This window comes from Jaculus jaculus, chromosome X (genome assembly GCF_020740685.1).
Source record: "Jaculus jaculus isolate mJacJac1 chromosome X, mJacJac1.mat.Y.cur, whole genome shotgun sequence".
Classification (NCBI taxonomy): Eukaryota; Metazoa; Chordata; class Mammalia; order Rodentia; family Dipodidae; genus Jaculus; species Jaculus jaculus.
The window spans coordinates 84,675,397-84,747,485 of record NC_059125.1 but is presented as its reverse complement, the minus strand read 5'-3'; positions in this window follow the sequence as shown (position 1 = coordinate 84,747,485).

Here is a 72,089-nt window from a genome sequence, read left to right as displayed (position 1 = left end):
GAGCAGGGGATGAGGTAGACAGAAATTTCAAACATTCATGTTTGTCTCCTCCAGAGGAATGCAATATAAATCACTTAAACCTCTAAAAAAAAAACAACAACAAAGAACAAAGCATCAATTGATTCAACAAAGACATAGACAGTAAGATAGAGTCAAAATAGATGTCCAAGGCATTTGACTTGAGATAAACATCTTTTATTATGGGAATTGTAGTACACAATTTTTAGGTAAATTTAATGTTTTGAGAGTTATACTCTTCATTTTTAGCACTGATAAAATACACCAGAAACATTTCTGATTTTAGCTGGGCATTATCAGAAAATTATAATCACATGCATAATTGGAGATAAAACTGGAGAACATTAAATAAATAAAAAATAGAAAACTTGCATTACTGTCAGTATAAGCTAGTGCCAACATTTACATATTCATTTATAAAATGGAAACTTTTATTAAAAAGTCCTCAGTTATCCAGAAATGAATTTAAATTATCTCATGTTATTTATTTTTTTAATTTTTAATAAGTTTGGGTTACAAAACTTAAATTAATTTCCCTCCATGCATGGTAAAATGGAAACACATTATTTCACTTTGAGATCTGGGAGAAGAAAGTGAAGATCTTATCTATATTTAATAATGAGTCTTTTTTTTCTCTGCCTTCTACTCACAGTTATATTTTAGTTATGGCACGCAAACATTACCAAATCAGAGATTACAAGTGTCTGGGCTACATATGAAAATACTTTAAAATATTTTATTTATTTATTTTTCAGAGAGAGAAATCAGATATATAGAGAGAATGGGCACACCAGCTCCTCTAGCCACTGCAAATAAACTGCAGACACATGTACCACCATGTGCATCTGGCTTACATAGTCTCTGGGGAATCGAACCTAGGTCCTTAGATCTCACAGGCAAGCACCTTAATCACTAAGCCATCTCTCCTATCCCCATTTATAAATTTTTGTTTACTATTTTGACATATCATAAGTTGATGGCATGGCTATTATATTGCTTTTAGGGTTTTAAAATCATTACTGTTAAGAAATGAGTCATACTTTCAAGTTGTTCACTCATATTCTTTGTACTATTAGTAAAAGAAATATCAAAAAATGCTCTCCTTCTAGCTAGACTCTTCACCTGCATTCTTTCATTCTTTCTAACTTCAATCACAATTTACACTGCTATTAGAGAATTAATTCTGATTATTCCCCCCCCCCATTTTTTTCAATGATACGTTGAAAAACTCTTTTGAGGGCTGGACAGATGGATTAGCAGTTAAGTGTTTTCCTGTGAAGGCTAAGGACCCTGGTTCAAGGCTCAACTCCCCAGGACCCATGTAAGCCAGATGCACACAGGGGAATATGCACCTAGAGTTCCATTTGCAATGGCTTGAGGCCTTGATGTGCCCATTATCTCCCTCTTGCTCTGACACTTTCTTTCACTGTGTCTGTCACTCTCAAATAAATGAATTAAATTAAACAAAAAAAATTAAGAACTCTTTTGGACATAAACCTATACTTCCCAAATAACATCAGCAGCTGAATTTCCAAATATTTTTTTCACTTTCTGTGAGACACAGCTACCCACAATATAATGCAAGAATAAAAGCAGTAAGCTATTCTTTCATTTTCTGGTATGAATGGAATGCCATTCTATGCTATAGGGTCAGTCTTCCAAAGTGGCTACCAGTGGCTGAATGATATAAACTGAAAATAGGAGGTAGTAGTTCCTCATTAGATGAACTTGGCCAATGAAACGGTTAGCTGATATCACTCTTCCTCCTGCTCCCTTCTAAGGCCTACTATAAGATGTTGGTTCTCTTTACCTGTATCCCAGAGAAATTTAGCATCAGTGCAAAACAAGCACACCCAAAGTGACTGACCTGCTATGTATCCCCACAGTAAATGATGAAGCAAAACCAGGCATAGGGTTTCAATGCCTCATCCTGCTTAATGTCTTCTTTTGCACTTTTTCTCCCTTTATACTTTGCTCTCATATCCCTAGCTTGTCCTCTCATATAAGATGTCAGCACATTAATCTAGCCTCAGGCTCTGCTTACACAGAACCAGGAATAAGATATATTGTAAAATAAAAGCAATCAGTACAAGGGTGGAGAGTAAGAAGGACAAAACAAAGAACAATGACAAAAGAAAACCTTTACTCTAAATTCTCATTTTCTCCCAATATTTTCAGTTTCTGTGTGCTTTCCCAAAGATCATTTAAGTACATATCAATATTACATGCTGTTATGTATGAGTAGATATGGATATTCTTCATTTAAAATTAAAAATAGAATATAACCATAACACCTCACAGTTTTCAAGTGAACTTTCTTTTTTTCAGATATTTGCCAAGATTATATATAATATATATATATATATATATATATACATATATATATATATATATATATATATAATATATATATTAGTTTTGTAGTTAGTGAATACAGTCAAGTTGTTACCATTGTTAGGCTCATCCATGTCCTACCCCCTCCCCATGACCCCTCCTTATTGAGATATATGGGTTATGCATTGTGAAGTTAGCCCACAGTTATGGGTAGGAGAAATGTTTCTGCATATCATGACCCAAAATGTGGTTCTGACATTCTTTCTTCCCCCTCTTCCACAAAATTTCCCTGAGCCATGTTGAGTTCATTTTTGGTCTACTTCAGTGATGAGGTTTTGGGGGCCTCTGGGTCTCTGGATCTCTGCTTTGGTAGGAGTTGATTTTTCTCTCTGTTGATCTCCTTCACCCTTGTGCTGGTACCCTGTTCACCAAGAAAACAGCACCCTTGATTATTTCACCAATTATTCTTAGTTTCAGCTGGGGCCCTTTTGAGGTATGATGGGGTGGCACTCCCCTTAGGATCTACATCTATCTAAAAAAGAGAAGCAGATTCTCCAATGGAGAGTAAGTTAACACCAGACAAATGAGATAACCCTTACTTTTTTTATAGAGAATTTAATAGGTGTAGGCCCTCTTGAAGTCCATGATCTTTCAGTACTTTGGTTAATGTTATTCCAAGGCTGTGTTTTTTTTTGGGGGGGTTGCTATTGAAAATGGGACCATGTCCCTTATTTCTTTCTCTGTATCTCTGTCATTTGCATTTAGAAAGGCTACTGATTTTTGTGCATTAATTTTGTATCCTGCTACTTTAGGACAGGAGTTAATCACCTTCAGGAGTTTTGGGACGGAGTGTCTTGGGTCTCTTACATATACAATCATGTCATCAGTGAATAGAGCTAACTTAACTTCTTCCTTTCCTTCCCCTGTCTTATTGCTTGAGCTAGGACTTCCAGTATTATATTGAAGAGCAGAGGTGAGAGTGGACAACCCTGTCTTGTTCCTGATCTCAATGGGAATTCTTCCAGTCTCTCTCCATTAAGTAGTATTTGGGCCTTAGGAGCTTTGTATAATGTCTTTTTTGTGTTAAGATATGAACCAACCATGCCAATTCTCTCCAATGTTTTGATCATGAAGTGTGTTGTATCTTGTCAAGGGCCTTTTCTGAATCTATTGACATGGTCATGTGGTTTTGTGTTTAACCTTGTTTATTACATTAACAGGTTCTGGTATGTTTAACCACCACTCATTCCTGGGATAAATCCTACTTGATCAAGGTATATAATGCTTTTGATGTGTTGTTGGATTCAGTTTGTGAGGATTTTGTTCAGGATCTTTACTCGTAAGGTCATCAGGAAAATAGGGTGATACTAGTTTCATAGAAGGAGATGGGTAGCTTTCCCTGTTCTCCAATTGTGTGGCACAGTTTGAGGAAGATTGGTTTGAGTTCTTCCATGAAGGTTTGACACAATTCAGTTGAAAACCATCTGGGCCAGGAGACTTCTTTTGGGGGAGGTTTTTTGTTACTTTTTCAATCTCAATGAGTGTGATAGGTTTGTTTAGGAGATTAATCTGCTCTGAGTTTAGCTTTGATAGCAGGTATGTATCCAGGAATTTATCCATCTCCTCCATATTATCCAGTTTTGTGGAGTAAAGTTTTTGGAAATAAGTCCTGATGATTCTCCCAATTTCACTTATGTCTGTTGTGATCTCTCCTTTTTCATTTTGAATTTTGTAAATTTGAAGCATGTCTTTCTTTTTGCTTCATCAAATTAGCCAGGGGTTTGTCAATCTTATTTATTTTTTCAAAGAACCAGCTCTTTCTTTTGTCAATTTTTAATTGTTTTCTTAGTTTCCAATTCATTAATTTCTGCTCTGATCTTTATTATTTCATTTCTTGTGGAGCTTTTTGGGTTGTATTTATCTTGCTTTTCCAGTGACTTTAGGTGGACGGTTAGGTTATTGATTTGGGATCTCTTTGTCTCTGTTATGAAGGCATTTAGTGCTATGAATTTTTCCCTGAGGACTGCCTTCATTGTGTTCCATGTTTTGAGAGGATGTGTTCTCACCATCATTCATTTCTAGAAATTTTGCAATTTCATTTTTTATTTCATGGCTGACCCTATTCTTGAAAGCTTCTTGAGAGTTTTGGACTTGTTCAACTAGGTTCGCATTTTCTACTACTTTTCCATGTATAATTTCAATCCCTCTGTCAAGGTCCCTTTTCACATCATTTTCTGATTTTCTTGATGCTTCTAGGAATTCATCCTTGCATTCATTTATATCTTCATTTAGCATCACTAGCTGACTTTTGAGGTCCTTTTTTTTTCACTCTCCTTCATATTTCTTAACTGTCTTTTAACTCCTTCCACTTTCTTATCTATTAGGTCTAGTCTAGTGATGGCAGCATTCACATGAATATTGGTCCTTTGTTGCTTTTCTGCAAGGTCTACCAGTAGCTTGGTCAGTGTTGCATTGCTCGTAGGTTCATTATTTATGTTCTGATCCTAATGACTCTTCTCTGTTTTGATTAGAGATGTTCATTGTAGCTCTGGGTAATCTAATTGGATTTTCTTGCATTTGATTTTTCATGTTATTTCTTTTGTGCTATGATCTTCCCATCACAGTGTATGGGCAGGGAGAGTAGGACTATGGTCTCAATGGGCTAGGAAAGTGGTGTCTCTTGGGGAAGCTGGCCTGGGCTAGCCGGCAGGCAAGCAGATGGGCTGAGTGGTTTTGAGCTAACATGTAGTTGTGTTGACCTGCCTGAGCTCAAGCACAGTGGGAAGCTGAAGCAGCCTGAGGTGGATGCCAAGCAGTCTTAGTTCTGACTTGGCATGATGCCAAAACAGCCTGAGTTCCTGCATGAAAGGGGCACCAAAGTCGCCAGAGCTCTCATGAGGTGAGGTGCCAAATCTGCCTGCACTCCTGCTAGGAGGGACGCTGAAGCACCAAGCACCTAAACAGCCTAAACTCATGCATGGTGGAACACCGGGGCCTAAAAGCAGTCTGAGCTCCCCCGCAACAGGACCCTAGCGTTCAGCTGGCACAGCAGACAGGGAAGGGCTGGCACCTGAGCTGGCAGAGGTGGACAGGCAGAGTGATCAAGTGGGCAGTGGAATGGGCCTGAATTCATTGAATGGGTGGCGGCCAGAGCAGTAAGTGGGCAAATGGGCAGAGAGAGCAAGCTAAGCTTGCACAAGCAGTGTGTGTGTGGCTGGCAAATGGAGCCTGAGCTCCAGTGGGCCAGGGAGTGGAGCCTGCCCATGGTCACGCGGGTGGGCAGGGGTAGCAGCATGATTGCCCCTGTGTAGTGAGGCAAGTGGAACTATGCTGGTCTGGGTCCTCTTTCTTACACTATGCGCAGGAGTATCCTGGAGCTGGTACTGTGGGTAAGGTAGCTGCTTAGGGAGATTGGGGTATGGTGGGCTACCACCGGACAAGGGAATCAGTGATTCCTTTTTTTTCCCTCTGTGCCCTCCCACTAGCAATCTTTTAGAGATTTCTCTCCCCTAGAATACCTAGTGAACCCTTAATGACTTGCCTTTCTTTCCCAGTGATGTGTGGCACAGTTAGGTGGTCACCATCTTGGCTGGAAGTACTTGATGTTCTTTTTAAATGTTACTTTCCTTCTTCTCTGTTATGCAGTTAACAATTTCTACAGCTGTGCTGTATCTGTTTTAGAAAATTGCCTCTGATACCTCTAAAATGGCTACACATTGTAAGGTGAGCTAGGCATAATGCTTTCAGAGTAAACCAAGTAGCCAAGATAAGTAAAATGATAACTTTAATTTTCTATATATTATTTCTAATTTTTTTAAAAAAAAAATAATTCATTCATTCATTTGAAAGAGCAAGAGAGGGAAAGAGGCAGAAAGAGAGAGAGGGAGAGAAAATGAGCATTCCAGGGCCTTTGGCCACTGTAAACAAGCTCCAGACACATGTGCCACCTTGTGCATCTAGCTTACATGGGTCCTAGGGAATCAAACCAAGGTCCTTTGGCTTTGCAGGCAAGCAAATGCCTTAACTGTTAAGCCATTTCTCCAGCTCCTCTATACATTGCTACTCTCATATGAGTATAAATCTTTGACTCTAAAACAGCTCATTTCTTCATTCCTTAAAGATTTCAGGTGAATCACTAAATTCTGGTTTTGGTTTTGCTCTTCATGGTTGTTACTTCTGTTGCTACTGATAGATAGAATGTTGAATGCTCTTGTTTCTAACATTTTCAAAACCATATATAGCACACAAGTACAATATAGGAGACATTGAACCAAGTTGTCTCTGCTCAGGACTGCATAATGAAATACCATTACACATTCAAAACCCTGAACAGTCATAAGCATATTCCACATTCTGCATGCAAATATAGAAGCTAATGAGTAGAACTGCTTACTAGGTCTTTGAAGACAAGACTATCTGATATTTCTAAAAACTTGTTAAAATCAAATTAACTTTTCAGTCAGTTTTTGAGTTATTTTAACTTTGTTGAGATGAAGAAAACAAGGCTTTGAGTTCTTGAAAGGAAGGAGTTATATATGCATGAAGTATTGATTTATCCTTCTTGATCCAAGTCTCCCAGAATGTGTGCATTATATAATGCATTTCTATTTGTTCATAATGCATTAAAGGGCATCCAAAATTTTGTTCATACCTGAACATACTTTGAAATGAAAGTTTCTCAAAGTAACATGTCCTTTTTAAAAAACTGCTTCTTATTTCCTTTTCCCTCTCATTGCTCCCCATGTTGAAATATGTTGAAGGTTTTCAAAGACATCTTTACTTCTCTCCATAGATGAAATTGATTAAATGTGTGCAAGAGAGTTTCTGAGGAAATTAGTTATCAACAGACCACCATATCTGTGCTCTTTCTTAAAGATGCATAAGACATTGAGAATTATTGGACCAAACTGAAATGTCAATACTACTTATTGGAATTATTTTTCTTAAGTGGAGACTATGATAATTTAAAACTAAAAGATATATAAATTAGACAATATTAAAGCAAACAATTAATGAGAGACACTCAGAGTTTAACAAAATATTTTTTGTTTGGCAGTGAACAAGCAGGGCAAATTCCCACAAATGATACTTAATGAGTCAGTTTGCCTCATATAGTTTTAGTAATCATAATACATTTAAAAGATGCTAAACATATTTGGGAATGTTTGCCAAAGCCTGGCATATTTTTTTTTTCCTGATGGTCTTACATAGATTACTTATATACTCAGTTTTAGCTCACTATCTGTTTCTATGGAATGACAAATGATTGAAATGCCTGATAGTCATGGGACCTGCATAAAATGTCAATGGCTCATTTCTTGGGTAGACCTTGGCTTTTTAAAATTGAAGATTTTTAGGAACCAAACAAGTAAAAGATTATATTCTCTAACCTAACTTCACAGTAATTAAATACATACTCACGCATTTGTGGCCATAAGAATAAATCATGACATACCTAATAGGCATTTCAAGGCCTGGGTAATAGGAAGGGTAGGGCTTTTATGGAGAGGAATAGTGGGGAAGAACATAAAACTGAACAGAAATTAAACTGGAACAATAGAAACCTATATCTTGGAAGACTGAATATATCCTGAAAGACTAAATGATTGAACCATCAACAGGACCTCAGGGAGATCACCTGAATCAAAGGGTCCTGGAGAGGGTGAGATGAAGCCTAAACTTAAATTCCTTCTGTTCCTTTTTGTTATTTTTTATTTTCCATTGGCACTGGCCTATAATTCCCTGTACCAGGATGCGGTCTACATCCACAATGAGGGGTTGTTCAGAGAGACCTGCAAGGTCTCCCAAAACAAGACAAATTTCTGTCTGAGCACTTGATTACTTGTTGAGAACACTCAACACCTAACAAAGCAGAGATCCAGAGGCTCCTAAAATCTCATCACTAAAGTAGACTTAAAACACACCCAACATGACTCAGGGAATTTGGCAGAAGAAGGGGCAGAAAGGTTGTTAGAGCCACAAGTTGGGACATTATGCACAGAGAAATTGCCTCTGTCCCTTCATAACTGACTGCTGCCCCCACAATGCATGAACCACAATCCCCATGTGGTTGACCTACATCCCCAGTGAGGAGGACCTCTTTGGAAAAGGGACATGGATTAGGGAAAGGATGGTACCAACATGTATTGTTTATATGCTATGTATGTCCAAATCTAATAAAAATAAATTTTTTAAAAGTTCATTACACTTTGACTATACAATGTTCAGTTTGTTCACATAGTTTTTTTGGTTGTTCAATAAAAATACCAATGAGTTCTTGTGAGCAAAACAATAGCTGCATAACATCAGAAGAGCAGCAAAAGCAAATGAAGCAGGTTCACCCTTGTAAACAATTCCAAGGATCAGCTTTCTTTCCCTTCTACAGACGCAGTTAGATCACCCCTAGATACTGCCAAGATTTTGTTCTCCTTTCCCTCAGACTCTGTTATAACAAGCAGTTAGTCCATTTTAGGTAAACGACCTGTAGGGTTAGTTCCTATAATAACATGGTTGTGCCCTCCCAATTGTGTTTTTTTTTTTTTTCTTTAAGGATACCTATCATAAACCTTGAAAGCAAAATATTTTTGTCATAATGGCTTGTTTTAAACTGATAATAATTTTGATTTTATAAAATGATTGGAACTTCCCTTCCTGATATCTTATGGTTTTGAAAACTTAAAATATCTTTTGCTATTTTCATCCAATTAAAGGTTCTCCATGTTGTAGTTATTTAATACTTTGGCCTTTTAACTTGAAGAGTAGAAGTTGAATTATTTACACCTATTCATATAAAATTATAATATTCTGATTATACTGTATAAGTATCATCACCAGGATTTTTTAAATTTTTAAAATTTTTTATTAATTAGTTTTTTACTCAGTGAATACAGTCAGGTTGGTACCATTGTTAGCCTCCTCCCTGTCATCCTCCATCTCCCTGGCCCCTCTTTGTTGAGGTATATGGGCCATGCATTTTGGGATTTGCCATCAGTAATGGATAGGAGGAAATGTCTCTGTATCATGACCCAACATGTGGCTCTGACATTCTTTTTGCCCCCTCTTCCACAAATTTACCTGAACCATGTTGGATTCATTTTAGGTATGCTTCAGTGATGAGGTCTTGGGAACCTGTGTATCTCTGGATACATGATTTGGTAGGAGTAGATTGTTCTCTGTGTCGATCTCCTTCACCCTTTTGCTGGTACCAGGTTCACCAAGAAAACAGTACCCTTGCTTATTTTACCAATTATTCTTTGTTTTAGTTGAGGCCCTTTTGAGGTATGAGGGGGTGGTTATCTCCTTAGGATCTGCATCTATCTGAAAAATAGAAGCAGATTCTCTGATGTAGAGTAAAGTTAGGACCAGATAAATAGGATATCCATTATTTTTTAGAGAGAATTTAATAGTTGTAGGCCCTCTTGTAGCCCGCGATTGGTAGTAGCTTGATAATGGAGAGTGGGATTATTTTTGCACCTGGTTCTGACTTATTTCCCAGCTCCAGATATGGGTTCTGTTCCACTGAATGGATCAGTTAGCCAAATCAAGAGCATTTGGTTTCCCACCATGGCTGTGCACCACTATTGCATTTGTGTGAGCATTATGACATGTTATTTGCTGCTAAGTAGATTAAACCAAGAGTTGCTTGGACAGACATTGGTCATTTCCCCTCAGTTGCCCATGTAGCACTTTCTGGCACTAGACATGTTGGCTGTCTAGGGACTGAATCTCTTCCAGCTTCCAGCCATGTCACTCCATGTTACATGTCAAACACATTTTGTGTCTTCAGCAGTAGGATCTTACCACTAACCTTTGGTGGGTAATCAAGTACTGTGACAGAAATCTGTCATTCTTTTATTTTTAATTTAATTTATTAGTTTTCTTTTCAGCAAATACAGGCAGTTTGGTACCATTGTTTAGGCTTATCCATGATCTACCCCCTACCATTGGACTCTCCTTGTTGATGTAAATGGGTCGTGCATTGCGGAGTTAGCCCACAGTTATTAGTACAATAAATGTCTCTGCATATCATGACCCAACATGTGACTCTGACATTCTTTCCGCCCCCTCTTCTGCAAAATTTCCCTGAGCCATGTTGGGTTCATTTTTGGTCTGCTTCAGTGCTGAGGTGTTGAGGGCCTCTGAGGCTCGGGCTCTCTGATTTGGTAGGAGTTGATTTTTCTCTATGTTGGTTGTGTTGGTCTCCTCCCGCTTTGTGCTGGTATCCAGTTCATCAGGAAAACATCACCCTTGCTTGTTTTGCCAATTGTCCTTAGTTTCAGTTGGGCCCCTTTTGAGGTATGTTGGGGCAGCTCTCTCCTTAGCATCTGCATCTATCTGAAACAGAGAAGCAGATACTCCAACAGAGAGTAAGTTAGCACCCAAAAAATTGAGATAACAATTACTTTTTTGATAGAGAGTTTGATAGGTGTAGGCCCTCTTTTACCCCATGATTGATGGTAGCTTGATATTGGACAGTGGGCTTATGTTTGAATATGGTTCTGACTTGTTTCCCAGCTCCAGCTATGGGTCTCGTACCACTGAGGGGATCAGTTAGCTAAATCAAGAGCAGTTGGTTCCCCACCATGGCTGTGTGCCATTATTGCACTTGTGTGGGCATCACATCAGGTTATTTGTTGCTAATTAGGTTAGACAATGTGCTGCTTGGACAGATATTGGTCATTTTCCCCAGTCGCCCATGTAGCACCTTCTAGCACTAGACATGCTGACTGTCTGGGGACTGACTCTCTCCTGGCTTTCAGCCATGCCATTCCATTTTACATGTCAGCTGCATATGGAGTTTTCAGCAATAGGGTCTTACCACTGGCCTTTGGTGGGTCATCAAGTACTCTGACAGAAATCTGTCATTGTTTTGGGAAACCTTGTAGGTTTCTCTGATCAAAAGCTCATTGTGGATGGTAGCCCCAAGCTGGAAGTGGGGGTTACAGGTCAGTGCCCACTAAGAAATTGAGGAAAAACATAACTAATATACAAAAGTTAGAGAGGAGCGAGAGAGAGGGGAGAGGGAGGGAGGGAAGATGTAGAAGAGCTAGGTTAGTCTTGATCCTACCCTCTCCAGTGTCTTGAGGTTCAGGTGTTTCCTGTAAGGGTACAGTGAAGGTTCAGCCATTTGGTCTGTCTTTTAGGAAGTAGAATTTTTTGGTACCATTGCCATTTGGGTCCAGATTACTGTTTTCCACCCTTCAATGCCCTCCCCGCCCTCCCCATCCATTCTATTGTTTAGTCCATGAGGTGCTTGCTGGGTATGTAAGGTATCTTGGGTAGATTCAGGTTAAGTGTTGTAGATAAGTGAGACTATGTGTCGATTTTTTTTTTTTTAACTCTGTGATTGGGTAAGTTCACTGAGAATGATCTGTTCCAGGTTCAACCATTTTTCCTCAAATTTCTTTGTGTTGTTTTTTCTTACAGCTGTATAGAATTCCATTGTGTAGATATACCACATCTTTGTTATCCATTCTTCTAATGATGGACATCTGGGTTTATTCCAGCTTTTAGCTATTATGAATTGAGCCACTACAAACATGGTTGAGCAAATCTCTCTGGCCTGTGGTTTGAAGGTTTTAGGGTAGATGCCCAGTAAGGGTATAACTGGGTCTGTTGGTATTTCTATAGTCAACTTTTTCAGGAGTCTCCATATTGCTTTCCAAAGTGGTTGTACCATCCTACATTCCCACCAACAGTGAATGAGTGTTCCTGCTTCTCCACATCCTTGCCAGCATTTATTTTCATTTGATTTTTTGATGTTGGCTATCCGTATTGGGGTAAGATGGAATCTTATAATTGTTTTAATTTGAATTTCTCTGATGATTTTAGGAAACTCTGTAGGTCTCTCTGATCAAAAGCTCATTGTGGATTATAGCCACCTGCTTGTATTGGGAGTTATAGGTCAGTGCCCATGAAGAGAAGGAAGAAAATTGTAAGTAATATAAAAGTGTTAGAGAGAAGAGAGAGAGAAAAAAAAGAGAGAGAGACAGAGAGAGAGAGAGAGAAGCAGTGGAATATTAAGGTCAGTCTTCATCATACCCTTTCCAGTGCTTTGTGATGCAGGTGTTCCCTCTAAGGGCCTGGTGAAGGTTCAACCATTTGGTCTACATTTTAGGATGTAAAAATTTATGGGACCATTGCTGTTTGAGTCCAGATTTGTGTCCCTTAATCCCTCCCTTTTTCTCCTCTCCCTCCCCACTCACCCTATCATCTGGTCGTCTAGATGCTTGCTGGGTATGTCTGCATCTTGGGTAGATTCAGGTTATGTGCTGTAGATGAGTAAGACTATGTGGCAATTATCTTTCTGTGAATGGGTAAATTCACTGAGAATCATCTGTTCCAGGTTCAACCATTTTTCTTCAAATTTCATTGTGTCATGTTTTTTTTTTTTCTTTCTTACTGTTGTGTGGAATTCCATTGTATAGATATACTACATCTTAGTTGACCATTCGTCTAGTGATGGACATCTGAGTTGATTCCAGACCTTAGCTATTACGAAATGAGCTGCTATAAACATGGTTGAGCAAATCTCTCTGAAATGAGGCTTGGAGGTTTTAGGGTACATACCTAGTAAGGGAATAACTGGGTCTGTTGATTACCAGGAAATTTTATAGTTACACCTTTTTTAATTTTAATTTGTTTATTTATTAGAGAAGGATGGGAAATAGGCACAGCAGTCAATTGTGGGGAATTGAACCTAGGTCCTGAGGCTACAAAAGTAAGGACCTTAAACAGTAAGCAGTCTCTCTAGTCCCTCATATGTTTTCATATAATTAATTAGCATCCTTTTATTTCAGCTTGAGGAATCCTTTAACTTTTTTTTTTTTTTGTAAAGCAGTCCCAATAATGATGGATTCACTCAGATTATATTTTTCTTCTTCATTTCTTTTTCAAATGTTTTATTTTTATTTATTTGTTTTATAGAGACAGAGGCAAAGTAAGAGAGTGAGGGAGAGAAAGAATTTGCATGCCTGGCTCTTGAGCTGGTATATATGAACTCCAGATGCATGAGCTACATTGTGAATTTGGCTTATGTGGGTTCTGGAGAATAAAACCTGGGTCCTTTGACTTTCTAAACAAACACCTTAACTGCTTTGGCATCTCTCTAGCCCTCTACTTCATTTCAAGCACACATTTTTTAAGATACATATTACAATTTGGCTATTGTATTAGGTACTGTTCTCATTCTTGTGGGAAGGTGCCTGTTCAGAAGAAATATCAAATTGAAAGTGTTTATTTTGGCTTACAGTTTGAGAGTATAGAATCAAAGCATTAGGAACAAAAAGTTATAGTAGCAGAAGCCTGAAGTGACTGACTACATTTCATCCACCATTAGAAAGCAGAGGATGGAGAAGAAATGGGGCCAGATTATCAAATCTCAAAGGCATCCTGTAGTGACTCATCTCCTCAAGGAATGTTCCAGCTCTTAAAAAGAGCTTACACATTTCCAGAACAGTGTCAAAAACTGAAGATCCAATAAATGAGCTTATTCCAAACATTTAATATTTCATAACTAAACAAAAATATCTCAACTCTGGTCTCAATATGTTTATGATTGTGGTGGTTTAATTGAGTTGTGCCCCACAAACTTAAGTTTTCTGAATGCTAGGTCACCAGCTGATGGATATTTGGAAATTAAAGCCTCCTGGAGGCTGTGTATTGTTGGACACAGGCTTATGGGTGTTATAGCCAGCTTCTTCTTGCAAGTGTTTAGCACACTGTCCTTTCGCTCTGTTGCTCTTGTCCACCTGATGTTGGCCAAGAGTTGATGTCCACCCTCTGCTCATGCCATCATGGTGCTTCCCCTCCAGTTTATAAGCCAAATAAAAGTGTTTTTTTTTTTTTATTATTCCCACAAGCTCCTCTTTGGCAGGTTTGGCACATTTCTGCCAACAATATGAACCTGATTGCAACAATGACCATGTCAACAATATAAAATATACAACTTTAATAGTCCCCATAGTCTTCAGTAAGTATTTCTAACATTATGTGGTCTCCAGTTCCCTGTCATGTTGTACTCAACAGTAGTATCAGTTCCTGTGCTCCCAAATGGGAAAATAATTCTAATGCATTATAACAATGGAGAAAGTAGCCAAAGGTTAATTAGAGCACCCAAGGAAATAATAGTAGACTTAAAAGAAAAGAGTAGACTGAAAGGCTTCTCAGTAAGAAATCACAGTAGATGCCTTAACATTGAAACCCTTTGAAAGAAAACACTTAAGAAGTTAAGACATAATCTATTTTCCAGCAAAGGGAAAGATCTCTAAATACACTTTAAATCCAGTAACAACCTACACAAAGAAGCAGGTGCAAGTAACTGGCAATGTGTATGGGCTAGGCTGCAAGTCCGAGTTAATTCTCTTGGCCAAATCAAGTTGCCATGGGAAGAAGTGTGGAAACAGCCCAGGATGTGTTTTTTCTTTCATATATCAGCCCTACTGAACCAGAGGAAGCTTAAGTGAAGTTTAGGGATCCAGGGACCTGACATAGATTATTGCTTCTTTGAGCTTTAATCACAGAGGGTTTTTTTTTTTTTTTTTTTTCAGGAGAAAGTGGTACCTACAAAGACTTACATATAGTTGAATATCTAAGGATATTTGACCTCTAGAGGATGAGTCTTTTTTTTTTTTTTTTGTCTTCATCAATTTCTTTCATCTTTTTTTTTTGTTTTAGGAAAAAATTTTAATATTTTATTTATTTAGAATTTTTGTTTGTTGTGTTTTTTTTGTTTTTTTTAATTTAATTTATTAGTTTTCTTTTCAGTAAATACAGGCAGTTTAGTACCATTATTTAGGCTCATCTGTGATCTACCCCCTCCCATTAGACCCTCCTTGTTATTGAAAATGGGTCGTGCATTGTGGAGTTAGCCCCCAGTTATTAGTATGATAAATGTCTCTGCAAATCATGACCCAACATGTAACTCTGAAATTCTTTCCGCCCCCTCTTCCGCAAGATTTCCCTGAGCCATGTTGGGTTCATTTTTGGTCTGCTTCAGTGCTGAGGTGTTGGGGGCCTCTGAGGCTCTGGCTCTCTGATTTGGTAGGAGTTGATTTTTCTCTGCATTGATCTCCTTCCCCTTTGTGCTGGTATCCAGTTCACAGGAAAACATCACCCTTGCTTATTTCGCCAGTTGTCCTTAGTTTCAGTTGGGCCCCTTCTGAGGTTTGTTGGGGCAGCTCTCTTCTTAGGATCTGCATCTATCTGGAAAAGAGAAGCAGATTCTCCAATGGAGAGTAAGTTAGCACCCAGAAAATTGAGATAACACTTACTTTTTTGATAGACTCATCTAGAGGATGAGTCTTTAATAAGTCATATGTGTCACTCCCTCCTAGGCTCGGGGAATATAACATGAGAGGAATCAAAGTGAATGTAAGTCCTGGATGAAGGGGAGAAGTGTTGTGGAACACTATCTTCTAAATATAGCATGGCTAGTGTACTCATGAATTCATAGCAACTGTTATTACCAGCATATGATCTGCACAAAATGGACCAATAAATATCCTGTCATGAAATACAGAGGAACTATCATACTCCTATCTTTCTGGAGGATCTGTAGGCAGTTAATGGTTACTGAGGGAGGAAGACACATTTTCTTCAATGGCATAGCCACTGGTCAAGTACCCATATTCCTATATGCAAGCCTAAAACACACTATATCACAGAAAGAAAAAAAAGAAGAAGAAAAAAGAAGAGAAGAGAAGAGAAAAGAAAAGAACAGAAAAGAAAGGAAAGGAAAGGAAAGGAAAAGAAAAGAAAAGAAAGGAAAACAAAAGAAAAAAAGAAAAGAAAAGGAAAAAGAAAAGTAGGACAGTGCAGGTGGTCTGGTTGGGAAGAGGAAGTGGATCATCAAAAGTGGGGAAAGATAAAGAATTATAGGGACTGTGATGGTTTGATTCAAGTGTCCCACACAAACTTAGGTGTTCTAAGTGCTAGGTCCTCAGCTGGTAGCTATTTGGGAGTTGAAGGCTTATGGATGTTACAGCCAGCTTCCTCTTACCAGTGTTTGCACATTCTCCTATTGCTTTCATCCTCCTGATGTTGGACAAGAGGTGATGTCCACTCTCTGCTCATGCCATCATAGGACTTCTCTTTGAGTATGTAAGCCAAAATTAACCCTTTTTCTCACACGCTGCTCTTGTTCAGGTGTTTTCTGCCATTAATGCATACCTGACTGCAACAGGGAGTGAATTTGAATGAAATATGTTATATATATACATTAAAATATCAATCAAACCCATCATGTGTCATTAGAATATGCTAATAAAAATAAATAGAAAATAGAAAAGATGGGTGGAGTTCAGTAGTAGTGGCCTCAACCCTGATGGATATGAGTCTCATATTTCCTCTGTTCCTATCAGCCCTTTCCTAGGGCCTTCCAACAGAGTGGATCCTTCCAAGAAAGGGTTGTACTTTTCTTGATAGCACATTTTGTCCAGAATTCAATATATTATCCTTAGGTATTTTAGATGCAAGGATATGTACAGGGTTTAAGTACACCTAAAATCGACCTGTTTAATAGAAGAAAGAGTAAGTGCATTCTGCACACGCTTTTCTGACAAATGTCCCCGAAGTTGCTTTGAGTTGACTAAACTAGGATTGACAACTACCTCCTATTATTCTTTGCATTCTGTTTTGGGGGCCTTATCTTGCCCATCTGGAGTGGACCACCACCACTATCTTCATATATTTACCACCAGTCAACCACCACTATTATCTTTATATCCTGTTTCAGTGCCTTGTACTGTTTCAGTTAGTGACCACATGGATGACACTGTCAGGCTGTTTTGCCAGCAAGAGATATAAACTGACCTCTTGCTTCAAAGCTAGAGTGGCTTCTGAAATAATTTTTTACTATGCTTTTTTGTTCCTTGGAGGAAAGTACAGCTTAAGATAGATTCTCAGTTCAGTTCTACTTTTAAATGAATGTACATTTTCACAGTGGGAACATTTGATGCACTGGGTACCCCTTCAGGACATCTTTCCTAATGCCCTAGTGCAGAGTGCTAGGTTTCTTCTCAATGTACCTAATCACTTCAAAATTACTGCTGTTTGATGTAGGCATCTGTCTTGTCTACAAATTTATCAAACTACTTATATTTTTGATCAATTTATATTGCTCTCTCTTACTGTAGAAGTAGATCAGGGGCAATGAGCAGTAGCCATGTGTGATACTCTCTGAATGATATCTTGTCTTGATATTTCCCTTACCAAATGGCCCATTACTTTTGACTTTGGCCTCATTCAAGTTTTCAAGACAGGGCAAAATGCTGCTAGATTGATCTCCAGACTATAACAAGAACAGCCTCTGGACTAGTTCTTTATCCTCCCCACCACCCCCTACACACACATTTTTTATTGAGGTGGCATCTTGCTCTAGCCCAAGTTGACCTGGAATTTACTATGTAGTCTCAGGATGGCCTCAATCACACAGTAATCCTCGGACCTTGGCCTCCCAGATCTAGCATTAAAGGCATGCACCTCCATGTCTGGCAGAGAGAGAGAGAGAGAGAGAGAGAAGGAGAATGAGACAGAGAGAGGGAGATCACACTAGGGCCTCCTGCTGCTAAAATGGACTCCAGACACATGTGCCACGGTGTGCATTTAAGCCTAGTTCTTCACAATCCCTTTTTTGTTTTTTCTCTGAAGCCTCATTAACCAGGCCAACTTTTTTTTTAAATCATTCTTGTCTTTCAAACACCCACTTGAATGTCTATTTGACTCTCCTACAGTATTCCAGTGCTACTATCCTGCAACTTCAAATTCTCCTACCTTTCTCCTGAAAACCAGTTCCAAAGACCTGTGTCCTACTGTCTTTATTATAGCAATGGCCCCAGGTCCTTGTTATGAATTTTCTGTATTAGCTACTTTTTTGTTAGATTTGCTAAGATATCAGATATCTGAAAATACGCAACTTAAAGAAGGCTTACAGTTTATACATACAGTCCATGATTGAAGGGAAGGCATGGTGGCAGAATATAAAGTGGCTGCTCCTCTTGTCTTTCATCAAGAAGCAGGTGTGGATGGGAAGTGGGGCAAACTGTAAAATATATAGTCCATCTCTAAGTTTTTGACTACTTTAAGGTGCACAACTTTACAAAACTCTGCCATCATCCGGGGACCAAGTATTCAAACATATGGATACAAGCTACAGTAGCAGGTTGTTTTTCTTTCCACATTTTATACATCTCACACTCACATTCTCAAGGCCTTTTGTGAAATTCACCAATGGAATAACATATTTTCCTAACGTAAGAGAAATTTCTTCACTCTTGCTGCTTTCAGGATCTTCTTTGCCATTATTTTTTGACAGATTTATTATTTTGTTTTTAGGTGAACCTTTTGTAAGACTTTTCAATGTCATATACTTGGGTTTCTATAAGTGTCCATTATTAAAGAAATTGCAAAAAATAGCTCCTTAATTATTCTTGCTGCCACATTTTATTTCTCTGTTCCTTATTTTGCTCCCATAATCCATATATTTGTTGCTTGAGAGTGTCCCAAAACTTAAATAAGATTTTTTTTTTCCTTTTTCCCCTAACACTGGATGTTTCTAAATGGCCTGTCTTTGAATTCACTTATTATTTTTTCTGCTTGATCAAGTATTCGGTTGATATTTAGTGTTATATTTCCATGCCACTTATCTTGTTATTTGGTTCCTAATTCTATTTGACTCTATTTAATGATGTATCACCTTGTACTTTCTGTTTGTTTATGTCATGATTTCCTGATTATATTGAGTTGTCTGTGTTTTCTTCTAACTCATTAAATGTCCTTCAAACATTTGTTTAGAATTCTTTGCAGATATCCATCTCTTTGGCATCAGCTACTGGAATAAACTGTTCATTGGGTAGTGTTGTTTCATTGATTTTGATGTCTTGGGTGAATATTTTCACAATAGAGCAAAGTTACCTCTTCCATTCTTTACTGGCTTATATAAAGATAAAAAGCAAGCAAACAATAATAAAACAAATACCCATTCTGGTTGTTCTGGTTAGAGTGGTAAGTTTCTGTGAAATCTCTCTAAATGTATTCATTTACTCTACATTCCTTCTCCTTTTGGGGCAATTTTTTAGGACTGAGTGTGCAGTAATTTGAATGGATGGTCCCCCCAATACACTGAGAAATTGCTTTCAAGCTATTAACTTGGTTTCACTGTGGGTATATCCTAAGGTCCAACCTTAAGATGTGGGAGTGAATGTGAATTCCAGTCTAAATGTACTCAAAGTGCCTGAGCTTGGCCTGGGACTTCTATAGTGTACTTGCTTATGGTGTCAGTGGTGGCTTTTCTCTCTTGGTATGGACCTGTGAAAACTGACCAGCTTCTTTTGCCATTATGAAACTTCGCCTGGATCTGTAAGATTCAAACATATCCATTTTTACTCCCATAAAATGTGTCCAGTCTGGGGGTTTATTCCAGCAACTGAAACTGTCTGCTACACCATTGGTACTGAAGAGTGGGAGTTCCTGAGATAAAACCAACCATGTGAATTTTGGTCTTTTAGAAATTTTTTTTGGAGGAACGGACATGGACTTGGTACTTGCAACTGAAGATTCCTTCCAGAGCATTAAGCTATGTTTAATGGACTAGTCTGGTAATAGTTTGAAAATGCTAAGTATAAAAATTGTTGGGGAACTGCCTAAGGTTTTTAAAAAAGAGCAGAAATCCTTGTTGGACCTGGGCTACTGGCATAAGGGCTGGTTGTATTCTGCTGTCCAGGCACATAGAGTTTGATCAAGGTTAAATTTGTAATGGAATGATATTCTTGGTTAAAAATATGAGACTGAGAAATAGAAGATTTTCCATTGGAAATTAGAGCAACTTTAAAATTTATTGGCACACAGACTGGTTATAAGTTACTGAAGCTGCTATTGTTAAACACATTAGCAATCTTAAGGAAGAGGGCCCAACTACTTAATATCAAAACAATGGTGGGAATATAGTATTTTGAAAGGAGATCTAAAAAGAAATAATTTGTTCTTCAAAGTCATAATTTATTTTTGTCCCTGAATTAAGACTATGACTGTGTTCTACACACTTGGTATTGGTTTCAGAAGCATGAAAAGTGTGTGGAGTGCTCATGAAGTGTACATGGTTCTAGGAGCCACTAATGAGATGCAGCATGAGGCAAGGCATGATGACCCTGATAGGCTAGCAAAGCCATTTGAAGATGGACCATGGTTTGCAGTAGAGATATTTAGATATACCAGGACTGTGCAAGAGGTTCTATGAAGCTCTGTAGGCTGGGGATGGAAGTTTTTCCTGGCTATTCAGCTGTCTCTCCCTGATTATGATATCAAACTTAAATGGCAGATGTTTGCTTCTTGGTTATTGAGTTGACATCATTCCAGTATCTCCTTATTATGCCTCAAAGCAGTTTGAAAATGTTTATGCTGTGGCTTTATAGGTTGAAAATATATCACTTGTTTTGATTTTACAGGACTCTATCTTAAATCACAGATGAGACATTGGAACTATGTTAAACTGGTAAAGACTATCGGGACCTTTGACTCTGGACTTAATACAATTTAGAATGTGAGGTTATTATGAATCTATTGTGGTCTAGGTGCAGTTTAAATGGATGTTGCCTAATAGGTCAGGAGTTTTATTCAAGACTATAACTTGGTGTCACAGTGGGTGGATCCTAGGGTCCAATTCTAAGGTGTGGGATGGATTTGGAATTCCAGTCTAAAGATATACAAAGTGCCTGAGCTTAGCCTGAGGTTACTGGAGAGTGCTAGCTTATGGTGTTGCTAGTGGCTTTCCTTTTTCTGGAATGGACCTGTAAAAATGGGCCAGCTTCTTATTCCATTATGAAACTTCCATTGGGTCTGTAAGCTTCAAGTAAATCCCTTCTTCCCCCCATAAACTGTTCCTGGTCTGAAGGCTCATCCCAGCAACTGAAGCTGTGTGCTATAGTATACTCTCTCTTAGTTTAAAACCAAGCTGTTTCTGAGAATCTCACAAAAATTTTCCCCAGATGGCAACACAAAATGTTCAAGGCCATATTCCTGCCTCTGCTTTACAATTCTGGGTCAGCTGTGCCTACTGTGAGGGTGAACATGAGGAGCTGGAATCACAGAGCAGAGTGTGAGACATGGAATGATGCTGTCTGTGCCTACTTGGAGGTAAGTCCAGAGGGGCAGTGTACCAGCAGCTCCTGAGTACACTTCCTGGAACTATTTGAGAATCAGTTAGCAGGATTCAGAGCTCTTTGTTGAGTTGCCATCCTTGATTCTTATGAGTTACCACTTCCACATTCCTAGCCTCCTCCCACCAGCCATTCAGCTATGATGTTCACCTGAAGGATTTTAGTTCATCGTGAAAGAAGTGGGCCTATTCAGTAGTGCATTATATTACTAAGAGAATGAATGGCTCACTGAACTCTCATCTTCCTCTCTGTGACATCTTGGCCATGGGGTAGATTGTCTCTCATGGCATTCACTTTGCTACCTATGGGGAAGTTTGTTGCAAATAAAATGAAACTGTTCTCCTTAGCATTGCAAATGAATTCTCTGTCACTAAGCCAAAATGACATGATCTAACTTCTATTCCTATCTCCTGAACTTCTAGGTAAATATTCTTTTCTACAGAGAGTTGTCCCAATTTATGTTTCAATATGGTGATGACAATTGAAAACTATGTAATCATCTTGTTAAACATCACTCAGGGCTAAAATTTATTTTTGACAAATTTTTTATCCTATCATAGCAAACTCGTTTAAAAATAAAATAAGCATATTTTAAGAGTTTTAAATCAATATCATAAAATAGACTTAGCAGTTTCCTCTCTATCACATACATTTTCTGCCTTGCTTCTTGTCTTATGAAGCAAGTAATTTTTTGTTGTTATTTGATGCTTCCTCCACACACTCTCATTACTGCTATCAGTTTCTTTTTCAATATCTCTGTGAATTATAATTTCTATATTGTGTAAACTTTCATTGCATTCATAGGAAAGTACAACATAAAATAAATTTATGATCTTAAAACTCTTCCTATAGACTATACCTGTTAGGTGAAAAGAATATGCATATACAGGCTAGTATACTTCCAATTGTTGTATGCCATTTTATTTTATTTTATTTTTCTGCTTATAGACCATGTGCCAGACAAAGGGCATCTGAAACCAATAGTTAAGAAGGAAAGTTGCTTAACTAGTTTTGTTCCAAACTACAGATCAGCAAGAGTCCACTCTGTATAGTTTTATATATATATAAAACAGTCCCTCAAAGGTATCCTTTCATTTTGAAATTTATGAAGCATATGATAGGGTTTCTGGAGAAAGGCTATAAAATAGCCATTCTCAAAACTGACCCTGTCCTTGAATCAACCTGGGGAGCTTGTTAAAAGGCTCCCAGGCCTCACTTGGTTTTTGTTTCACATGGCTAGGATTCTTTTCTTACTTCACTATTTTTATTACAAAGTCTGAGAACTTCTTTATATAAGGTGTTTTAAGTTGGTAGGAGTCAATTACTATTAAAGAGTTTAGTTCATGGGACATTACTGCCCAACAAAAATGTAATATAAACAAAAGACCTAATTTCATATTTTAATACCTTCACCAAAATAAAAGTAACAGTCAAAACAAATTTTAATAATTTTATTTTATCCAATGTAGCAAATATAATTTTAAAATGCAAACAGTAGAACAATATCATTACATATTTAACTTTTTTAAACATATTATGTTTACAAACTTCAGCATGAACATTTTACTTGTTGGTTTAATCTCTGTCTGGACTATCCATCTTTCAAAGGCACAATTACCATATATTGATGCATGTTACTCTATTAGAAAACATATCCAAAGCATATTGGGTAGGATTATAAAATTTTGAAGCCTTATTACTTAAAGTATTAATTTGTATTTAAGACTTCATTCTTGTCCAACTACATAAAGCAGCATTTTTTATGATATCTTGGCTTAAACATGCCTCCATGGAGCATGAATGTGGTTTCCAGATCATTTCATGTATAGTGTCACAAATATTCTAAAGGAAGTAGTAACTCACATGTTTCCTGTTTACTCACTCTTTCTTAACATTATGTAGGTAGTACAAACAATACCTCACAATGTACATTGGATATAATATATAATACAAAATTGACTTCCAAGCATGAATCCATTTGCAATATGAAATATGCCCAAGATTCCAAGATTAGACAGAATAATAGTCAACAGAAGTGGTGTCCATGAGTAGAAGCAGAAATAACTTTATGTTCAATGACTAGTCAAAGAAGTATAGCCAATACAGACATGAAACTGGAGCATTTGATAGCATATGCAAGACCAAATGCAAGAAAAAGAAGATGAGCATAAACAGTAAGTCAACTACATTAAATTGCCAAGTTTAAAACCATTGGATTCAAAGAAAATATCATTCAGCCCAGTGCTTCTAATGCCTTGAGGCATTCTTCTATACATCAGCATAAATTTATATTAAAACTAATGATTCATTTAGAAAAGAAGCAAGAAACAATAAAAAAATTGTGCATTTGTCATCTCAAAAGGTCAATTAGTTATAATATTAGACAATTATTAAGTTTTATTTTAACATGTCATTCACTTACAATCTTTATTTGCAAATAGCCTGTCTAAAAAAATGAGTGAAGCTGGGCGTGGTGGCACAGGTCTTTAATCCCAGCACTCAGGAGGCAGAAGTAGGAGGATCTCCATGAGTTCGAGGCCATGCTGAGACTACATAGTGAATTCCAGGTCAGCCTGAGATACAGTGAGACCCTACTTCGAAAAACCAAACAAACAAACAAAAAAGAGTGAGAGAAGAATTTAAATGTTCAATATAAGTTTTAATTCACAGAAGGGCTTCCATCAAAATTTCAAATAAGGGCTGGAGAGATGGCTTAGCGGTTAAGCGCTTGCCTGTGAAGCCGAAGGACCCCAGTTCAAGGCTTGGTTCCCCAGGTCCCACGTTAGCCAGATGCACATGGGGGCACACGCGTCTGGAGTTCATTTGCAGAGGCTGGAAGCCCTGGCGCGCCCATTCTCTCTCTCTCCCTCTATCTGTCTTTCTTTCTGTGTCTGTCGCTCTCAAATAAATAAATAAATAAATAAATAAATAAATAAATAAATTTAAAAAGAAAATTTCAAACAAACTCTATCATACATGCACCATTACCAGTTACAAGGGGCAGAGACAGAGAAAAATTATGAGAGAACAAAAAGTAGAGAAACAGACTTCAAAAGCAGAATTTGAAAAATCCAACAGACAGAAAAAAATTACAATAAAATGTAAAAACAAATCAACTAAAAGCTGCATATGTTTCATTTGTATGATTTTGATTACATCTATGAGAAAGTTTACTTGAAATTGCTTTAAACATTGAAGAAAATTATTGTCAAAACAACCAAACCAGATTTTTATTATTTTATTATATTTTAGTTATTTATTTGTTTTTTTTTTATTTTTTCCATCATTTTTTAAATTTTTAATAACATTTTCCATGATTATAAAAAAAAATCCCAATTCAATTTCCTCCCTTTCCCCCCCAACCAGATTTTGAAAAATGCACAAAAAAATCATGTGCTAGCAAGCTTCTGGTTCAGTTTCTCTGAAATTCTTTTAGTTCTGACTCTTCTCCATGTTTTGCAATTCATTTTCACCTCTTCTTCCTCATTGAGCAAAATTTCTGTAGAAGTCATAAGATTTATATTATTACCCCATAAATTTAAATTCAATTATTACCCTAAATGCTGAACCAAATTTTAACCATCATGGTATCTAGAAGAAGACTGGATAGTTATTAATTTAAAAAGTTATGGACAATCCATAATAAATATTATGTAAAATCATACTGTACTAATTAAATGATGACACTTTTCAGTGTTTATTACTAAAATGAGGGTACATAGGTTAAATTTCAAAATATAACCAATTTGTACTTGCTGTATTTCATGTGCTCAATAGCTTCATGAACTAGTGTACTTCATATTGGATAGCATAGGTATAGAATTGCTTATAATTATTTTCCATATAGTTCCAAAGACAAAAGATACCAGTCAAGTGTACTAAACAGCTTCTATTATATAGACTTTTCCTAAGTAAATTAAACTTTGCTTCTATTTTAATAACATGCTGTTCTTAGTTTTGCAGTTAACATGTACTTTCATAAAGTTTCATTTGATATACTGTCTTTGAAAATCCATTAAATATTAAGTTTACTATATTTTATTTATTTACACTTTACTTGGATGAAACCAATCATTGCTTTAATTTCACTTCTGCGAATATTTACTATATTCACCTTTTCCATGGAATTTTTTCATATTATTTTCTTCTGCATTTTCATTAGGTCAAAATCAACATTCTTAAGGTATTTCTGGTTTTCTTTTTTTTTCTCTTTCTTTCTTTCTTTCTTTCTTTCTTTTTTTTTTTTTTTACTAGTTAGTTTTGTACTCAGTGAATACAGTCAAGTTGGTACCATTGTTAGGCTCATCCATGTACTACCACATACCTCTGGCCCCTCCTTGTTGAGGTATATGGGTTATGCATTGTGAAGTTATCTCACAGCTATGGGGAGGAGAAATGTCTGTGTATATCATGACCCAAAATGTGGCTCTGACATTCTTTCCACCCCCTCTTTCACAAAATTTCCCTGAGCCATGTTGGGTTCATTTTTGGTCTGCTTCAGTGATGAGATGTTGGGAGCTTCTGGGTCTCTGGATCACTGCTTTTGTAGGAGTTGATTTTCCTCTCTGTTGATCTCCTTTACCCTTGTGCTGGTACCTGTTTCACCAAAAGAACAGCACCCCTGCTTGTTTCACCAATTATTCTTAGTTTCAACTGGGGCCCTTTTGAAGTATGATGGGGTGGCTCTGTCCTTAGGATCTGGGTCTATCTGAAAAAGAGAAGCAGATTCTCCAACACAGAGTAAAATTAGCACCAGAAAAATGGAATAATCCTTATTTTATATAGAGAAATTAATATGTGTAGGCCTTCTCATAGCCCATGATTGGTGGTAGCTTGATAATGGAGAGTGGGCTTCTGTTTGGATATGTTTCTGACTTGTTTCTCAGCTCCAGCTATGGGTACCATTCCACTGAGGGGATCAGTTAGTCAAATCAGGAGCAGCTGGTTTTCCACCATGGCTGTGTGCCACTAGAGCACTTGTGTGAGCATCACAACAGGTTAGACCATGAGTTTTTTGGACAGATATTGGTCATTATCCCCTAGTTTCCCACATAGCACCTTCTGGCACTAGATTTGCTGACTCTCTGGGGACTGACTCTCTTCTAGCTTCCAGCCATCGCATTCCATTTTACATTTCAACCACATATGGTGTCTTCAGCAGTAGGGTCTTACCACTAGCCATTGGTGGGTCATCAAGTACTCTGACAGAAATCTGTCTTTCTTTTAGAAAACCTTGAAGGTTTCTCTGATCAAAATCTCATTGTGGATGAAAGCCACATGCTGGCACTGGTAGTTACAGGTCAGTGCTCACTAAGAAAATGAAGAAAAAGATAACTAATATAAAAGAGTTAGAGAGAAGAAAGACTGAAAGAGAGAGGGAGAGAAGCTGTAGAAGATTAAGGTTAGCCTTGATCCTACGCTTTCCAGTGTCTTGTGGCTCAGGTGTTCTCTCTAAGGGCCTGATGAAGGTTCAACCATTTCGTTTGCCGTTTAGGATGTAGAATTTTATGGTACCATTGCTATTTGGATCTACATTTGTGTCTGCCACTCCCTTCCTTGGCCTCCCCTCCATTGCCACCCACTCTATTGTCTAAACCTCGAGATGTTTGCTGGATATGTCATCACCTTGGAGAGATTCAGGTTAGGTGATGAACATGAGTGAGAAAAAGCGGTGATTTTCATTCTGTTATGGGGTAAGTTCACTGAGAATGATTTGTTCCAGGATCAACCATTTGTCCTCTAATTTTATTGTATCATTCTTTCTTACTGCTGTGTAGAATTCCATTGGGTAGATATACCACATTTTGATTATCAATTCTTCTAGTGATGGACATCTGGGTTGACCTCAGCTCTTAGCTATTACAAATTGAGCCACTATAAACATTGTTGAGCTAATCTCTCTAGACTGTGGTTTAAAAGTTTTAGGGTACATGCCCAGTAAGGGAATAACTGGGTCTGTTGGTAATTCTATAGTAAGCTATTTCAGGAGTCTCCATATTGCTTTCCAAAGAGGTTGAACCATCTAACATTCCCACCAACAGTTGATGGGGGTTCCGAATTCTCCACATCCTCACCAGCATTTATTTTCATTTGATTTTTTTTTTTTTTTGATGTTTTCTATCCTTACTGGGGTAAGGTGGAATCTCATGGTTGTTTTAATATAAATTTACCTGATTGTTAGGGATGATGAACGTTTTCATAAGTGTGTGTTTGCCACTTGTATTTCTTCTTCTATGAACTGCTTATTCAGCTCTTTACCCCATTTTTTGAGTGGGCTGTTTGAGTTTTTATTCATTATATTTTTGAGTTCTCTGTAGATTCTAGAGATTAGGCCTCTGTCAGTTGGATAGCCAGCAAATATTTTCTCACATTCTGTGGGTAATGTATTGGCTTTGCTTATTGTATGCTTGTCTGTAAAGAAGCTCTTCAGCTTCATGTGATCCCATTGGGTGAGTGACTGTTTAAGTTTGTGAGCTACTGGGTTTTGTTCAGGAAGTCTTTTGCCATTCCTATATCATGGAAAGTTTGTCCGATATTTTCTTCCAGTAGTACTCGAGATTCTGGTCTTATATTGAGGTCATTGATCATTTTGGACTTGGGTGTAGTGCATGGCATGATGTGTAGATCAAGTTTCAATTTCCTGCATATGGTTGTTCAGTTTGTCCAGCACAATTTGTTGAAGATGCTCTCTTTACTCCAGCCTATATTGTTAGGGCCTTTGTCAAATATCAAGTACCTGTAGTTGCTTGACCCAAAGTCCGGATCCTCAAGTCTATTCCATTGGTCAATATTCCTGTTTTTATGCCAGTATCATGCTGTTTTTATTAGTATGGCTTTGTAATATAGCTTTAGATCAGGTATGGTGATGCCTCCAGAGGTATTTCTTTTGCTGAGGATATGCTTGGATATCCAAGGCCTCCTGCCATTCCATATGAAATTTGAGATCATTTTTTCTATCTCTGTGAAGAACAATGTTGAGACTTTAATTGGAATTCCATTAAATCTGTAAATTTCCTTTGGTAGGATTGCCATCTTCACAATGTTAATTCTGCATACCCAGGAGCAAGAGAGGTCATTCCATTTTCTCAAAGCCTCCTCAATTTCTTTTTTGAGTGTTTTTATGTTTTCGTTGTATAGATCTTTCACTTCTTTGGTTAACATTATTCCAACGTATATTTATTTGTTGCTATTGAAAATGGGGCCATGTCACTTATTTCTTTCTCTGTGTCTTTGTCATTTCCACATAGAAAAGCTACTGATATTTGTGCATTGATTTTGTATCCTGCAACTTTGCGGTTGGAGTTAATCACCTTCAGGAGTTTTGGGGTGGAGTGTCTTGTGTCTCTTCCGTATACAATCATATCATCAGCAAATAGAGCTATCTTAACTTCTTCCTTTCCAAATTGTATCCCTATTATGTCTTTCTCCTGTCTTATTGCTTGAGCTAGGACTTCCAGTATTATATTGATGAGCAGAGGTGAGAGTGGACAACCCTGTCTTGTTCCTGATCTCAATGGGAATCCCTGTCTCTCTCCATTAAGTATTATTTGGGCCTTAGGAGCTTTGTATGTTGCCTTTATTATGTTGATATATGAGCCAACCATGGCAATTCTTTCCAATGTTTTGATCATGAAGTGATGTTGTAATTTGTCAGAGGCCTTTTCTGCATCTATCAAAATGATCATGTAGTTTTTGTGTTTAACCTTTTTCATGTGGTGTATTATGTTGACAGATTTCTGTATGTTGAACCACCCTTGCATTCCTGGGATGAATCCCACTTGATCAAGGTGGATAATGCTTTTGATGTGTTGTTGGATTCAGTTTGCGAGGATTTTGTTCAGAAACTTTGCATCTAAGTTCCTCAGGGAACCTGATTTTGGAATTAGCCTGATACTAGCTTCATAAAAGGAGTTGAGTAGCTTTCCCTGTTCTCCATTTGTGTGGCACAGCTTGAGAAAGATTGGTTTGAGTTCTTCCATGAAGGTTTGATACAATTCAGCTGAGAATCCAGCTGGGCCAGCAGACTTCTTTTTGAGGAGTTTTTTTTTTTATTATTATTACTTTTCCAATCTCAATAAATATGGTAGTTTTTTTTTTCACAGATTAATCTGCTCTGAGGTTAGCTTTGATAGATGGTGTGCATCCAGGAATTTATCCACCTCCTCCACATTATCCAGTTTTGTGAAGTAGAGGTTTTTGAAATAAGTCCTGACGAGTCTCCAAATTTCACTTATGTCTGTTGAGATCTCTCCTTTTTCATTTTGAATTTTTTAAATTGGAAGCATCTCTGTTTTTTGCTTGATCAAATTGGCCAGGGGTTTGTCAATCTTGTTTATTTTATCAAAGAACCAGCTTTTTGTTTTGTCAATTGTCTTAATTGTTTTCTTAGTTTCCAAATCATTAATTTCTGCTCTGATATTAATTGTTATTATTTCTTTCCTTCTGGAGATTTTTAGGTTGGATTTTTCTTGCTTTTTAAATTTCTATAGGTGGATGGTTAGGTTATTGATTTGGGATCTCTCTGTCTTTGTTATGCAGGCATTTAGTGCTATGAATTTTCCCCTGAGGACCACCTTCTTTGTGTCCCATAAGTTTTGGTATGGTGTATTTTCATTGTCATTCATTTCTAAAAATTTTGCAAATTCATTTTGTATTTCATCCATTGTCCACTATTGTTTAAAACTGTGATGTTTAGTTTCCAGGAGATAATGGGATTCTTTTGTTGTTAATTTCTAGCAATATAGCATTGTGATGTGATATCATGCAGGGAATTATGTCAATCTTCCTGAATATATGGAGGTAGGCGTTGTGACCCAGTATATGACCTATTTTAGAGAATTTTCCATGGGCTGCTGAGATGAATGTGTAGTCTCTGGATTTGGGATGGAATCTTCTGTAGATATCCGTTATGTCTAAGTTATCTATGGTTTGTTGAGATCTCTTATGTCCCTGTTGTGTTTATGTTTGGATGATCTGTCTACTACTGATAATGGTGTATTGAAATTCCCAACAATGATGGTGTTGGTGGTTATTTCTGTTTTATTGTCAAGTAGGTTTTGCTTTATGAACTGTGGTGCCCCTGTGTTTGGTGCATACATATTTATGATTGTAATATCCTCTTGATGGATAGTTCCCTTGATAAGTAGGAAGTGGCTTCTTTGATCTTTTTGATTGTTTTTGGTTTGAAGTCTATTTTATCCTATATTAATATAGCTAAGCCTGCTTGTTTCATATTTCCTTTTGCTTGAAATATTGTCTTCCACCCTTTCACCCTGAGGAGTTGTCTGTCTTTAGTGGTGAGTTGGGTTTCTTGAAGACAACAGATTGAAGGGTCTAATAATTTTATCCATCCTGTTAGGTTGTGTCTCTTGATGGGTGAAATAAGGCCATTAATATTTAGGGTAATGATGGTGAGATTTGACTTTATTCCTGTCATATTGTGATGGTATATTTGGTTTGGTGTTTTCATGGACTTTGAAGTTTTTTCTTCATTCTCTGAGTTTGATTATTGTGATATGCTTCTTGTAGGCATTTGAGTTTGATTTTTTGATTCTTCTCTGTGAAGAATTTCCTGAAATACTCTCTGTAGGTTTGGTTTTGTGTTCATATAATTGTATAGCTGAGTTTTGTCATGGAAAGATTTTCTTTCACCATCTATTATGAGAGATACATTTTCTGGGTAGAGTAGGGACTTCTGGCTTTCAATGTTTCCATTGAGAAGTCTAAAGTAATTCTGATGGGTTTACCTTTAAAGGTGATGTGCTGTTTTTTCCCTAGCTGCCTTTAGGATTTTCTCTTTGGTGTCAATGTTTAGAGTCTTAATGGAATATGTCCTGGAGAGTTTCTCCTTTGGTCCTATCTGTTTGGAGTTCTGTTAGCTTCTTGTATCTTGATGGGCCTTTCTTTTGAGAGAGTAGGGAAGTTTTCTTTGATTATTTTGTTAAAAAGAAATTCTCCATACATTTGATCTGATTTTTTTCTCCTTCTGGTATTCCAATGACCCTGATATTAGGACGATTAAGGGTATCCCACAATTTCCTCATGTTCTGTTCACAGAAACTTTTGAACTTACTAAAATTTTTGAACTCTTGAGCTCTTTCTTCCATCTTGTCTTCCATATCAGAGTTTCTATCCTCCACATGGCTGACTCTATTCTTGAGAGCTTCTAGAGTTTTGGACTTGTTCAACTAGGTTTGCATTTTCTACTAATTTTCTATGTATAGTTTCCATACCTCTTTCAAGCTCCCTTTTCACATCATTTTCTGATTTTCTTGATGCTTCTAGGAATTCATCCTTGCATTTATTTATGTCTTCATTTAGCATCACTAGCTTGTTTTTGAGGTCCTTTTTTTTTTAACTCTCCTTCATGTCTCTTAACTGTCTTTGATTTCCTTCCATTTTTGTATTAGGTCTAGTCTTGTGGTGGCAGCATCCACACAATTATTGGTACTTTGTTGCTTTTCTGCAAGTTCTATCAGTATCTTGGTGTGGGTTGCATTGCTCATAGGTTCATTATTTATGTTCTGATCCTAATGATTCTTCTCTCTTTTGATTAGAGATGTTCATTGTAGGGCTGGGTGATCCAACTGGATTTTTTTCCATTTGATTTTTTCATGTTATTTCTTTTGTGCTGTGGTTGGCCCATCACAGTGTATGGGCAGGGAGAGTAGGACTGTGGTCTGTATGGGCAGGGGAAGTGGTGCCTCATGGGAAACTGGCCTGGGCTAGATGGAAGTCAAGCATAAGGGCTGTGTGGTCTTGAGCTAACATGTAGGTGGGTGGATCAGCCTGAACTTAAGCACAGTGAGAAGCTGAAGCTACCTGAGGTGGATGCCAAACCCTCTGAGCTCTCTGTTAGTGAAATGCCAAAGCCTCCTGAGCTCTCACACAGTGATGCGCCAAAGCTGCTTGCACTGGTGGTCAGAGGGATGCTGGAGCACCAAGCACTGCAGCAGCCTAAACTTACACGTGGCAGAATACTGGGACCAAGAAGCAGTCTGGGTTTGCCCACAACAGGACTGTGGCAGTCAGCCAGAATGGCAGAAGGGGAGGGGCTTGCACCCCAGCCCAGGTAGGCTTGCCGGGTATAGTGGGCCTGGGCTTGCGTGTGAATGGTTGGCAGCCAGAGCAGTAAGTGAGCAAATGGTCAGAAGGAGCAGGCTAAGCTTGCACAAGCAGTTATCAGCAGTGCCTGTGGTGGGAAAATGGAGCCTGCCCTCCAGCAGGCCAGCGGGCGGAGCCTGCAAAAGGTCACGCGTGGGCAGGGGAGCAGGAGATTGCCCCTGTGCAATGAGGCAAGTGAAATTATGCTGGCCTGTGTTCCCTTTCCTACAGTAATTGTGGGGATATCCTTAAGCTGGGACTTTGGGTATGGCGGCTGCTTGGGGGGTTGGGGTTTCAGGCTACCCACAACCAAGGGAATAAGCAATTTCCTGTTTTTATCCCCTTGTTCCCTCCCACTGGCAATCAGTTGGGGATTTCTCTCTGCTAAAAGACCCAGTGAACCCTTAATGCCTTGCCTTTCTTTCCCAGGGCTGTACGGAGCAGTTAGGCAGTTGCCATCTTGTCCAGAAGTCTCTCTCTGGTTTTCTTTTAATTTAATGAATAAGTAAAATAATTAATGCTAGTAGATAATTAGCATTGAAAATCACCATTGACTAGTCTGAGGTTACCTCTCTCATTTGAATAAGATGGCATATACCTTTACTGTCAATGTGAAAAATAGAAGAAATATTTTTACTTGAGAAGATATCTACATCTCTGCTTGCAATAAAGCCCATATATTCACTTTGTGTAGCAGACACCTTCAGGTTCACTGAGATGAACTTCCAGACCAGGCAGTTATGGAGGAAGAGATATTTAGTAAAGCTTACAGATCTAAGGGAAGTTCCATAATGGCAGAAGAAGCTGGCCTGCCTTCCCAGGTCCAAGCAGAGAGAGAGAGAAGCACAAGCCTACAAGTCAAAAGCCACATAGAACACTTCAGGAACTCCAGATAGCACACTTTGCATATTTTTTAGATTGAAATCTCAAACCTACCATACCTTAAGATCACCCAGTGACAACAACTCCAGCCAGGTGGCTGCAGATGCAAACTACAAACTAATAAAACAATGAATATGTTGAGGGCCATCTATTCAAACTACCACACTTTGTATTAAAACAAAGACCCCTAAAATATTATTATTACCACATTCTTGGTCCAAATAGTTAAAAAAAAATCATTAAATGAACCAACCAAAGAGGAAAGAATTTCTAGAGAAACAAAGTAATTAGAAACACAATTATTAAATTGGTAAATAAACAAAATTAACATTTATTTCTGTAAAATTAACTTACTTATGATAGGACTAACCCCCCCCCCACCAAATAACACATATTTGAGAAAAAATAGAGGTTATAGAGTAATTTTTTTAAAAAAGTTGTTTATTTTTATTTATTTATTTGAGAGCGACAGACGGAGAGAGAAAGGCAGAGAGAGAGAGAGAAAGAATGGGTAGGCCAGGGCCTCCAGCCACTGCAAACAAACTGCAGATATGAGAGCCCCCTTGTGCATCTGGCTAACATGGGTCCTGGGGAATGGAGCCTCAAACCAGGGTCCATAGGCTTCACAGGCAAGCGCTTAACTGCTAAGCCCTCTCTCCAGCCCATATAGAGTAAAATTTTAAATTTGGGGCTTAAGGTCTATAAAAATAGCTTTGTAGTTAAAGATAATACTTCCTTGTAAAATTTGTTGGTCCTGGTTGAATGCCCAAGCCACTCATGTACTGCAGGAGGCAAAATGTATGGCAATTGTAAGACTTTTTTTTTTTTTTTTTGCTGTAGCAACAGGTCTTGGCACACCCATAACTACATACACATGCAAATAAATGAATATTATTAATTGAGGATTATAAATCTTATTATGAAGAAATTTGCATATCAACTTACTAAAATTATAAGATATTGACTGTATCAATTTTATAAGCCTTTGCATTAATGGTGTATAGAAGACATAAAGAGACCAAAACATAGAAACATGGATATAAGAAAAATTTTACCACAGAGAGACAATACAACTAAAGAGTTTTTTTTTAAATATTTTACTTTTATTTATGTATTTGACAGACAGAAAAAGATAGATAGAGGAGAGAGAGAGAATAGTATGCCAGGGCATCAAGCCACTGTAGACAAACACCAGATGCATGTGCCACCTTGTGCATATGGCTTACATAGGTCCTGGGGAAATAAAACCTGGGTCCTTTGTCTTTGCAGGCAAACGACTTAACTGATAAGCCATCTCTCTAGCCCCAACCAAAACTTTTATAATCAGTTTTTATCAAACTTTGAAAGCATGGAGTAGCCCTGTTATTTTAAATATTTCAGAACATGGAGAAAATGTAAAATTTACTACTTCATGTACTATCGCATTAGGACTTTGACAGAACATAATAAAAGCACACAGAAACACTTAGCAATAGTTCATATAGATGTCAAGTTTGCTTGTAGGCAAGTCAGATAGGACATTTCCATCATATAAGCATGCAAGAGTTTAGGACAGGATAATTTCATAGATGCAGCTAACCTGAACTACATAGTAAGTTCAAGGCCAGACTGAGAACTATAACAGTACTCTATCTGAAGGACAGAAAACAAAGAAAAATCTAAATCAAAGACACAACATCTGTACAAAAGTGAGTTAGAGGCTGAAAAGTTTGCTTAGTAATTAAGGCACTTACCTGCAAACCTGAGGGCCCAGGTTCAAATCCCCTGTGCCCATGGAGGCCAGATACACAAAGTTGCACATGGATCTGGAGTTTGTGTGCAGTAAATAGAGGCACTGATGTGCCCATTCACTCTCTCTTTCTCTGTCTCTATCTTTCTCTCTCTCTCAAATAAATAAATAAAATATTCTTTAAAAAAAGAAAGTGATTTAAAACAAGAAAATTCCATAATGTAAGATATTAACCTCCCCAAATTTGATTATTCCATTTAAATGCAAGTTTGATATTCAGTGGACATGTTTTTCTGAAGGCAAATAATTAAGTCTAAATGTAATTGAAAATATATTGTGAGGATTATTATTATTTAGGATGATTGAGAATACTAGAAATATAAACTTGCTCTAGCAGTTATATATATATATATATATATATATATATATATATATATATAGGTAAGACCTAAGGTAGCCTTGTGTTGTAATATGAATAACTATTGATCAAAAGAACAGAAGAGAAACAAAATAATAATTCTAATTCTCACAATATATGATTCAAGTAACATTTTAATTAAGTGAGAAGTGTCAGGAATGGTAGCATACACCTGTAATTCCAGCATTTGGGAGATAAGACAGGGAGACCATTTGGAGCCCAGCCTGGTCATATGAGACTCTATCTCAAGACAACAATGAAAACAATTAAATTAGCAAGGGATGAATTGTTCCATATATATTATAAAGATGATTATTTAGAAATAAGTCATTAAAACCCTCCTTAATTCTGAAATAAGAATATGTTTCAAGTTATTAAGTTTTTCCATAAAAAGAAAAGACAAAAAGAGAAAAAATATTCTTATATTCGTCTGAAGGTATTTCTAAGTATGATTTGAAATTGAGAAGTTATAAAGATGAAATATTTGGCAATATAAAATTTTTAGTTTTGTTTTCAAGTCTGATCTCCCACTTTTCATGCTCCTGGTTTGTTGGGCACTGCCAGGAACAGGCTGGAGCCTTCAGGAGAGGGACCTCAGCTTCCAGGCATGGCTAAGGACACCCAGGCTACAGGAGGCCACTCCCTCTCCAAGCCCAGCACACCTCAATTTAGGCTTTGCCCATAGCCCTGTAACCTTTGGCCAGTTGCCTTGGAAACTCCTTATCAGCCTTCACTCAGCCCATCCCCCTGAGGCCCTAGATCACCTGAATAACCTCCTCACCCCTTCCCCCCCCCATTGCTTACATGCTGGAATGAATGTCCTCATATGCTAATTAGGCATCAGAAATGAACTTGGTTCATTCAATCCTCTTAGGGTCCTCCCCCCCCACCCTTGGATGCTTATAAATCCATTCTCCCTGACAATAATCTGAGAGAGCTGTTTATGGAAACTCCTACAGAAAGTCCTTTACTTTCATACACTCACCCACCCCAGTTGTCTGGGCTCCTTCAGTGTGCTGCAACTGGCCACGAGCAAAGACCTAGATACACACTCTGGTTCCCAGGTCTTGTTTCCCATACTATTAGTATGGATCTGATGTCACCACGTCCACATGCAGAGTGAGTGGGCCAGAGCTCCTGTTTCCCTGGCTCTTGGTTCCCCTGCAGTGTTGGGTGTGCTCCTATAACATGAAAAGGACTAGGCTCCCTGTTCCCGGGCTTCTGGTTCCATGGCTCCCAGTTCCCCTGCCAGTAGTGTAGGGCTGCTGATACCCTGTGTGCCTGCAGCAAGAAGAACTGGACTTCTGGTTCTTCACCTACCAGTTCCTTGGCTTGGCTTGTGGTTCCCCTTGTGCTGTTGTGGAGTAGCTGGGGCACTATACACATGCAGCGGGAATAGGCCTGGTCTCCAAACTTCCCAGTTCTTGATTCCCTGGCTTCCACTTTCCCTAATGTGTGTGGTGGTTAGGGCCCTTCATGCTTGTACAGTGAGAGTAGGTCCTGGCTTCCTATCCTTCAGTAAGGCAGATAGAGAACCACCAGATCCCCACATGTGTTGTAGCTGCAGGATTTAGGGGTTCAGGAGGGGTCCCCAAGAATTTATTAACCAGACATTTGGGTTCTGCTCTACCTTTAATACAGAATTAATTGAGGGAGGAAGCCTGCTTGCTAGAAACAGGTAGCCATTGGGGAAGTGTTCACTGGGAGCAGGGAAGGGCAGGAAACGCCTGCCAGTAGGGGCCATGTAGATACAGGTGAACCCACTTCTAGTCCTGGCTGCCTCTGCTGATTGGTGCCAAGCCACACTTCTGCCTACCACCACATTTCCATGTTCCAGCACACATTGTCTCTGGAAACCAATGTTCCATACTGGCCACTTCTGTGGACACTTGCTTAGACACTTTCTCTACCATTCCTCCCTCTCCCACCATCCCCATCTCCCAATAGTCACCACCTGTTGTTCTTCACATCTTGCTCCTTCCCCAGATGGAAAGAATAGAACTATTTAGTAAGCCCATGGGAAAAATAGTGCACCTCCACATCCTGCTCAGCTGAGGTATAGTGGAGAAGTAGATGGAAGTGCTACTGCTCTTTAGCCCCACAGTCAAGAAATGGCTGAGGCCATGGGCTGAGAAGAGAATCCAGACCTCCAAACCAGCTCTCATATCAGCCACCAGCCCAAGTCTTCTGACATACTTGCAATCTCCGTAACTTGCACATCTGCAGTTATGAATCCATCCCACTCCAATCCAGTTCAACCCTAAAGTAGAACACCCACTGAAGATCCTACAAGGGCAAATACTTTCTTCCTCCTTAATAAAATAAGACTTTTATCATAATATGGGTAAACCCCAACACACACAAAGAGAAAGAGAGAAAACTAAGTAATCTGCACCAAGGTTTCCCAGTGGCACAGAGGAATTGTCCAGTAAAAACATTGAGGAGACAATAGAACTTGAATCCCAACATGAAAGCACAAGCACAATAAGCTTATTACAGGAATAGAATCCCAAAATGAAAACACAAAAAAGAGATGTGACTCTGACCAATTAAACTGCCAATCTGGAAGCAAATTAACAAAACACCAGCAATTGCATAAATGAAATGCACACAGCTTTCTTCACTAGGCTTAACTTAATTGACTAAAAACAGAGAGACATCACAAGAGAGATGAAGGAACTGAAAGTAAGCCAAAAAAAAAAAAAAAAGAGGATCTCAATAAACAACTGGTTAAGATTAATGAAAAATTTATTAAATTTAAGAATGAGTTCCAAGGAGCATTATGAAAATCAAAACATAACCTGAAACTGCAACTTGATGAAGGATAGGTTACTATATGGAAAAAGGCAACAAAAAATACAAACCAAATAGAACTTGTGGAAACTTTTCTAAAAACCCTTAAGAACAGAATTAATGATGTGGAGGACAGAAACTCAGAGCTAAAAGACAAGACAGAAGAATCAGTTCTGGAATTCAAAAGTTTTGATAAGTTCAAAAATTCTGGTGAACAGAACATGAATGAACTGTGGAATACACTAAAATTATCTGACATCTGGATCATGGATATGCTAGAAGGGGAAGAAATTCAGATCAAAGGCATGGAGAACTTATTCACCAAAATTATTGAAGAAAACTTTCCTTCCCTCTCAGAAGTGAGACCCATTTAGATAAAAGAAGCTAAAAGAACTCCAAACAGACTGGACCAAGAAGATACTCTCCAAAGCATATTATTGGTAAAACTCTAATCAAAAAATACAAAGAGAGGGTGCTAAAGTCAGCAAGAGAGAAACAACTCATTACTTATAAGGACAACCCCATCAAACCACATCAGATTTCTCAGGGGAAACCCTGAAAGCCAGAAGGGCCTTTAATGGAGCATTCCAAAGTCTAAAAAATGTGGCTTTCAACCCAAACTATTGTATCCAATGAAAGTATCCTGAAAATTTCCACCTCAACACTTCTTATTGTGATTAACTTTTTAAGCAAAGGAACAGATGCAAAATCAGCATACAAAAATCAGTTGTCTTTCTATATTCAAGGGACAAATATACAGAGAAAAATAGTAAGGATGTTCCATTTTCAATAGCCACGCAGAATCAATATCTTGAAATAGCACTAACCAAGGATGTAAAAGAACTATATTATGAAAATATAAAATCACTCAAGAAAGAACTTGAAGAGGAATTAAGAAAATGGAAAGACCTCCCGTACTTCTGGATAGGTAGAATTAGTATGTTGAAAATAACAATTCTTGGGCTGGAGAGATGGCGTAGCAGTTAAGCGCTTGCCTGTGAAGCCTAAGGACCCCGGTTCGAGGCTCGGTTCCCCAGGTCCCACATTAGCCCGATGCACAAGGGGGCACACGCGTCTGGAGTTCCTTTGCAGAGGCTGGAAGCCCTGGCGTGCCCATTCTCCCTCTCCCCCTCTATCTGTCTTTCTCTCTGTGTCTGTCGCTCTCAAATAAATAAATAAATAAATAAAATTTTAAAAAAAGAAAATAACAATTCTTTCCAAAGCAATATACAGATTTAATGCAATACCAATAAAATTTCCAGCATCATTCTTCACAGAAATCAAAAGAATGGTCACAGTTTATTATCTACCTGAGGTAAAAGGAAGACGCTATTGCTGAAACAGAACACCATGGGACCTGGCTGGAATCTGGAAGGGAGTCACTCCCCACACAGTTACCCAATCTAGTGCTGAAAGTACTACATGAGCTACTGAGGGAAAGTTTGCCAACAATCATGTGAGAACTCAGGGCTCTAAGCTACTCAGAAGCAATCATCCTGACAAGATGGACATGCCAGTGCAATGGTGGCACACAGACTTGCTGGGTAACCAATGGCTTCTTGATTCACTAAGAGGTCAACTCAGTGGAAAGGAACCCATCACTGGAACTGGGAACCACTGAAGAATCCTATGAAGACCAAGATTATAGTCTCTAATGACAAGCTTCCATTAGTCTTTGGCAAAAAGAGGAGCAACATCCATCAAAATATCCTAAATTAGTAGTGTTTATTATATTTAACCTATGCTGACTTCTTTCTCCATTGGATAACCTGTTTTTCTTCTTCAGAAGGTAGCGAGGCCCAAGGAGATAATCACCTCCCCTGGGTACTTCAGCCAAAGCCCAGGTAGAACCACAGAGGAATTGGTGAAATGAGTAAGAAGGTTGCTTTCTTGGCAAGCCTGATAATCAGCACCTAAATGAAAGGTACAGATGCTGATGATACTCAACACATACTAAAGCATAAATCCAGAAGCTCCTGAGAACTTCACCTGAAGTAGTCTTGAAATACAACCACCGTGGCTCAGGAATTTTGTGGAAAAGTGGCAGAAAGATTGTAAGAGCCACAGGCTGGGATGGCATATCCAGAGAGACTGAGCTCCCATTGACTAACTGCTGATCTCACAACTCATAACCCACAACCCCACAGTGAATAACAACAACCCCACTGACATTTAGCTGCTGGTTCCACAAAACAAGACATGCTTCTGTCAAAGCACTTCATTACCCATCTGAGGTAAAAGTAAGAGCCTATTCATAAAGACACCACTTGCTGCCAACACAAAACATTGAGAGAGCCACTTGGAATCTGGAAAGAAGCCAGTTCCCAGATAGTCTGCCCATATAGTGCTGGAAAGCACTACATGAGCTGCTGGGGGAAATAGATAACAGCTTTGTGTGACATCAGGGGACACTAGTATATGAAAGCAACCAGTCTAACAAGATGTACACCCTTCTGCAATAGTGGCCCCCAACCTAGTGTTTAACTGATTGGTTATGAGATTTGCTCAGTGAAAAGGGAACCCTAGATAGAACTGGAAAATGAATCACAATCTTATGGAAAGCAAGATTGTGGACTCCAGTGGGAATAACTCACTAGTATTTGGCCAAAAGACAGTCGACACCCATAAAAATGTCATTTAATTTACAATGCTTATCCCATTCAATCTATGCTGACTTCATTCTCCTTTGGAGAGATGGTTTTTCTTTTTCAGAATGCAGCCAGAACTGCCAATGTAAACCACCCTTTGCACAACAGCCAGGGCCCAGATGAAATCACAAATAATTGTCAAGTTGAGCAAGAGTGCTGCTTCCATGCTGAGCATGACAACCAGTGCCAGGGTGATGGAGACAGACACTGAAGATACTCAGGTACCAAAGTATAAATCAAGAACTTGCTGAGCATACAATACTAATGTAGTTTTAAAACACACCCACATCAATTCAGGAAATTTTGTGGAAAAGGGGGCTGAAAAATTGTAAGAGCCACATAGACATTTCCCAACACACCCCTCCTCTTCACACACACACAATGACTGCTGCTCTCACATTTTATAACCTACAATCCAATGGTGAATACCCATAATCCCAATGAGGAAAGCCATCATCAGGGTGGGTGCAAGGAGGGGAGAAATGATGGTATCAACACATGATTTGTCCATACAAAGTTTCTATCCAATAAAACAATAAAATAATAAATAATAAAAGAAAGAAATATTAGATTATTATGATTCACATTTAAATTTTATTTTTTATAATTTAATATATGTATTTAATGTATTTTGTCCACATACAACCTCATTACCCTCACTAATCACCCTCCTACTCCTATTAACTCCTCTTCTTCCCCCAAAATTCCCTTCTTATGTTCATGTCATTTTTTTTTCTTCAAGTGAATTAAATTAGGCTTGTTAAATGACCATAGGTGGAGGTTATTTACTGGAGTATGAAAATTTTACCAGGATTTACACCACTGTGTAACATGAGCCCACCTCTCCCAGCAAAAATTAACTGCAATTATCTCCTTTGGTGTAAGAGAGCCCCACCCTATCCATGATGAATTATTGACAGGCTCAATCTTGGGCAGGAAAACACAGATGCTGTGAATTCATGAGTGCATAATGGCCACATTGATCAAGATGACACTTCAAAGTACTCTCCCCCATCCTCAATTTCTTATATTCTGTGTGTTCTTTCCTCTATGTTGTCTCCTGAACATTGGAGGGGATAATATACATGTATTTTTGTTTAGGGCGGAGCACACCACAATCATTTGTTCTCAGTATTTTTGCCCCATATGTATCTCTGCATTAACACTTTGTCCATTGCAAAAGACAAAATAAAACAAAAGAAAAAGTTTAAAAAAGTACTTTCTGTGATCAAGACTGGATCAACACTATCCCTGGGTATAAATGCAAATATTAAGAAGGCAGTTTGACAATCTGGTCCTATAGCATAACAGCAGTAGTAGCTTTCTCCACCTCTCAGTGAGCTCAGCCATAGCCTTTTGCCTTGGAGTTCCATACCAAGAATGATTTTCGACATGTGAAGCAGGCTTGAAACCCAAGCACAAATCAATTGTTTATTCCCATAACAGTCATGATACTATTGTACAATTGGGTACATCTTGCCTTGTACACTGGTTTTGTAATACACAGCATCCACAACTGGGTAAGACTTTAATACTTTTTTTTTTCTCCTCAAAAAGCATACATCACATCTTATGGCATAGTTAAAGCTAGACCGGAAATTGTTATTTGTTTCAAAGTAAAATATACTATAAATCAATCTAAAATATGTAATAAACCAGGAATGTGGCTCAGACAAAGAGTTAATAGTCTTGCTACTAAAAGAGAGATGAAATGACTCTTTTCTCTTGGGCTAGTATTTCTTGGGGTGGGGGTTTGGAAATTCCTAGTTGTGTTGATAAAATGTATCCAAAATATAAAGATATGCATGAAGCACGGGAATCCTCTCTATGGTAATAATGTCCCTTTTCTCACCAAAAATCATCATTTCCTATGGAACATTTTTGATATGATGGATCTCAGTTTTTCAGTCAATGATAATGGGTATTTTAACCTATTCCACTACAAAAGTAGGCTAAAGGACTATTTGAAGAGAAAACCACCTCTACAGAAAATACTTGAAAGAATCCTCCATGCTGAAGAAAAAGAAAATCACACATATAACAAACTGGGAAAAAAACAAACAATGTTCAAATACTAGTTAACACAAGAGAGCAAAGGTAAAACTGGAAGAACTACTAGAAAATGGCAAAAATAAATGCACACCTTTCAATAATATCTCTTAATAATATCAGCAGCTTCAATGCCCGAACCAAAAGACATAGGTTTGCAGACTGGGGGATCTTTCTATTTGTTCCTCCGAGAAACCCAACTTTCTACAAAGGATGGACACATCTTAGGGTGAAAGGTTGAAAAACAGTGTTTCAAGCAAATGGACCTAGAAAACCAGCAGGGGTTGCTATTCTAATATCTGACAAGATAGACTTCAGTCCAACATTACTTAAGAAAGATAAGGAAGGCCACTTTTTATTGATTAAAGGCACCCTCCAACAGGAGGACATTACAATCCCAAACATACATGCACCTAACAAGGGGACCCCCAAATTCATCAAAAAAACACTATTAGAACTAAGGTCACAGATAACACCAAACAAAATGGTAGTGGGTGTCTTCAACACCCACTGTAATTAATTGACATGTCATCCCGGGAAAAAAATAAACAAAGAGTCATCTTCACTAAATGATGTCATAGAAGGAATGGACCTAACAGATATATACAGGACATTTCATCAAAATGCTGCAGAATATACATTCTTTTCAGCAACACATGGAACATTCTCTACAATAGAACATATATTAGTAAACAAAGCAAATCTTAACAAATATAGGAAAATTGAAATAATCCCTTGCATTCTATCTAACCACAATGGAATCAAACTACAAATCAATAGCAAGAAAGGCCAAAGAGCATGCACAAAATCATGGAAATTAAAAAAAAAACACATTACTAAATGATGAATTGGTCAATGAAGAAATCAAGAGGGAAATCAAAAAATTCATAGAGTCCAACGATTATGAGAACACAACTTACCAAAATCTCTGGGACACAATGAAGGCAGTTGTAAGAGGCAAATTTATAGCTTTAAGTGCCTATATTAAGAAATCAGAAAGGTTGCGGGCTGGAGAGATGGCTTAGTGGTTAAGCGCTTGCCTGTGAAGCCTAAGGACCCTGGTTCAAGGCTCGGTTCCCCAGACCCCACGTTAGCCAGATGCACAAGGGGGCGCACACGTCTGGAGTTTGTTTGCAGTGGCTGGAAGCCCTGGCGCGCCCATTCTCTCTCTCTCCCTCTGTCTTTCTCTCTATGTCTGTCACTCTCAAATAAATAAATAAAAAATGAAAAAAAAAAAAAAAGAAATCAGAAAGGTTGCAAGTAAATGGCCTAAAGCTTTACCTTAAAGCCTTGGAAAAAGAAGGACAAGGCAAACCCAAAGTCAGCAGATGGGAAGAAATAATAAAGATTAGGGAAGAAATTAATGAAATGGAAACTATGAAAACAATCCAAAGAATCAAGGAAAAAAAGAGTTGGTTCTTTGAAAGGATAAACAAGATTGATAAACCCTTAGCAAATCTGACTAAAAGAAAGAGAGAAGAGACAAAAATTAATAAAATTAGAGAAGGAAAGGGTAATATCACAACCGATGCCAGAGAAATTCAAAAACTCATAGGGACATACTATAAAAGCATATACTCCACAAAGTATGAAAATCTGAAAGAAATGGATGATTTCCTTGATTTATGTGATCTCAATTAAATGAAGATGAGATTAATCATTTAAATAGACCTATAACAAGCATGAAGATCTGAACAGTTATCAAAAATCTCCCAACTAAAAACAGCCCAGGCCCAGATGGATTCACTGCTGAATTTTACCAGACCTTCAAGGAAGAGCTAACACCATTGCTTCCTAAGGTTTTCAATAAAATAGAAAAAGAAGGAATTCTACCAAACACTTTCATGAAGCCAGCATCACCCTGATACCAAAACCAGGCAAATATAGAACAAAAAAAGAAAATTACAGACCAATCTCCCTCATGAATATAGATGAAAAAATTCTCCACAAAATATTGGCAAACAGAATACAAAAATATATCAGAAAGATCATTCACCTGGACCAAGTAGGCTTTATCCCAGAGATGCAAGGATGGTTCAATATATGCAAATCGATATATGTAATACATTATATAAATGATTTGAAGGACAAAAATCACATGATCATCTCATTAGATGCAGAGAAAGCATTTGACAAAATCCAACATCCCTTAATGATAAAGGTCCAACAGATACTGGGAATAGAAGAAACATATCTCAATATAATAAAGGCTGTTTATGACAACCCTACAGCCAACCTATTACTAAATGAGAAGAAACTGGAAGTTTTTCCACTAAAATCAGGAACAAGGCAAGGGTGTCCACTGTCCCCACTTTTATATAATATAGTACTGGAAGTCTTAGACATATCAATAAGGCTAGAGACAAAGATAAAATGGATACAAATTGGAAAGAAAGAGATCAAGTTATCATTATTTGCAGATGACATGATTCTATATATAAAGGACCCTAAAGAATCTACTAGCAAACTGTTAGAGCTGATCAAAACCTACAGCCATGTAGCAGGATACAAACTAAATACACAGAAATCAGTAGCATTCATATATGCTCACAACAAGCACACCGAGGAAGAAATCAGAGAATCACTCCCATTCACAATTGCATGAAAGAAAATAAAGTACCTTGGAATATACCTAACCAATATAGTAAAGGATCTCTACAATGAAAACTTTAAAACACTCAAGCAAGAAATTGCAGAAGACACTAGGAAATGTAAAAACATCCCTTGTTCCTGGATTGGAAGAATCAATATTGTGAAAATGGCAATCTTATTGAAAGCAATGTACACATAAAGTGCAATCCCTATCAAAATTCCAAAGGCATTATTCATGGAAATAGAAAAAACAATCCAAAAATTCATTTGGAGTCATAAAAAACCTCGAATGTCTAAAATAATACTGAGCAACAAAAATAAGGCTAGTTGTATCACCATACCTGATTTAACCTATACACAGAGCCATAGTAACAAAAACAGCATGATACTGGCATAAAAGTAGACATGTATATCAATGGAACAGAATAGAGGACCCAGATGTAAGTCCAGGTAGCTAGAGCCAACTGATATTCTGTAAAAATACCAAAATACTCATTGGAGAAAAGACAACCTCTTCAGCAAATGGTGTTGGGAAAACTGGATATGTATTTGTAGAAGGATGAAAATAGATTCTTCTCTCTCTCCTTGAACAAGAATTAAGTCCCAATAGATTAAAGACCTTAACATCAGACCTGAAACTCTGAAACTGCTAGAGGAAAAAGTAGAGGAAACCCTTCAACATATTGGTCTTGGCAAAGACTTTCTGAATAAAACCCCAATTGCTCAGGCAATAAAACCACAGATTAACCACTGGGACCTCATGAAATTGCAAAGATTTTGTACTGCAAAGGACACAGTGAAAAAAGCAAAGAGGCAACCTACAGAATGGTCAAAAATCTTTGCCAGCTATATATCCGATAGAGGATTAATATATAGTATATACAAAGAACTAAAAATGTTAAATACTAAGAAATCAATCAAGCCAATTAAAAAGTGGGCTATGGAGCTAAATATGGAGTTCTCAAAAGAAGAAATATGGATGGCAAATAGGCATCTAAAGAAATGTTCTACATCACTAGCCATCAGGGAAATGCAGATTAAAATTACATGGAGATCCCATTTCACTCCTGTCAGATTGGCTACTATCATGAAAACAAATGATCATAAATGTTGGCGGGGATGTGGAAAAAGAGGAACCCTTCTACACTGCTGGTGGGAATGCAATCTGGTCCAGCCATTGTGGAAATCAGTGTGGAGGTTCCTAAAACAGTTAAAGATTGATCTACCATATGACCCAACTATAGCACTCCTAGGCATATTTCGTAAGGATTCATCTCATTTCTTTAGAAGTACGTGCTCAACCATGTTTATTGCTGCTCAATTCACAATAGCTGGGAAATGGAACCAGCCTAGATGTCCCTCAACTGATGAGGGGACAATGAAGATATGGCACATTTATACAACGGATTTCTACTCAGTGGTAAAGAAAAATGAAGTTATGAAATTTGCAGAAAAATGGATGGATCTTGAAAGGATTATACTAAGTGAGGTAACCCAGGCCCAGAAAGCCAAGCGCCATGTGTTCTCTCTCATATGTGGAAAATTGCTACAGATGATTGGGCTTCTGTGTGAGAAGGAAAAAAAAAAAACTCATTAGCAGAGGCCAGTAAGCTAAAAAGAGATCCAAAGGGAAGAGAAAGGAAGGGAGGAGGGTACTTAATAGGTTGGTATTGTATATATGTAAGTAGAAGAATAGATTAATCGTGGTGAAAAGGCCCAAAGTGAGGTCCTGGGAGGAGATTGAGTAAAGGAAAGGTGGAGGGAGGAATAATAAAAATCTAAGAGGATATAAATAAGTCAAATGGAATCCTTTAGTTTTGGACAACGGAACACTCAGGAGTTGTACATAGTTGGTAGAAAAATTTTCAGTGCCAGGGCAGTGATACCTTCCAGTGAAATGTTGGCCAGGAAAGTCCCTGATGTCCCCAAAACATTATAGGCCACTTCCGAGGCCCTTTGTTTCCCACCAGGAATCGATGGTAAGACCCTATTGCTGAAGACTCCACATACATGGGCTGTCTGTCATGGTGCAAACCAATTTCCCTCCAATTGGACTGGAGGCCTGCTCCAAGGGAGGGAATACATCCCTGATACTGAAAACTTAAAACAGGTGTAGTCATGATCCCTAGGGGTGTAACATCTGCTGAGGTCTGGATAAGTGTATATACTATGTTTATCAAAGTGCCCAGTAAGCATTTATCTTAATATTCATATTCTTGTATTAATGCTACTCTCACTTTGGGTAGAGAATCTTCTCTTTTCAGATGTCAGTGACCTTGGGATGACTCAGAAGGTAGCATAGTGCTGGAAAGAAGTGACTGGAGTACTGAGTAACATCTTGATCACACCTTCCAAGACTCAGGGTCTAATGCGGAAGAGGTGGCGGAAAAAATGTAAGAGCCAAAGGAAGGGTAGGACTCCTTACAACGTGTTCCCTCCAGACATAAAATGGCCTGAATATCCATGACCTCATAGTGCCTGACACTACCTACACAAGACCATCATAAGAGGAGGGAAAGATCATGAAGTCAAAATAAAGGAGAGACTTACTGAGATGGCGAGGGGTTATGATGGAGAATGAAATTTCAAAGGGGAAAGTGTGGGGAGGGAGGGTATTACCGTGGGATTTTTTTTTCAGAGTTAAAATTTTTATTTTTTCATATAATTAGACAACAATTACTTATGTGAACTTTTCTGTAAGCAAACATCTTTTACCACTGAGCCATCTCCCCAGCCCCAGTGAACACTATTTTGGCGGTGCCTCCTACCTTGCTACCCAAAGTATATAAAATGACATGTGTGCTATGTAAAAATTATCATTCTCTAAAAAAAAAAACTTATGCAATCTTTTAATTAATATATATTAAAATATAAATGCTGAATGAGTATTATTTTTTTTCTTATAAGTTATTTAGAAACTTGAAATGTAGAGACACTTGCATATTTTCTTATACAACATTATAACTACCATTTGTATTCCAGCAGTTCAAGAGATTTTTTTTTTAATTTAATTTATTAGTTTTCTTTTCGGTAAATACAGACAGTTTGGTACCATTGTTTAGGCTCATCTGTGATCTACCCCCTCCCATTGGACCCTCCTTGTTGATGTAAATGGGTCGTGCATTGTGGAGTTAGACCCCAGTTATTGGTATGATAAATGTCTCTGCAAATCATGACCCAACATGTGACTCTGACATTCTTTCCACCCCTCTTTCGCAAAATTTACCTGAGCCATGTTTTTGTGCTACCAGAGATCAACAGATTACTGTGACTATATTGTGTGCAATTACATTAGATCTTAATTATTTTTAAATCTTGTTATTAGCTCATTTTAAAACTTTTTGAAATTTGAAATTCTCTTAAAGTAGTTGTAGAAAAGATAAATTCTACATTTTTTTCTGCACAATGTGTTTACAAAGACATAATTAAGCAATGTAAACTACTGTGAGAGCCTGCATTCAAGGTTATGAATGAAGAAATATGTCAACCCACTATATACACAATGCTAATATTAACACCTTTTTGCAAATTTATTAAGCCCTGGAATCCACAAGTTACTTCAGAGGTTAAATCTAAGTTCCTAGGAGGAAATAATGGCTAGTGGAAAGCAATATTTTGAACAAAGGTCACTTTTAAGTCTATTACTTTATTTTCTATACATACATTATTTCTATGGAATAATAGCAGTTGAAATATTTAAATTTGTTTCATAATTAATCATTCCATTGCTATTGGTATTTGCTAAGTGAAAAACCTAACCATGAAGGGTATCATTGCATCATTAAAGCAAAGACCTCTAAGAAATGTATGCATAAGTGATAAAATAATAGTCCATATGTATGTAATCTTAATCTAGTTCATTCCCTGTGCCTTTAGAAGAAAAATTATATCCATACTGACAGCCTTATCATTTGCAGGCGTGGTCATACATTCTTATACTTTCTTTAGAAACTAGCACATTATTGAAAATGTATTTAATTGTATTAAATTGTAATCCATTAAACCACCCACTAATATCAGTGAAGTTATGAAATAGATATTTTGTTCAAAAAATTCGTATTTGTGTGGCTTTCAAGACTGCACAATGATGTGCATTTCTTCCATAGGACACTTTGTCATTTGAGTTGCAATTACTAAGTGACTTATTTCACTTTATACTCTTAAACATGAATAACTAGAAAATATCTAAAAGGATCTCTTCTGTGAAATTCTGCAGCATAAAAAAATAAGAGCAATTTATGCTTTTTAGTGTTTCATGTTGCTCAAGCAAGAATTTACCTCTAAGAATATTTATTTTTACATTGTGATCAAAGTAAAACCCAGAACTTCCTTCACATCTCATAAACAGTTTTATTGACATAACTTTTTTTTTAAATCCAGAAAAAATAGAATATTGGGTGCAATTGAACCCTGGGAGAAAAGTCTGTGGTATCTGAAAAGATTTGTACATTTCCAGTTTGGCTGTGGAGAAATGCATCAAAGTGTACAATTTAAGTTTAAAACAATGGGAATATGGATGCACTTTACTACACTTTGCATTGTCCTTTTGATTCCATTCTATTTTCATCTGAGGATAAATGGGGTGGGTACAGGATGAAAATCACAGATTTCCTTTTCCCACTTTCATTTCTTGAGGCAGTTTTTAGAGTACATATGAGATTTGCTTACATTACCAGTTTTTAGAACATCTCTACAAAATTAACAGACTTTGATTCCTTATTTCAAAACTTCTCCATGTTAAAAATGTTTAGATTCTTAGAAATGTAAATCTCTTTTAAATTACTATGATATAAAAATGTGTAGCTCACAAGTAGGCTAAACACGTGGCAATTCACTAAATTATTTATTATAAGTTACTGAATTATTTCCTATACATGTGTGTTTATTTCTGCTGTACATTAATAAATGCTTGTGCCTTTCATATTCAGAGTTAATTACAGAATTCAAAGCCTAGTACAAGATTAAAGTGTAGAATCACTTATTTAAATAATAGGAAAAAAATATATTTTTCTGAGCTCTCCCAATGTGAAACATTTCCAAAGAGGATGTGCCATTTTATGTTACTGGCAGCAAAGTATATGGACTCCATTTTCTTCACTTCCTTGCTAATACTCACTATGCCTTGTCATTTTCATTATGGACATTATAGTGGACTTGGGGAAGCATCTCCTGGAAATTGTGGTTAACATATCCTTAAGAACTCGAGTTGAATATATCTTTTGGCATGGTTATAGATCCTTTTTGAGTCTTTTTTGGATGGATATATAATCACATTCTTTGCATGTTTTAACTTGAGTAATTTCAAATGTTAAGCTATAAGTGGTTTGCATATTTTATATACAAATCTTATATCAGATATATTATAGTTGAATATTTTCTTGCATTCCATTCATTGTACTTTCACTGACATTTTTATATCCTTTAAAGCTCAATAAGATAAGTTTGATCGCCAAGTTATCTATTTTATTTTGTTTTAAATATTATAGCCCCCATGAATGTCCTACAATTGATTCAAGAGTTTATTAAAAACTTGTAATTTGGATTTCCAGCTGTGTGTCTGTTACTGTGGTCAGGTCCTATGATCCAGTCCTAAGGTGCGTGTGTGTGGATTTGGAATTTAAATCTAAATACATGCAAAATATTTGAGCTTTGCCTGGGGTTCCTGAAGTGTACTTGTTTGCATGAGGTGGCATTTTGCTTTTCTCTCTCTTGTTAGTCCTATGACAGGGGATTACCTTCTTCTGCTATTATAAAACTTCCCCGCCCCCTGCTGGGTGCGGTGGTGCACGCCTTTAATCCCAGCACTCCGGAGGCAGAGGTAGGAGGATCGCCATGAGTTCGAGGCCACCCTGAGACTCCATAGTGAATTCCAGGTCAGCCTGAGCTAGAGTGAGACCCTACCTTGAAAAACCAAAAAAATAAAAATTAAAAAAAAAAAACTTCCCCTGGATCTGTAAGTTTCAAAGAAATCTCTTTTCTTCCCATAACCTGTGTTTGGCCTGGAGGTTCATCTCAGCAACCTAAGGCTGAATATACAGCACCCTATGATCAAACATTTAACGAAAAGCAAGATGTTTGCTTAATCCATGATCAAAGAGACTTACACCTACATTTTCTTAGAACAGTTTTTATAGCTTTAGCTGTTACATATAAATCTATCATCCATTTTAGTCAGCTTTTGCCCATAGCATAGGGAATGGATCCAACATTATTTTATCCATGTAGATATTCAGTTATGCAAGCATACTTAATTTTGAGTGTTATGTCCTTAGTACCTCAGTGAGATGTCTTTATAAACTTCACCACAGCATTTTTAGAATATTGTTAATGTGCTGTCATGATAAAGTAGGTTCAAACTATATCTTAGTTATTTTGAATAATGCTACAGTGAACAAGGGAAATCCCATATCTCATTGGATAATTTATTTTAATTTCTTCTAGGTATACACATAAGGATGTTTTTAGCTTGCATGATAATTTTATTTTTAGTTTTCTGTGTTCCTCTATATGTTTCTGTATAATGGCTGAATTGTTTTTGGAACAACTGCATATCAAGATTCCTATTTCTCTACATTCTTACTGACTGGCATTATTTTTCATCATTTATTAAACAATAAGCATTACAGAAGTTGTGTTATGATATCTCATTATAGTTTTAACTGGCATTCCCCTGATGAAGAATATTTACACATACTCATGCATGCATGTGCATGCGTACACACACACATTTATCTGTCTTGTTTTGAGATGTGTGCATTCAAGTATCTGTACTTTGTTTTCTGTTATTGAGTTGAGTTCCTTATATAGTTTGAATACTAGCACCTTTACCTTATATATGACATGCAAATATTTAGCCACTCTATGGACAATTTTCTGTATCATTTCTTTATTGTGCAGATGTTTTAAATTTGATGTAATCCCTTTAAGTTACTTATTTTTATTTGGTTGCCTATGCTGTTTGTGACTGAATTTAAATTCTTTGCCCAATGTTGTAGAAGATTTTCCTCTTATTTTCTTTTTCATGCTCCTGCAATAATTTCTCTGCCATGATGTACTTCCTCTCATAACTGTAAGATGAATTATTATTTTTTCCTTAAGATGCTCTTGATTATGTATTTTATCACAGTAATGATAAAGTACATGGTACATAAAATTGGTAGCAAGAAGTGTGGTCAGTACTGTGCTAATACTGTCCATGTTCTACTTAGTCCTTTGGAAGTGCTTTACAGTTGAAATATGAAATGATTAGAAACTTTTTAAATATTTTATTTATTATTTGAGAGAGAGAGAGAATGGGTGCACCAGGCCTTGCAGCCCTGCAAATGAACTTCAGATGCATGTTCCACTTTGTACATCTGTCTTATGTGAGACCTAGAGAATCAAACCTGGGTGATTTGGCTTTGTAGGCAAGTGCCTTAACCACTGAGCAATCTCTCAAGCCCTGATTTGAAACTTTTAAATATAGAAGGTTTACAATGATGGAATCACAGCCAACTTAATAGACTATTCTAGTAGGAGTTTGAAAGACCAGAAGGCACAGAAAAGTGTGGGCGATGGTGACACAGGTCATGATATAGACTCAGTGAAGAAGAACTCTGCTCAGAACCAACAGTTAATGTTGTATTCTGGGAAATAGCAGGTAAACTAGCTGTATTCTGCTTGTGTCCTGAGAACTTGAACAAAGTTGAATTTAAAAGTAATGGACTAATATAATTGGAGGAGAGAATTTCAAGTCACAAAGGCATTGAGTCTGTGGCATAGTTCCTTGTTTCTGTCCTGATCCATAACTAAAATAAAAGGAGAAAATTCAGAGCAGAAAGACATGAAAAATATTAATCTATTGGCTGGAGAGATGGTTTAGTGGTTAAGAGCTGCCTGTGAAGCCTAAGCACCCTCCCTGGTTTGAGGCTTAATTCCCCAGGACCCAAGTTAGGCAGATGCACACGCATCTGGAATTCGTTTGTAGAGGCTGGAGGCCCTGGCATGCCCATTCTCCCTCTCTCTCTGACTTTCTCTCTGTCTATCACTCTCAAATAAATAAATAAAAATAGTAAACAAAAAATAAAAATATTGGGCTGGAGAGATGGCTTAGCGGTTAAGCGCTTGCCTGTGAAGCCTAAGGACCCCGGTTCGAGGCTCGGTTCCCCAGGTCCCACGTAAGCCAGATGCACAAGGGGGCGCACGTGTCTGGAGTTCGTTTGCAGAGGCTGGAAGCCCTGGCGCGCCAATTCTCTCTCTCTCCCTCTATCTGTCTTTCTCTCTGTGTCTGTCGCTCTCAAATAAATAAATAAATAATTTTTAAAAATTTTTAAAAATAAAAATATTAATATTATATGTTATTAATGTATTATTTATTATATTATATATGGTAAAGTATATTATATATAATTTATACATATGAAAATTATACTCAACAATTTAAAGTGTTATAAATACTTCTTAAAAGGTTTCTTTCATATTTTCTTCAACAATTCATTGCCAAGTGGAACTACTGCTCATAAAAGCTATATCATGAAATTTCAATATCTCAAACAGTAGCTTTGTAGCTTTGAGCTATTGACATTCTAGGAACTACACTCATGTCCATTAGAAAGTGATGAAATTTGAGTTAGCTTGACTTTTCCCTTTTCACATGCAACAATTTAAATCTAGTGTACCAGGTTTGTAATAGACCAAACACATTTTAATCATTTTTCCACATAACTAAACTTCTCTTAAGAAGTTTTCTATTTCTATCTTTGTTTCTTACCAGAAATAAAACATGATTCATTTTTCTAAGAGTTATGACTTATACAAGATAAAAAAACATACACTTGTCATATTTTCAAGGCCTTTGACTCAGCCATTATTTAATACATTAATCAAGAATCAAAGTAATAGGTTAGAGCCTATGAACCATTAAATATCATATCACACATTTGTCAGAGGAAAATAAATCAGGAAATGTTATCTTTTTGAGTTAAAACTTACTAAAAACTCAATTTAGTCCACAGTGATAATAGTTCTTGAAAATTTTCATGGTTTCACCAGAACATTAATCTTTCACACTTGACTTTTAAAAGAAGTTGCATTTTATTTCATATAATTTAAGAATGTTGTATGTGTGGACTGAACCATTATTACATTTTAACTAAGCACAATAAATTAATGTAGAATATTTCAAAATGAGGTTCATAATGGTTAAATGACCTCATAATAATATGCAACTAAATTTTTGAAGCTGATTCTAAAATTTATGTCTTATTTTCCTTTCTTTTCATGTTCTGTCTACTACATTAATACAGGATAATTACGTTGAAGTGATTTGAAGCCAATTAAATTAAATTAGTTAGTTTTTTACATGCAATTGCTCATGTACTTTTCCTAATATTTTCTGTTCTCTAAATTATACATCTTACTGGCCAGTCTTCGAGACAGTCCAGAGTGTATGAAAATATTTCTGAAGTTATATACACATAAACATAGAGCATTGTGATTTGGAATATTCTTAATCCCTGCCTCTGCTTAGTTGCATCCTTCATACTACAATAAGCTTTATAAATTTGTATTATTGTAAGTGTTTCCACTCATTGCATTTAGAAATAGAGATTCAGTAATGTGAGATATTTGCTCCTAGTCGTAGTATTGAAGTGTATATAATCACTATACATAGACCTACAAATCTCTTGAAATACATTTACTAGCCCATTAAATAATCAAATGTCTCCTTGCTTTCAGAAAATTGCTAAGTGATAGTATGTAAATAAAAAATATACAAAGAATTTAGAATACAAATCAAGTGGCATTTTCTTGGAGTTTTATATGAAGGAAGAAAAGAAGTATAAGAAATCTCACAGCATTTATACATTCATTGCACATTTAATATGTGCCAGGTAATAGGTTGACTGTCAATGCAAAATATAATCCCTAAAACAGATCCTTACTGATGTGAGCAGCAACAAAAATTGGTTATCAACTGTATGTGAGTATGGGAGAAGAAAACCAAGGAAGGCACAGTTTGTTGGCTACATACAAAATAACAATGTAACTGGAGAGAGTTCATGTTGGAGAGAAGACAACAAGTGTTTAATCAATTGTAAGTAAATAAGTTGAATTTCAAAGATGTCATGCCAAAAGAGCTGGAAGCAATTACTTTCAATGTTAGATACACTGATGCTTCAGTATATCTGAGTCAAATGAAGACTAGAAAATTCTATCCTTGTCCCTAGATATATTTATTTTTTATAATTTTATTTGCATATGTAGTGTGCTTTGAGTGCTATTAAACTATAATACCTTGTAATGATGTCTCAAGACCAAATTCAATAGCATAGGATAAAAGTAAAAAATGAAATGGAAATATTTATTAAAATTTTAGCAGTGTATGATGGCACATGCCTTTAATCCCAGCACTAAGGAAGCAGAGGTAGGAGGATTGTGGTGAGTTAGAGGCCAACCTGAGACTACATAGTGAATTTCAGGTCAGCCTGAGCTACAGTAAAACCCTATGTTGAAAAAAAAATTAAGTAAGGTGTAAGAAATGCTCAGTAATTGAGTATCAAGGCTGAGGCATTAGAATCTCCATTAGGTTGAGGTCAGCTTCTCAAGTACCGGGACTCTAATTATCAGCCACCACAGCTGGCTTCTTTAATTTAGATTTCTGTCATATTCTGGCTACGTGGCCAAGTCTAGTCTTGAATTCATTTTATCCTTCCTTATCCTTTCAAATGCTAGCATTGAAATGCTAGCATAAACCACACTCCTTGACACACACACACATTTTTAAGAGACATTTTGACCAAGAATGCTACATGGTTCATGTATTCCTTTTCTATATTAATTACTAGGAAGCCCAAAATAAGCTTGATAACTCAATTTTTGAGCATTATTTACCCCCTAGTTAAGTTCTCAGCTAGCTTGGGATACAGGCTACAGGGTCATTGATTCAGAAAGTGGCTTCCTGGAGCTGTTGCTCAGTGAGTAGATTTAGCTTTGAGACCCAGAATCAGTGTATTTCAGATGACAATGCAGATATAATGGTTATTTATTGAAGTAAAATATTGGAATTCTCCACAAAATTTCAAGAATGAAATTTTATTTTTTGTTTCTTTTTGTATATATGCATGTATGTATGCAAGTATATTTGAACATGTATGTATGTGTACCTATCTGTGTACATATATGTTGTGGCAAGAAGATAACAGCAAGTATAATTCCTCAGGTGCCATCCACCTTATTTTAAGATAGGATTTCTCAATGGTCAAGAACTCAACAAGTAAGGCAGACTGGATGGTCAATCAACTGCAAGGATTGGCGTTTATTACCCCAACACTAAAATAACAAACAACACCACATCCAGCTAACTTTAAGAAAAAAAAAAAGATGGGCTGGAGAGATGGCTCAGAATTTGAGGTGCTTGCCTGCAAAGTCTAATGTGCTGTGTTCAACTTCTCAGTACTCATGTAAAGCCAGATTAACAAAGTGATGCATGCATCTAGAGTTCATCTGCAGTGGCTGGAGACCCTGGCATGCCCATTCATTCCCTCTTCCCCCACCTCTCTCTCTCTCCTTGCAAATAAATTAAATGAAAATAAAATAAAAACATTGATACTGGGGATCAAATTCAGTTCAGGCTTTAAATGCAAGCACATTAAAAACTGAACTTTCTCCTCAGACCCAAGAGCCAATTTTTCTTTGCTTTTAAATTTTTTAAATATATTTTATTTTTATTTATTTATTTGAGAGAAGGAAAGAGGGAGAGAAAGAGAGAGAGAAAATAGGCATACCAGGGCTTCCAGCCACTGCAATGAACTCCAGACATGTGTGCCACCCTGGGCATCTAGCTTACATGGGTCCTGGGGAATTGAACTAAGGTCCTTTGGCTTTGCAAGCAAGTGCCTTAGCCACTAAAGCATCTCTCCAGCCCCTAAAATTTTAAATTAGCATAAAAAAGTTATGTATAACCATGTTATTTCCAAACACAATTTGTTTTAGTTGGTTGCCTTGCTCCTCCCCTTGCCACATCCTCCGTTATTCTTCCCATTTCCTTTTGGTTTATATGTCACATTTGTCCTTTTGTTCCTTCCCACCATCTTTCCCATCATATATTATCATAAACTCTTGGTCAACTTTCTCTTTGTTTTTATTTTAGAGGTAGGTTCCCACTCTACCAAGACGGGCCTCAAATTCATTGCAGACCTTCTACCTCTACCATCTGAATATCATTCCTAGCTGCAGTAAACTTTTGTTTTAGGTTATACAAACATTTCCCCCTTTATATGCCTAACTCCCTTTATATGTACAAGCTAGGATGTACACATGAGGGAGAACATGTAGTTTGGGGCTAGTTTGTGTCTCAGAGTTTAGTATTATTTTTTCCAGATCCATTCATTTTCCTAAAAAAATATAATTCCATTTTTCTGTTACCTGAATTAAATACCATTATGTATGTGTATCATATTTTCATTACCCATTCATCTGTTTCCATAGTCAGCTTCATGATGCTGGCATGAATATTCAAACCAGACACAGTATGGGAGGAAGGGATTTATTTGCAGATATAGGGGAAGTTACTTCAATGATGGAAGAAACTATCCATTTTTTATAGATTCAAGCAGAAAGAAACCACCAAAAAGACAGGAAACACAAAAAGCAGCAAGCATACCACCTGAATACAAGCCTTCTCTCTCTCCACACACTTTTTCACTGGAATCAGATCCTCCTCATATAGTGAGTCATATTGCAGTTCTATTTCTAAAATTTTGAAAAACTTCCATAGTGCTTACCATAATGGCTATATCAGTTTTAACACTTGCCAGTAGTAAATAAGGATTCATCTTTCAACACACACTCCCTAGTATTTGCTGTTATTATATTTTGTAATTGCAGTCATTTAACTGGGATGAGATAGCTGCAACTTACATATTTCTGAGAGCTAGGGATATTAAGCACTTTTTTCAACACTTTTGAAGATATTTTTGGAAATTTTTGTGAACTATTTATATATTAGTCCATTTGATAATTGCTGTTTTGTTTTTGATATTTACATTTATAAGTTCCTCATAAACTGTGTATGTTGATATGAAGTATAGTTGGAAGAGATTTTCTCCTAGTATATAGGATGACTGTACATTTTACTGGTAGTTTCCTTTGCTGTGAAGAAACTTTTTTATGTAGTCTCATTTTCTTTTAATTCCTAAGGCTATTTTCTGTGTCATTTAATAACTGATCAAAAAGTTCTTGTCTATGCCTATACCTTGAAAGGCATTCTATGTTTTCCTGTATCAGTTTCAATGGTTCTGATTTCAAATTAAGATCTTGGATACACTGTGAATCACTTTCTGTACAGGGGGAAAGATATGGATCTCTTTTCATTCTTATGTAAGTGGATATCTAGTTTTCCCACTACCCTTTACTGGATAGTCTGTACACTTTCTGCTACTTTTGACACTTGTAACATTTATTTTCTCATTATTGGAGAGGTAACAGTTGACAAATGCAACATATATAAGGAAAAAAAAATCTTTGACTTACAGTATGGAGTGCCAAATTCATGGTGAGGAAGGAATGACAGGCAGGAACATGAAGAAGAGCCTGTCACTTTGCAGCTCACGAAAGAGAACAGTAATTAGAAACAGGCTTCACAACTTGATATGATGCTCACACAAGTGCAATAGTGGCACACAGCCATGGTGGATAACTAACTGCTCTTGATTTGGCAAACAGATCTGCTCAGTGAAAAGGTAACCATATCTGCAACTGGAAAACATGTCAGAATCATATCCAGATAAAGACTCTGCTTTAATTATCAAGGTCCCACTAACATTACAGTATAAGTGTCTAAGCCCTTGTAATTCTCTCTAAATTAATATTGGTTATCCCATTTAACTCTTGATGACTTCACTCTCCATTGGAGAATCTGCTTCTCTTTTTCAGATGGGAACTAGACTTGAGATATATGACCCCACACACTCCATTGCAGCCCCAGCTGAAACCACAGAGGAATTGGGAGAGTGAGCAAAAATGCTGCTCTCACTTAAGCTGATATCAGCACAAGGGTGATGGAGAAAGATACTGAGGACACTCAACACCTACCAAACCAGACATCTAGATGCTCCTAAGTGCTCATCACTGAGGTAGACTTAAATGTTCCCAGCGTGGCTCAGGGAATCTTGTGCGAGAGGGGGTGGAAAGACTGTTAGAGCCACAAGTTGGGACATTTTGCACAGAGACATTGGCTCTCCCCCATAACTGACTGCTGCCCCCATAATGCATGACCCACAATACCCATGGGGTTGACCTGCATCCCGGATGAGGAAGGCCTCTTCTGAAAGTGGGCAGGGATGAGGGAAAGGAAGGTACCAGCATGTGATGTTTACATACAAAATATGTCTATATCTAATTATATATATAAACAGGCTTCAAAATGCCAAAGGCTTCTACTAAATGATCTACCTGCTCCAAAAGGGCTACACCTCCTAAAAGTTCTACAACCTTTCCAAACAGTGTTATCAGCTGGAGTCCAAGTATTAAAACAAAAGAGCTTGTTGAGGGGTGGGGAAGATTTCCATTCAAACTACAGCAACATCTTGGTCAAAGATAGATTGTTTTATTTGTGGGTCTTGGGTCTTGTATTGTGTTCTATATTTTATTTATTTTTTTTTAAATATATTTTGTTCATTTCTTATTTATTTATTTGAGAGCAACAGACACAGGGAGAAAACAGATAGAGGGAGAGAGAGAGAATGGGTGCGCCAGGGCTTCCAGCCTCTGCAAACGAACTCCAGACGCGTGTGCCTCCTTGTGCATCTGGCTAACGTGGGACCTGGGGAACCGAGCCTCGAACCGGGGTCCTTAGGCTTCATAGGCAAGTGCTTAACCACTAGGCCATCTCTCCAGCCCTATTTATTTTTATTAAGAACATACTTTGTATGGATACATCATGTGTTCATACCATCATTTCCCTCCTCCCTTCCTCCACTCTGCAGGGGGCCCTCCTCAGTTAGGTTGCTAGTATTCTCCATGGGGTTGTAGGTTCTGCATTGTGGGAGCAGCAGCCAGTTATTGGAGGGAGGCAATGCCCCTGGGCTTCATGTCCCAACCTGTGGCTTTTATAATCTTTCCATCTCCTCTTCTACCAATTTTCTTGAGCCATGGTGGATGTGTTTTAAGCCTACTTCAGTGCTGAGACCTTAGGAGCTTTTAGATTTGTGATTTGATATGTGTTGAGTATCCTCAGTGTTTGTCTCAGTCACCCTGGTGCTGATTATTGATGCCAGTACCCTGTTGTCTTGATCACTATGGTGTAGAATATAATTTTTGGCCAAGACTTATGCTCTCCAGCTGTGTTCTTTCTCCTTAGGATTGCTTTGGATATTTGTGGTCTTGATTGTTTCTATATAAATTATTTCATTTATTTCTAGTTCTCCTAAGAATCTCAGTGGAATTTTGATGGGCATTACAATGAATCTGTAGATTACTTTTAGTAATATAGCCATTTTAAAATTAACTCTGCCCATGCAGGGGCATGAAATTTCTTCCTATTACCTATTATCATCTTTGGCTTTGTTTTTCAATGAATTGATGTTGTCATTGCCTAGCTCTTCTACTTCCCTAGTGAGGTTTGTTGCTAGGTAATTCTTTTGGAGCTATATCCAATTACATATTATTTATTTATTTCTCTGCAAGTTCATTATTGTTATGTAAGAAAGCTATTGTTGTTTTATACTTTGATTTCTGTATCCTGCCAATTTACTGAAAGTGTTTATTGCATATGGGAGTTTTCTTGTAGATTCTATCATTTCAGTGCAAACAGATGTAATTTAACTTCTTCCTTTTCTGTTTTAATCCCTTTTATGTCTATCTAAAGTCTTATTGCCCTAGCTAAAACCTAAATCCCTATATTGAATAGTAGTAAAAGAAAACATCCTTGTCAACATCAACTTTGAAAAATAATGTCACTGGCTGCAGCAATATTGACCAGGAGTTAGTTACTCTCGAGTTTAGAATATATAAGTCCTTAACTTTCTGGTTTTTAGAGTGGCTGATGAAGGGACTGAATTTATCCTAATATTCTTGCATTTGTATACAAGTTGGTGCTTATCACATTACAGATCTCATATTGTTTTCTTACCTTAAACATTTAACATCATTACTATAATAATATGAAGAGAGATTAATCTCTCTGTTCATGTCTTTTTTGGGTTCTAATTGCATTTCCATTTAGATATCAATTTCTTTGTCTAAGTTTGGGAAATATTCTGCTTTATTTTTCCATTGGAATTTATCTCAACTCCTACTCCATGAATTCCAAGATTTTGTTTCTTGCACATATTGATTATATTATATTTCTGTATATTATGTCTGAGTGTCCTGTTTTCTGGACTTTGTTCTCCAACTTTGAAATTTGTTCTTCTACATGATCTTGTATGTTGGTCTTCGATGATGTTTTCATTTCATTGATCATTTCTTTCTTTTCTTTAATTTTTGTTTTTCAGTATTTCAGTTTCCTTACTGAATCTTTTCATGATATTGTAACTTTCTTACACCTTATTCACCTTGTACTTCACTTTTGTCTCAAAAGAAAACATACAAATTACCAACCACAAAATGGAAAGATTTCCAGTGATTGTAATAAACAGGGAAATGTGCTTTAAATCCCTATTGATATAATTCTTCTGTTTTGTTCACTATATAAAAAGCATCAAAATACAATTGTTGATATAGTTGTGGAGAAATTGAATGTTATCTAAGGAGATTAAAAATGAGGGCTGAAGAGATGGCTAAGTGTTTAGGGTGCTTGCCTGTGAAACCTAAGAACTCATGTTTGAATCTCCAGGTCTCATGTATCCAGATGCACAGTGACACAAGCGCTCAACGTCACCCATGTGCTCAAAGGTGTGCACACACCTGGATTTTGTTCACAGTGGCTGAAGGCCCTGGATATCCCATTCTCTCACTCTCTGTCACAAAATAAATAATAAAAAAATATTTCATGAAAAATAGTATTATCTAAAAATTTAAAAATCTTCCAGTTAAGATGGCGGCATAGGTACCATGCCAAAGCAGCCTGGGGGGGAAAAGACCAAAAAAACTCAGCAAAACACAAACTTTTACTAAAAAGTGAGGTGTATAAGAAATTGAAGCGGCAGCGGAGAAGTAGAAGAGATCCAGAGCATCCAGAGCCCACACAGGCTGGCAAAAGCGGCTCTGGCAGCTCGGCCAACCACCGCGGTGGCGGCGCACCAGAAAGACGCAAGGCTCGGCTTCAGCCACAGCAAAAGCCAGGTGCGGGAGCTTCCACTTACACTGGTGGTCTCTGCAACTCAGGTAATGTGAAGGGAGAGCAGCCGTGAGCAACGGAGGAGCAGACTGCAAGGTAGAAGAACACGTGGAGCAGCGAGAGAACCAGAGCAGCTGCGGCTCCCTCCCCTCCTCCACTGCCTGAGCCCAGCTCCAGCAAACAGAGCAGTGGTCCCGAGACTGGCCACGCCAACTTGAGCTGACAGCGGGACCCAAGCAGGAGCAGAGTTCGGCAGCAACATCAGTGGCTCCTGCACTGGTAACAGCGGCCCCAGCAGTAGCAGCTCTAGTTGCAGCAACAGCAGCAGACCCAGCAGCAGCAGACCCAGGAGCGGCAGCAGCAGCAGACCCAGCAGCAGTAGACCCAGGAGCAGCAGCAGCGGCAGACTCAGCAGCAGCAGCTTCTGGGGGAGCAGCAGCAGTGGACACAGCAGCAACAGCTTCAGCAGCAGTGGTGGCTCCAGCAGTGGCAGCTACAGCAGCAGCAGAGGCAGCAGCAGTGGTGGGTCCAGCAGCAGCACCTTCAGCATCAGCAGCTTCAGATCCAGCAGTGGCAGCTTCAGCAGCAGCAGCAGTTCCAGCAGCAGGGGTGCTGATCTTCAGGGCCACACTTTCCAGGCTCGGTTTGCCCTGCAGGAAAAGCAAGTGCCCAGCTCCAGAAATCAGAACTGTAGCCCGACGACCCAGGCAGCAACTTGACTGAGAACAAAATCATCCAAGGTAACTGGGATTGCACCAGGGAAGGGTCTCACTTGGTCGCAAGCTGACTTGGATCCCTCAACAGACCAGAAATCTTAACCTCTTTGTTGATAGAGGATCTCGTTGTTATAATAACGACTCTTACATACATACTTGGGGCAGTTTTTGATTGAATGTGTACAGTGTTTAGTTAAATTTTAGAATCTACCTGTATTTTATTCCACTCAGCCTGCTTGAATACTCCTATTCCAGGGAAACACAACCCCTAAGAACATCTTTGTAGATACTCTGAGAGTCTTAAGAAAAACACCTAACACCTTAAGCTCCTACCCTGAAAATATATAACATCAAATCAATTGATACAGCTAAGAATACACAGCTAGCTATAAAATCCAAGCATTAGCTTAATTCAAGATGCAAAAATATATACATTATAACACAAGAAACACTAAAAAGCAAGACGATATAAATCCACCTAAAAGTATTAATGCATCAGAAATGTCCTCCAGTGAGAACGAGTTAGAGGAAATGCCTGAGAAAGAATTCAAAAGAATGATTATAAATATGTTCAAAGAGGTCAAAGAACACGTCAAAAGAATCAAAGAAGAAATCAAAGAGGAAACCAAAGGAATCAAAGAAGACACAGCACACCAACTTAATGAAATAAAGAAGGCAATACAAGACATAAATAAGGAAATAGAAATAATAAAGAAAAACCAGACAGAATTACTAGCAATGAAGAACACAGTAAATGAAATAAAAAACTCTGTAGAAAATCTCACCAGTAGGAAGGATGAGGGAGAGGACAGAATATTTAAGCTAGAAGACCAGGTGGCAGACCTAATACAGTCCAACAAAGAGAAAGACAAACTTATAGAAAAGTATGAGTGGGAATTTCAAGATATTCGGGACACTATGAAAAGATCCAATATAAGAATTCAGGGCATAGTAGACGGAGAAGAATTTCACTCAAAAGGCATATTGGGTGTCTTCAACAAAATCATAGAAGAAAATTTCCCCCAAACTGGGAAAGAGGTGCCAATGCAGATACGGGAAGCCTTTAGAACCCCAGCCAGAAAAACCCAGAAAGAACCTCTCCTCGCCATATTATAATCAAATTTCCAAACACACACACCAAAGAAAAAATATTGAAAGCAGTTAGAGAGAAAAATCAAGTTACCTACAAAAGCAAGCCCATCAGGATTACAGCAGATTATTCAACACAAACTTTTAAAGCCAGAAGGGCTTGGAGTGATATATTCCAAGTTCTGAAAGATAAAAACTGCCAACCAAGGTTACTTTATCCTGCAAAGTTATCCATTCAAATAGAAGGAGAAATAAAGACATACCATGACAAAAGCAGGTTAAAGGAGTATTTGAAGACAAAACCAGCTCTACAGAAAATACTTGATAGAATCCTCCATGCTGAAGAAAAGGAAAAGCACACATATAAGGAACCTAGAAAAAACAAGCAATACTCAAATACTAGTTAACAGAAGAGAGCACAGGTAGAACCAGAAACAAAAAAAAAAAAAAAAAAAAAAAAGGCAAACATAAATACATACCATTCAATAATATCTCTTAATATCAATGGCCTCAATTCCCCAACAAAAAGACATAGATTTGCAGACTGGGTTAAAAAGCAGGATCCTACAATTTGTTGTCTCCAAGAAACTCACCTTTCTACCAAGGATAGACATTATCTTAGGGTGAAAGGTTAGAAGATGGTGTTTCAAAGATATGGGCCTAAAAAACAGGCAGGGGTTGCTATCCTAATATCGGACAGGGTAGACTTTAGACCAACGTTAGTCAAGAAAGATAAGGAAGGTCACCTTAGTTTGATTAAGGGCACACTCCAACAGGAGGGCAATACAATCCTAAACATATATGCACCTAACATGGGGGCTCCCAAATTCGTCACACAAACAGTATTAGAACTAAGGTCACAGATAACACCAAACAAAGTGGTGGTGGGTGACTTTAACACCCCACTCTCATCAATTGACAGGTCATTCCGGGAAAAAATAAACAGAGAGGCATCTGGACTAAATGAGGTCACAGAAAGAATGGACTTAACAGATATATACAGGACATTTCTTCCAAAGGCTGCAGAATATACATTCTTTTCAGCAGCACATGGAACATTCTCTAAAATAGACCATATATTAGGAAACAAAGCAAATCTTAACAAATTCAGGAAAATTGAAATAATTCCTTGCATTCTATCTGACCACAATGGAATTAAACTACAAATCAGTAGCAAGAAAGGCTATAGAGCATACACAAAATCATGGAAACTAAACAATACACTACTAAATGATGAATGGGTCAATGAAGAAGTCAAGAAGGAAATCAAAAAATTTATCAGGTCAAATGATAATGAGAACACAACATACCAAAATATCTGGGACACAATGAAGGCAGTTCTAAGAGGTAAATTTATAGCCTTAAGTGCCTATATCAAGAAATTAGAAAGGTCGCAAGTAAACGACCTAATGCTTCGTGTTAAAGCCTTGCAAAAAGAAGAACAAGGCAAACCAAAAATCAGTAGACGGGAAGAAATGATAAAGATTAGGCGAGGAATTAATGAAATAGAAACAAAAGAACAATCCAAAGAATTAATGAAACAAAGAGTTGGTTCTTTGAAAGGATAAACAAGATTGATAAACCCTTAGTAAATCTGACCAAAAGAAAGAGAGAAGAGACACAAATTAATAAAATCAGAGATGAACAAGGTAATATCACAACAGATTCCAGAGAAATTCAAAAAATCATAGGGATGTACTATATTAGCATATACTCCACAAAGTATGAAAATCTGAAACAAATGGATGATTTCCTTGATCTATATGACCTACCTAAATTAAATCAAAATGAGATTAATCACTTAAATAGACCTATAACAAACATGGAGCTCTGAACAGTTATCAATAATCTCCCAACTAAAAAAGCCCAGGCCCGGATGGATTCACTGCTGAATTTTACCAGACTTTTAAGGAAGAGGTAACACCATTGATTCTTAAGCTTTTCCAGGAAATAGTAAAAGAAGGAATTCTACCAAACTCCTTCTATGAGGCCAGCATCACCCTGATACCAAAACCAGGCAAAGCTAGAACAAAAAAAGAAAATTACAGACCAATCTCCCTCATGAACATAGATGCAAAAATTCTCAACAAAATATTGGCAAACAGAATACAAGAGTGTATCAAAAAGATCATTCACCCTGACCAAGTAGGCTTTATCCCAGAGATGCAGGGATGCTTCAACATACACAAATCTATAAATGTAATACATTACATAAACAGGTTGAAGGACAAAAATCACATGATCATCTCATTAGATGCAGAGAAAGTATTTTTCAAAATCCAACATCCCTTCATGATAAAAGTCCTACAATGACTGGGAATACAAGGAACATATCTCAATATAATAAAGGTTATTTATGACAAGCCTACAGCCAACATATTACTAAATGGGGAAAAACTGGAAGCTTTTCCACTAAAATCAGGAAAAAGACAGGGTGTCCACTGTCCCCACTTTTATTTAATATAGTTTTGGAAGTCTTAGCCATAGCAATAAGGCAAGAGACACACCTAAAAGGGATACAAATTGGAAAGGAAGAGATCAAGTTATCATTATTTGCAGATGACATGATTCTATACATAAAGGACCCTAAAGACACTACTAGCAAACTGTTAGAGCTGATCAAAACCTACAGCAATGTAGCAGGATACAAAATAAATACACAGAAACAGTAGCCTTCATATATGCTAACAACAAACACACAGAGGATGAAATCAGAGAATCACTCCCATTTACAGTTGCATCAATAAAATAAAATAAAATAAAATAAAATAAAATAAAATAAAATAAAATAAAGTACCTTGGAATAAACCTAACCAAGGAAGTAAAGAATCTCTACAATGAGAACTTTAAAACACTCATGCGAGAGATTGCAGAAGACACTAGAAAGTGGAGAAACATCCCTTGTTCCTGGATTGGAAGAATCAATATTTTGAAAATGCCAATCTTACCTAAAGCAATCTACACATTTAATGCAATCCCTATCAAAATTCCAAAGGCTTTCTTCATGGAAATAGAAAAAAAAACAATCCAAAAATTCATTTGGAATCACAAAAAACCTTGAATATCATAAATAATACTGAGTAACAAAAATGAGGCTGGTGGTAACACCATACCTGATTTTAACCTATACTACAGAGCCATAGTAACAAAAACAGCATGGTACTGGCACAAAAACAGACATGTAGATCAGTGGAACAGAATAGAGGACCCAGATGTAAGCCCAAGTAGCTATAGCCACCTGATATTTGATCAAAATGCCAAAAAATACTAATTGGAGAAAAGACAGCCTCTTCAGCAAATGGTGTTGAAAAAATTGGATATATATCTGCAGAAGGATGATAATAGATTCTTCTCTCTCTCCATGCACAAGAATTAAGTCCAAGTAGAATAAAGACCTGAACATCAGACCCCAAACTCTGAAACTGCTAGAGGAAAAAGTTGGGGAAAACCCTTCAACATATTGGTCTTGGCAAAGACTTTGTGACTACAACCCCAATTGCTCAGGCAATAAAACCACAGATTAATCACTGCGTCCTCATGAAATTACAAAGATTTTGCACTGCAAAGGACACAGTGAAAAAAGCAAAGAGGCAACCTACAGAATGGGAAAAAATCTTCACCAGCTATATATCTGACAGAGGATTAATATCTAGGATATACAAAGAACACAAAAAGTTAAATAATAAGGAATCAAACAAGCCAATCAAAAAATGGGCTATGGAGCTAAATAGAGCATTCTCAAAGGAAGAAATACGAATAGCATATAAGCATCTCAAAAAATGTTCTACATCTCTAGTCATCAGGGAAATGCAGATTACAATTACATTGAGATTCCATCTCACTCCTGTCAGATTGGCCACCATCATGAAAACAAATGACCATAAATGTTGGCGGGGATATGGATAAAGAGGAACCCTTCTACGCTGCTGGTGTGAATGCAATCTTGTCCAGCCATTGTGGAAATCAGTGTGGAGTTTCCTAAAACAGCTAAAGATTGATCTACCATATGACCCAGCTATAGCATTCCTAGGCATATAACCTAAGGACTCATCTCATTTCCTTAGAAGTGTGTGGTCTACCATGTTTATTGCTGCTCAATTTACAATAGCTGGGAAATGGAACCAGCCTAGATGTCCCTCAACTGATGAGTGGATAATAAAGATTTGGCACATTTATACAATGGAGTTCTACTCAGCGGTAAAGAAAAATGAAGTTATGAATTTTGCAGAAAAATGGATAGACCTGGAAAGTATTATACTAAGTAAGGTAACCCAGGCCCAGAAAGCCAAGCGCCACATGTTCTCTCTCATATGTGGATCCTAGCTACAGATGATTGGGCTTCTGTGTGAGAATGAAAATACTTAGTAGCAGAGGCCAGTAAGTTTAAATGGAGACATAAAGGGTAGAGAAAAGAAGGGAGGAGAATACTTAATAGGTTGATATTGTATATATGTAATTTCAATCATTGTAATGGGGAGGTAATATGATGGAGAATGGAATTTCAAATGGGAAAGTGTGGGGGTAGGGAGGGAGGGAATTACCATGGGATATATTTTATAATCATGGAAAATGTTAATAAAAATTTAAAAAAATAAAAAAATAAATAATAATTTAAAAATATAACTACCACTTGACCTAGCAAATACACACACACTCATGTGAGATAGATATATGTATGTTTATGCAAAATTTGCATCTCAAAACATAGCAGTATTTGCATATTTACTTTACAACTGGAAAATCGGTATTATGTGCAAAAAATCATTACATTCTTTGGGAGATGGCTAGAATAATATTAATATCTATATATGATAGAATATTATTTAGCCTTTAAAGTATATCTTTCAATCTATGGTAATATAGATAATATTTTATCAATCAGGTGGACAATTTTGCTCTTATTGTGCCTGAGGTCAAGTGATAGCAGCTATAGTGATGTACCAAAATCCTTCAGTCATTATTATTTAATAGCATTGATGATAGAGTAAGCTGAATAAAACAAAAAAAAATATTTGTAAGGATTTTCCCTTAGGAGAAGATAAAATCAGAGTAATAATATTCCTGAAAGTTGAAAGCATACCATGTGATATCAGCCATAATAAATGCATCACATGTATTGTAATTTAATCTTTCTGACTTCTTTATCAGAAACATATTACCAGATTATAATTGAGTGAATCTAAGAAATTTATTGTATAAATGATTTGTATAAAATCATGCATATAAATATTTTAAAACTTGAAACTAAAGTCAGATTATGAAACTAAAACATGCAGCCCTGGGTTTGATGCAAAATGGAAAATTAAATGCAGCTCTATACATCTTTTAATATGACAAATAACATTTTATTCATGTATTTCATAAGTGGCTGATCTTGAAAAGCTTCTTCTGAAGTATAAACAAATTCAAAAACATATGCACAATATAATTAAGGAAGTACTTTTTGACTGATCAATGCAGTTTTAATTTCATAAGCTAAGCAATGGAGACATTGACTTTAGATAATAATACTTTGGATATACAATTGTGGACTGATGTGTTATTTATTTTTATTCTATTTAGGGTCTCATTGTGGCCCAGGCTGACCTGGAATTCACTGTGTATTCTTGGGCTAGCCTCAAACTCTCGCAGATTCTCCTACCTCTCCCTCCCAAGTGCTGGAATTAAAGACATGCACCACCATGCCAGGTTTGTTGTGTTATTTATAGGAAGGTAGACTTGGTAATACTTGGGATATAAGAAATTGAACATTGAATTAAGATGGAAGGTATATGCTCCCACAATACACCTTCAAAGAATTTCACTGCATGTTCTTCAGGCAAATAAATATAACCTGAGAATGTGTTACTTGCTGAGGTCTGAAGGGGCAGAGCTGATGTTACAAAGCAGGAGTAAACTGAGTAAAAAAAAAAAAAAAAAAAAAAAAAAAAAAAAAAAAAAAAAAAAAAACAGGTGGCTTTTATCACAAAGCTTGAAATGGTCAGTTCAGGTCTCATGTACAGAAAAATGTTCAGAAGTGTTTTGCTACACAGAGACCACACAATTCATGATAATACCAAAAAGGGTTATCTCAATTTCTTCATTCATCAGTTGTTAACTCTCCATTTTCTGCTGATCTCCCTAACCTATTCTTCTAGTATCCCTGTCAATTTCATTAAAGTATCTATCTTTTTAAATTTTTTTGTGTTTATTATTTATTTATTTGAGAGTGACAGACAGAGAAAGAGGGAAACAGAGGGAGAATGGGCTTGCCAGGGCCTCTAGCCACTACAAACAAACTCCAGATGCGTGCGCCCCCTTGTGCATCTGGCTAACGTGGGTTCTGGGGAATCGAGCCTTGAACCGGGGTCCTTAGGCTTCACAGGCAAGTGCTTAACCCTAAGCCATCTCTCCGGCCCAGGTATCTTTATCTTTTAAGGATCTAACTTTGCTTTTTCTGTTTAATTCATCCAAGCTACATGAATTTCTGAGGCATTGTGTATCTCATGCTTTATTAATAGATTAATCTTATTAATAGATTATGCTAGACTTTCTTCACCCCCTCTTTCCACAGCTTCTCAACTTGGCCTACATAACATTAGGTTATACTTTATTCCATGCATATGTATTCACCATCAATTAATAATAATTCACCTTCACATGTGAATTACAAAAATCTATGGTTTATACATCCATGAAAAGTTTATATGACACTGAACATGTAGCTTAATCCTTTTTCCCATATCTTGTTTTACAACTGGTCTATATCAGACAGAACATGTTAATAAATAATTTACACATTGTAATTAAAATACAAGTTTTTCTTTTTCTTTAATTGTCCATTTGCTTTCATTCTTTCCTCAAAATGATATACAACATCTGCCTTATTCTCTGATTAAATCAACAGGCAAAACGAGGAAAAAAATAAAAACAAGACAAAACTAAAACAGTGATGAAAGTGATGTTCTGTTTTCATATAGGATGACATGTTGCTATGGAAACTATTTTCTTTGTTTCTACTCAGAACAAAAATAATTTCAGCTTTACAAAATATGTTACATCTTGGCATTGTGAGAAAAAGGGAAAATGTATGTTTTTGAAAGCCAGATATTAAGTGGAGAAAGCTGGGCTAGTTTATTCTTTGAGCTAGTTTTCTGTCCCACTTGTCATGGTGTGGTGATGCTAAGGTTTTTCATTGTATAATAATATAAGAGGAGTGCCTGTGAAGAGATGTATGAATCTATACAATAATTTATTCATGAAGTAATTCCATATCTTGTCTATTATAAATAATTTTTTGTTGCTGTTTCTTTTTTTGAGGCAGGTTC